We start from the raw sequence: 70,149 nt of genomic DNA on the forward strand, positions 1-70,149 counted from the left end.
AAGACTATCACCCCAGAGAAACCAAAAGCACAGAGAATACTAGCACTAGAGGGGCCCCCCAGCACAAGATGGGGCGGATAGGAGCCTAAGCCTACACCCGACGTCCTCCTCCGACAGCAGCGAAAGCCATTATCACAGCCCGAGCCCTGACCCGTCACCAAATCAGGAGAGCCGACGTCGGGCAAGTGATGAAGAATACAATCCCGCTGAAGAGGTATTGATACGAGCGAGTCAATACATTTTATACTTGTTGAATGGAGGAATATTCTTTGTTTATGTCAACTCCCCTTTTTTTCTCTCTAGATGGCGGCAGCGCAATCTCCAAGCCAAACATCTAGTAGTGTTGCACGAGCCCGAAAGCCAAGGACACAAACACAGTGGCCGACAGACAAGGTTACTGTCACGGGAATCGATGCTGACGGGTTGCATACGGATGAAAAGGCTCTGAATAGATTCCAGAGGGTCGCAGGGCTTATTGCTCAGGAGAGGGTGCCGATAATGACTAAGTTCGATGACCTCAGTGACGAAGCGAAGAGGGACTTGTTCAATAATGTCGTAATGGAGTATCTGGAGTACCCTGGAAACATGAGCGAGTGTCAGAAGAACGCCACAGTCAATGCAGCAATGAAAGCGATCGCAAAACTTCACCGAAGCTTTAAGAGCAAGCTTGTGAATCGGTACTTAGCAAAAGGGGTGGAACCCTTCGAGAGCTACAAGCACCTGAAACCGGAAGATTGGGATGCTTTTGTGCAGATGAAGAACTCAGAGCAGTTCAAGAAGGAGAGTGAGAAGAAGAAACAGCTTCGGGCTAAGATCAAGCATGACCACAGGACCGACGCAGTCGGGTACGCTGGGAAAAGGGCGAAATGGTGGGCAGAGGATGAGAAATTAGCCAGAGAAGGCTGCGAGAATCCTTGGAATCAATTCCTGGGATGATCGCAATCATATTTGCGTGCAAGGGGTGAGCTGTCCGAAAGCGGGAAAAGCACATTCAGAAAGAGCGAAACCCAGACAGTCGCAGAAAAAGTCAAAGAAAAGGTAGCCGAAGCTAGCCAAGGTTCTTTCACCGGGGGTCAGGGAACGTGATGTTCTCACAGCGGTGCTAGGAAACCCGGAGCATCCAGGTCGAGTGCGAGGTGTACCAAGTTCCCAGGGCTAGAAATACGGCTTTCCTGAAGACATCGGTATGTACAAGAAGAGGAAGAGGTCGGGTGCAGTGGACGTGGATGCATTGACACGGGACATCACCCAGAAAGTTTACTCAAGCATCATGGGGCAGCTTGCAGCAAAGGGAATAGAGATTTTCATGCCACAGGATTTTAGCCCTGAAGCTACAAGGAAGAGTAGTTGTGCCTCTAGGGAGGTCGAACAACAAGTAGCTGCTACCGAGACTGAGTCGGATACAATTGAACTGCTAGAAGGGCCCACGCCTTGCAGCCTTGTAATCAGGCCTAGCGGGTATCACATCGAGGTTGCAAGGGGCCAGGTGCCTCCAAGCGTCTGTATCTTACATACGGTCCCGATACGTGCAGGCTATGCCGTGGTTATGGTGGATATGGTACATAGCAATGCCATTGATCACGTGTTGGAGGTCCCCCCTAATGAGTAAGTCATAACTCTCGGTGAAGCTCTTCATCAAAGGATCCTGTGGAAGGGAGGCGACATCGTGGTATCCAGTGCATCCCAGTCTGGATATGCTCCAAGTGCACCGTCGCCGCGCCGCTCACTTCTAGAGAAGGCAGCTTCACTACCTTCTCCTCCTCCAGAGAAGCTGGCTTCACCGAATTCTCCTCCGCATCAGGCAGCCTCGCTTTTAGACCCAATACCATCTCCCCTAGAGAGCCCAAAAAAAGAAGAAGGAAAAGGAGGTCGAGAAGAAAGGCTCTAAGAAGCCCCTGCCGGAGATGTCGAAGGCCATTGTACCGGCGAAGTCGAAGGCCATTGTACTGATGAAGCAGTCCATGGATATTGCACCAGTGTGGACTCAGGCCAACACGAAATTCAAATATGGGAAGCCCTTGATGATGGTAGATGAGCTAGCAGGGGTGGGAAAAGCATGTGTCGACCTGCATAATTACTACGTACAGACTTGTAGAGACAGCAATGCTCAATCCATAGTCGTACAGTACAAACGATGACACTTCTTAGGTGATCAAGACGGCTACTTCATTGTGGGTTTCAATGACTTATATGACCTCTTCAACCTTGATAGCCTGGATGTATCATTATTACGGGTCTTCACATTGTAAGTCCCTTGATACTGGATATTCATTAATTAATACCATTAAGTTTTGAATCTAACTGTGTTCTTATCTATAGACACTTGATGAAAGAAACAATGAAGAACAAGGATCCCGTCGTATTTCTTGACCCTAAGGCCATTACAATATCGGTCATCCAACTTCACCCCGACTACGCTGTGAATCATGTGGCCAGGGTAATACAACAATACTCAAAAGTGAAGTATCTGATGGGTGCCCACAACACCAGTGGCCATTGGATCTTACTTAACATTTGCCTCAAGTGGGACTTGGTGTTCTACGTCGACTCATTAAGACCAATATCTGCAAAAGGCAAACTTAGATCGCGTGATTACAGCGTTGTAAAACAACTCCTCGACACATAAGTTCTGTCTGTCTTAGTTCACATATTAAACTTTTCTAACATTCAAAGGCTCAATAATCGATCCCTCTTTATGCAGGGCTTTTGACAAGTACCTTCGAGCTCAACCTGACTACGACGCGAAAGCCGGCCGCAGGCTGACACACAAGACCGGGTACGCGGTAAGTGCTACCAAACATATTACCAAATATTCTCTGTTGCTATTTTTTTTCTTTTTTATCTAACAGTAAAGTTTCTTTTCAGCAGTGTCTGCGAATTCTATGCTGCGTGGAACATGCTCCTCACGCTCCGAGTAAAGAATATCAAATCCCCCGATGTAAGTTCAATACAAAATTGTTCGTAACTAATTTCGGTAATTAGTTTAATTCTATGATAACATGATGTTGGTTACACGGTAAATTATGCAGAAATACAAGTGTATGTTTCTCGACAGCGGTGTACTCCCGGATATTCGACGACGGATCGCTAAGTTTATGTTGTCTGAAGTCATCAACCCACAGGGCGAGTTCCACTATAGAAGCCCTAGGTTGTGAAGTCTTATGTAATTATGAGTTGATCGGAACTTTGTAACATTTGTGATTTTGTAATGAATTAATGTCAACTTTGTAATATTTGCAATTCTGTGATGAAGCGAGTTCTTATACAAGTGTGTTTGTCGATATATATTTGGATACGATGCTATTGTTTGCAGGGAGAAGACGGCTGCCAAATCCTAGCTACGTTTCAGGATGCAGCCAGGAAACAACTCATTCCTACGGGGCAAGAGAAACATAAGTGATGGGTAAACTGTCTACCCGTCACTTATGTTATTTATATGTGATGGGTAACTAAGTTACCTGTCACTTACGTCTTTCTCTCAATACATGGGTGAAAGCCCAAAGTGATGGGTAACCTAGTTAACCGTCACTTATTATACGATATAAGTGACGGGTGAAGAGGTCACCCGTCACCTATAAATTTCTCTCCAGCACATGGATGAAAACCATAAGTAACGGGTAACCTAAATACCCGTCACTTATTATATGATATAAGTGACGGATGAAGAGGTCAACCGTCACCAATAAATTTCTCCCTAACACATAGGAGCGTTCATAGGTGACGGGTAATAATTATTACCCGTCAACTTTGTTCATCATTAGTGACAAGTACGGACCCGTCACCAATAACTAGTCATCAGTGACGCGCTCGAGGTGACGGGTATGGTAACCGTTACCTATGTCTGTTTTTCATGTAGTGTTTTACAACACACAGGAAGTAGGGTATAACTCCAACCGGGAACCCAAACATGTATACATCAGGTGTCTTGTTTCCTGCTTGATCCATAATCTTAAAGGTACCTCAGTTTAATTACCGATATATTGTCGGCACCAATCTTCGATAAATGTCATAGAATATGTTGTGTACCACATGCGTGCGTTTGATAACCAACTGTATATTGACAAGTAGGAGATTTTAGGATCTGTTTGTTTGGATTTTCGGTTTTGGACTTTTCTGCAAAGCTGTGCTTTTAGCTTTTCTGCAAAACTACTTTTGAAAATAGGTTGTTGGTTTCTACGATAAATTTTTGGCTTCTCAGCACATAGCTTCTCAGAAAAGCGTCTCTCAGCGAGTTTCTCATTTTTAGTTCATTTTCCTTAGAAGCAAACTTCTGACTTCTCCAGAATCTTGTTTGTTCTCGCTTCTAGCTTCTAGCTTTCAGCAGCAGCAAAAGTAAAACCAGAAATAGAAAACAAGAAAGGCCTAATTTTCCTGTGTTTTATATTGGTCCATATGAAGGTGAGTTAAGTAATGCCTGTGAACTGTTGATTTGGTTCACACAATCCATGGCCAGGATGTCTTTTTGTGAGAGAAGCAAGGGAAAAAAACATATTCTCCAAGTCTTTGGTTAGAGGTTGTTTTGATCCAAATTTGACGGGTTCATTCTACACTTCGATTTAGTCGGCCGGTTTGAGAACCGGTTGATTAGAGCATTGGATTCGAAAAAGGTTTTCAGTTTAAAATGGACTCAAATTAGAGGTGCACAATATTGATACATTTTTTGGATAAAATAAGTTTTATTAACTCTTATCGTTATAACCAAGAAATACAACTATATAAGAGTTCATCAAGACGCATAAATCTTAAAATAAAAAAACAAAAACAAAAAAACAGTATCCTCATCTGATAATGTAAACTAGAAACATGCACTATTACGGTGGTGGACTCATGGTCTGAAGTCTAGAACGTCATCCATGGTTTGCGAAGAGTCTTCTAACTGTCTACTCTAGTTACGTACATGTTGATGTTACCATCTATTGATAATCTCTTTGCTGAAGCACAAATTAAGTACGGAGCCACTGTATATACATATAGATAATCTACGATAGAGATAAAAAATTTTCTTATTAAAAATAATATTATTTTGATATAACTAAGACGACCAGCGTAACATCGTCGCTCCACCCAATATATATGTTTTTAATCTTTTACTAGAGCCTCAAACCACTCTCCCATCATAATGATGTCCAAGTGTACATGACTAGGTTGAGAGATAAATTATGTCCAAGTGGGTGAACTTTACGAGCTTATTGCTTTGGGTCAAAGGTTTGTAAGAGCTGAACTGAAAATGCACTATTTGGGTCAAAGGTTTGTAAGAGATATTATGTGTTTTATTGCTTTTGGCCGGACTCCTCCCTGGGAGCTCTCTGAGTGGTGTTTGGTTGGTGCTCATGCAACGAGGCTCCCAGGTTCAGCCGCAGGAAATCAGACGCCTGACGCAACGCTCGCTACACCCCCTTCACAGGCATCGTCTCCATCGCTACTCGTCAAGCTTCACCGCGGTCGCCACCGCCGAGATCCACAACTTCTGTCACATCGCCGGGAGACCGAACAAGCCCAGTGCCGGCGTCGTTGGGGCTGCAGCCGTAGCCATCCTTGGCTTCACCGATGATTGTATCTCGATCACCGTCGCCAGCGCCCTTCTTTCTACAAATCCAGCACCGGCAGCAACACATGCACCCTCTCTCCTGTTCCGCTTCACCTTCCTGACCTTGCAAGGCAGGCATCCAAGTCGTCGGTGCTTTCAAGTCCGACTATTCTTTTTTTCCCCTTACCAAGATCGTCGCCCCAATCCGCAAAATTGGCCACGAAACCCATGTACTTCGCAAAATCAATCACTTCACCACAATCTCCATCTCCATCTCCTTGCAGCTCTCCAGGAGGGCCACCACCTTGTTCCGACCGCTGGTGAGGCGCCGCTGCTGGCACAGCCTTGTCCCGACCGCCACAGGAGCACCACCACTTCGGGATTTTGAAAAATTAAATTGAAATATGTTTTGATTTATATATGATAAGTGATTAATATTAGTATTGCTGATTCTAATGAATTTGAAACTTTCGGTTAAATATTCGGTGTTTATAGTTTTTGTCTTGCGAGAGCTTTCGGTGTTCAATTTAGCAGCCATCTCGAAACTTCCGGTCCAAAACCGAAACTTCCGGTGTCATAGAAAAACTGAAACAAAGAGCCCGTCCAGATTGAACCCGAAACTTCTGGTTTTGACTTGGAACTTCCAGATACCAAAGTTAATGTTCAGATGTCTCGCGTTCACGATTTGTCTGGGATAAGTTCTTCAATCGAGAATTTTCATTTTGATTAATCCGTAATGGTGTTGAAGATACATGTTTGCTTATCTAGTATTGTGCAAGTGATGGATGCAACTTGACAGTCGACGACAGGATGATTTGGGCTAAGCAGGGTGCTTGGTACCAGACAATCGAGAAAGCTAGACGGAGTCAAGAGTGATCCTAATTATGCATGTGGAGGTCAAGCAAAACATGTAAAGATGGATAAAAATGGCGTGGTGATAAAGTGAAGTGAAGGGGATGCCAATACAAGTGACAAGACGGCCCGAGAGATCGTAAACGGGAGAGACTTGCTAACGGTCAAGATCGTATGATAAAGTACACGTGTCAACATTGGGATGCTTGCTTAAAGCGTAAGCAAGTGACAGTGTGAGAAGCGTGCAAGATAGTTTCGCGGTTTAGCCTCAAAACTATGGAAGGATGGGGTGCATATGGCATCTTCATGAAGCTTGTGTTGAGGCGAAGCTAAGTTATGAAGAAGTCATGGCTGTTCGATGAACGAAACAAAAAATAGACCAAAATATCCTGGTGGTAGGTAGGAAGCTATTGGAAGGGATGTGTATTTTGAGAATAAGGAAACTTAAGGGTTAAATTACCTCTCTAGACCTATAAATAGAGAGCTATGTGGGAGACTTAAGCTAGACACTTGAGTTTGTATGTTAGGATCTTATAGGAGAGGAGATAGGAGAGCTTAGTCTTTGTAATAGGTGAGAGTTTTTTATGAGAAAAATCTTTGTAATCTGTCTAAAAAAGGATTATTCTCTATAAGCAATGGAATTTATGTTTTTCTTTGTGATTGTATCCACCTCCTTCTAGTTTTCTTCAATTGGCTCTTTGCTTTGTTGTAAGATTTCGATGTTCCGTTGTGATTTTCATTTTTGGTTGAAAGCTGAAATTTTTTTAGCTTGTGAAGTTTTTCTTTTTGTTGGTAGAGATATAAAATTCATATAAAAATGTATACAATTAGGTCTTAAATTCTCTTGCCTCCATATCATTAACTTGGAGGATTTCCTGGTGTTCTTGATTCACTTTTGTGTTCTTTGTCAAATCCACAAAATCAAGGGTGAAATCTTGATCTTCTTAAAAAGATCTTTCGGGCAAAGATTCACCATGGATGTGCTAAGCTATGGTTAAAATTTCTTCGGATTTGGACCATATTTGATTGGATTTTGAGTTCTCATGCTGTAGTTTTTCCTCTGGATTTGCTCAACCCGTAACTTCTGGATCCTTACCGGAACTTCCATATTATTTCAAATTACCATCTTGAGGCTCTTCTTCCGGTCTCAATCTAGAACTTTCGATAGGCTAGAACTTTTATATCCAACTCAAAATTTCCGAGTTCATCTATTTCCGCTGTGTTTTTACATTTTGCATTGTGCTTGTTGTGATCTATTTTTTAAATGCATTAGGTGACAAAATAGGAGAAGACCATATGTTTCAAAAGAAATTGTTGAGGCGCATATTCACTCCCTCGAGTCACCGTTCTCAGTCCTATAGATTTCAATTTCGTATTACAATTTTTTCGTTCGCCGATGAAAAAACCAAAATTTGTGAAATTTCACCAAAAATTTGTTTCTTTGTCCTATGCTCTATTGGTCCCATGTGTCAGTAAGAAAATTTCAAAATTAAATATTTTGTTTCCTTTAAAATTCTCAAAATTCGTACCTACCACCACTCACCTATGTCTAAGAATCCACCACAAACTGATTCCTGTTTCCCTTGTTCCGTTTTGATGGTCACGTCGCCCCTCTGGCCGATGGATCCTCTCCGCCGGCGAGCTCCACATATAGTTCTTGGTCGCTGTGTGTGGAGGCCAACGAAAGTGCACTTTGTACCATTTTACGTTTTCTATTTGACAATGAACTATTTTTTTTTATGCTTTGTTACCAAATAGGAATTTTTAGTCATGCCCTGATCAAGCATGAATCATTGGAAACTCAGGTAGGCACTACTTTTTCTGGGAACCTATTTGTTTTTTTATTATGATTTTCGGATTTGTTTAAAATTAGAATCGAAAATAAATAGGCCGATTCTATAATCCAAAATACACAATCTAGAGGTAGATTATATCATAATCTATAATCCAGGGAAAGACCGTTTCTGGATTATAGATTGTGGATTGTGACACATATTTACCCACCTTTGCCATTACAAACATAATGTTTCGTTTTCTTCCTCCCTTCGCTCTCTCCCTGCTTCTTCGCGTGTACAACCCGGCAGTAGGTGGATAGCGTCGCGGCAGCCTAGTCACACCTGCTCGGCGCCGGCCACTGGCCCCACCTCACTGTGTCACTTCTTGACCTCCTCCATCTCGCGGCGCTCACGCTCAGTCCTCGTGCTTCACGATTTTGGAGGCGGAGGTGGTTCGGTCTGCGGACGGCAGCGAGGAAAATGGTCGCATGCATCGCGAATGTGACTAGAGAAGAGGAAAGGGAGGCACGGTTCGCTGGAGGGGCGCGTGACGGAGCTTTGGTAATTGGGGAGGCTGGGAAATCGGCGACGATGATGAGGAGCTGCTACTCAGGTAGCGATGGTCGATGAAGAGGAAGGTGCCGACAACGACGCTTGGCTGCAGAGAGATGGGGAAGGAGGCGGGGAGTAGGCCGATGAGGTTGGAGTGGAGCTGAGAGGCCCCCGGGTGGTGTGTTAGCGGTGGATCTGGTAGCCCATGTGGCAGCGATGGCGAGTAGCTGTTGTATGCTTTTGCTCAACCGAGGGGGGAAATGGCAAGAGAGAGAAAAGAACAGGAGTTAGAGAGAGGATAAGAGCATTGGTTTCTTGATAGGGAAAGAGACAGCATCGGTGGGCTTGCCAGGGAAGCAGAGAGGAGGTGCTTCATGGCGTAGAGTCGCTATCCGGCTTGATCGCAGACCGACAGTCGCATGACGCCATGGCTCTGTCGAAGCAGAGCGAGAAGAGGGAGGGGAGACTATCCAGCGGGCCCCCTAGGCGCGGGGAGGAAGGGGTAGAGATTACAATAATCTGGTGTTGTTTGTTTCAGATTGTACAATACAAATTCTAGATTGTGAGAATCATAAGCTAGATTGTTAGAATAATAATAAAAAAACAAACAGACCCTTAGACATTGGAGCTCAGGGTAGTAACCAAACATGCCCTTAGGTTTAGCTACATCTTGGTAGCTCTTTACGCGTGGTGGTTGTTGTTAAGATGTACCTCTAAAATTTGTAGAAGAAAACTATTTAGCCATTATTTGATAGCAAAGAAAGATTGGCCCTCGGCTTCTTCCCAAAGCCGTCATGGACTGGTGCGTGTAGGTTATAATCTTGATCTCATTAGTACTAACCTCTAGATTAAACACCTAAACGTCACAACAGAAGCCTTAGGACGTACTAGCATTGGAAGATGCTATTAGGGTCGATGTAGATGGTAGTGTGGTCCAGTTAGGCAACGTGATGCTCGCATAGGCGATGCAGAGGACGCCGGTGTGAGCGGGAGTTCACTGGTGAGTGGTGGTTGCCGGCGTGATCCTATAGTAGAAGTGTAGGTCTTCTCGTGAGCACCAGCGTCAAGCTGATTGGGCAGGGGATTTGTTGGGGGGCAAGATCAATTTCTGGAGATGTTGGTACAAATAGAGCCAGCTCCCCTTTTCTTTATATTGCGCTAGACCAATGGGGACCTTAACCATTGGTTGGTTTGGCACCCCGATCAGTACGCCTACGCGGGCGTCGTACCCCTTAGGACTCCATCGGTTGTTAGCCACCGAGATCATAATACCAACATTATCCAACTTGATTGTTAAAGGCTAACATCATAAGCCCCCATCTCAATAAAATAATACACCAAGGAAAGGTGTTACAATGATCAATAAAATGCCACTGAAATCCAGTACCTATAGTGTACTATTTTATCTCGATATAGAAAAACTTTATACTTAATGAGAGTTGGTTTGTTTAATGGTCCTCTTAATTCAGAATCATAGGCTTTCCTATAATCCCATGTTGGCAATATAATCATGAAAAAAATTAGGATTGTAAGCCTTTAGTAAGCGGCGCCACAAGCATTAATTCAGTATTTATATGCTTGACAATGATGGTTTGATTCTGGATTCTATCTTTTATAACACAATACTTAATGTCGATGTGTTTAACAGTACCACTCGACTTGTTGTTACTTGTATAGAAAATTAAGCATAATATAAGTGGTTTTATAATATTGTCTTACATTCTTAATTCTGAGATAACATAAGTTCTTTAGTCATACAATCTGTCCGGTAGCACCATAACATACTACAAACTCAGTTTGCATCATTAATGATGCCGTAAGTGTCTATTTGGAGCTTTTCCACAATATAGCTCTCCTAGCGAGGGTGAGAATAGAACATATCATGGATTTCCTTAGTATCCATACACCTTGCAAATAAATTTTTAAACATAAGCATGTAGTGCTTAGTGCCTTGCGAAATCGAAGGACTTTCTTAACAGCTTTCCAGTGGTCTAATCCTGGATTTGACTGATATCTGCCAAGTATCCCGGTTACAAAAACTAAATTATGGCATGTTCATAATGCTTCTTGCAGCCGAAACATAAGAAACCAACTTCATCTGATCAGTTTCATAATGGTTTCTCCAACATCGCATATTAAAATATCTCAAATTTATTGCCCTTAACAAGAAGAGCAGGCGAGGCAGAGTACTCATGTATATTTTATTTCTTTAGTACTCTGTCAATGTATGTCTTTAGAATTGTCTCAGTGAATATCATTACAAAGAACATAAGAAGCTTCACCATGATCTTTCTTATGACTAAGATTGTGAATCTTTCCCCTTCTAAACTTTACTTAAATGTAGTTGTCAATTTCCTTATTATTTGAACAAAAAACAAGCTTTATTATTATCAATCACTTCTCTTTGAGCGTTGCTTTGAGCCTTTCGATTTTTTTCTTAGAGTCACATTTTGTTTTGTAGACCCATTTACAGTCTACTGTTTTGACTCTGTCGAGAGTTTCTACTAAGTCATATTCATCATTATCGCTCATAAACTTTAATTGATCCTTCATGGCATCAAGCCACTCAGGTGAATGTTCTTTATATGAGTTGGGAACTTCTGGGACTGTTGAGGTTCATCATTAGGTGCTTCGTTAGGAAGTTCAGAAAACTCAATAGCTTCCCTTTATCTACGCAATGGTCAAAATCAGAGGAAACTAAAGTGTGGAGAATATGTTCCTTAATGATACGTTTTATTCTCCCACTCAAAACGTGACTAAAAAGACAACACTACGGTTTCAAATAAGTCTCGTTATTCTTATCACAAATATTCAGAGATATCAAGAACTCATTCAAAGGAAGCAAAACTAATAATTTCTTAATTTAAACTTAATACAATTATTACATTAATAACCATAATCGTCTAATGGAAAAACTAAATAAAGATTCATCCCGATAGAAGGAGCATGAAAACATTATTAAGTTGAAGAATGAAGTCACTATCTAATACTAATGAAAGTGATCCAACAGCTTCAACTTTATCTTTCTTCTGTTGGCAATTCTAAGACTTTGCTCTCCCTCTTTTATAGTTCTCACAATACGGAATGCCCTTTCTTGCAAGCCACTTCAGGAAACCAGAACAGTCTTTCTGGTAATTTCCTTTCTTGTTACAGACGTGGTAGCCATCATCCTCAGTTTCTTCGGTGTTAGGGGCAGAAGGAGCAGGTGCTTGGGGCTCCCTCTGCACTACCTTATCGTGTTTAGCGACAAAAGCAACTTTTTCTTAAATTTATAATCCGCTTGAAATTTCCTTTTGTTTCTAGAGCTACTTACTTGATTAACATAATCTTTATTTCAGCCCTCAACCTCTCTTCCTCTTAGACACACATCGTGATCAAGTCACTCATGGTCCATTTATCCTTCTGAGTATTGTAGTTGATCTTAAAAGGAGAAAACTCAGGAGGGAGACAGATCATAATGAAGTAGACAAGAAAACCATCAGAAATTTCCATTCCCATGCTCTTGAGTTTAGCAGTCATGTCTGTTATCATGATGATGTGTTCTCTTATGCCATCAGACTCATAATTGTACTTAGTAATAAGGAGCTTCTGAATTAATATACTGTTATAAATCTTAGAGGTGCCTTTGAATTACTCCTCCATGAATGCCAAGTACGTTTTATTTTTTCTAAGGCTGGGATTGCTCCCCTTATAGCTTCTGAGATCGAGTTCCTCATAATCATCAGTGACATGTGGTTGGACCGCTCTCACTTCTTAAAAAGTGCATCATAATTTTTCTTTAGTTCATTATAATTCTCCACGCTAATAGCGAGAGCAGTGGGAGCGTCAACCCCGAGTGCATATTTTTAAGGCCCAAACTCCAAAGACAACGGTCACCTTAGCTTTTCAAACGAGAAAATTATTCTCTGTAAGTTGTTCTATGTCATCAATTATGGCAGCAAAAGAGGAAGCGTTAAGAGCTGGAGAGAAAAGTTTGGACGAGATTAGAAAATTTATCATAAATAAATAATTTGCATGAAAATAACTCTATGTTTGTCTGATTAAATTCATGTAAAAATAAAATTCTAATCCGTATCACCATTGGACAGAAAAGCGGAAAAGAATTTAAATAAACACATAATGGCGCATAATAATAGTCAATGTTGGTTAGAAAATAATTATGAACCTACATAAATTAACCGTAAAATTCTCCGAAAAAATCTTCTCGTTGGTTCCAATTTATCCAGACAATTAATTCATAATTTTAGTGCATAAAACATCATTATTTTGGATCGTAAACATTAATATATCCAATGCATAATTGACAAAACATAAAAATCATTGGAAAAATGATAATATAAATTGAAAAAGGCCCAAGAAAACTTGAAATTGGCCTTTCAGCCCAACAAGGTGTTGCGCGGCCCATCTATTTGCGTTAGCCCGCAATGTGTTAAGATGCCTCGGCCATCAAATCAAATCGTGCAGTTGCTCATGCATTTTGCCGGAACAAAACCGGCGTCACTCGACTGATGCCCTAACCCTAATCCATTCTGGCCTCTCACCTCCACATTGTCTGCGACGCGCGAGAGAGGTGACCGTGAGCTCCGGCAACGCTACACCATCGGCAATAAAGGAGAAAGAGGGGGCAAGAAGGGAGACGTAATTGGTGCCTCCATGGGTCAGCTCGCCGGAGTGCACGTGCGTCTACGGTCGCGCGCCACTTCTGTTGAGCCGGTCTGTGGTGGTGTTGTGAAGGCGACATGCACGCGCGACAAAGAAGAGGCGTACTCTGGCAGATCTACGATGCATGCTCAAAGACAGCGACAAAGCTGCTGAGGGCCGGATGATCCGCGCGCGAGACCAAGGAAATAGAGGAGGTCCCGCCGGAGAAGAATAGAGGCTCCGACGGGCATAACAGCAATGAGACCAAGGAAATAGAGGAGGCATAACGGTAACGTGATGTTTATGTTTGTAGAGAGAGAAAAGAGCTCTGGGAAGTGTACCCTGAAAACTCTTCCTCCCCAAAGGTCCTGCCAAAATAGAATAGTGCTACCATTTCCCACTTGAGCTGAGGCAATGCCTTTGAAAGTATCCAAGAGCTCGATTATGCCCCTCCGCCAGAAGGATCCAACCTTTCTCATTCTTGGTAGTTGAACATAGGGATAATACCTTTGCCAGATTAGTCTGACCCATGGAAGGTCTACATTGTTGAAGAATTTATGCAAGTTTCTAAGAAGTGCTTCATTATGCACTCTACTTCATTCACACCCAACCCACCTTCTTTCTTAGGTCGAGTCACTTTGTGCCATGCAGCCATGGGCGGCTTCTTTGCATTAAGGTCTGCTCCTCTCCATAAACAGTGCATTCTAAACTTGTCAATTTGCTTGATCACTATCTTTGGGAGTTTGAGGGTGCACATATAGTAAGTTGGCAATGAGGACATAACTGAATTCACCATTTGTAGTTTGCCGCCTTGTGAGAGAAAGAGTGGGCAGCAGACTAGTCTAGATTTTGTGATACCCAAAATCCTCTACTCTAGATTTTGTGATACCCAAAGGTAAGCCTAGGTAGGTGAAGGGCAAAGTTCCAACTTGACAGTTCAGAGTATTAGCCAAAATTTGACTCTTGTCATTTGGTACATTGATGGGCACCATTATGGAGTTGTTATAGTTAACTCCAAGGCCAGTGGAGTCCGGAAAGGTATTTAACAATGCTTTCAGCACAAATAGTTGCCTAGGACATGCTTCCATGATCAGCAGTGTATCATCCTCAAATTGGACAATTGGAAAGTCACTATCAGCACCCAATGGTATTGGCAGGTTAAGCAACCCTTGATTCTTGGCCTTGTTTATAATTGATTGCAGAAGGTTAGTGGCAAGTACAAGGAGAAGGGGTGATAATGGATCTCCTTGTCTCAAGTCCTCTTATATAGTGAAAGACTTTCCTTGGTACACCATTTCAGAGTATTAGGGAAGTTCCGGAGTATAAGATATTTGATATCAAAGAAACCTATCGATCCCCAAGTCCTTTACGTTTCAGAATATCAATGATTACATGATGTTCAATCTTATCAAAAGCCTTTTCAAAGTCCAGTTTCAAATGACAAGCTCTATCTTAGACTTGTGACAAATATGCTACGGAACTGGTACAAATATTCCAAGCCTTGAGCACTCTTCTTAAGTTTTTAAATTTAGCTACCACTCTTTTTGTCTTGTCAGTCTACGGAACTGGTACTCCCCAACCATGCTGCATAATACTCATAAAGCTTTCATGCTCTAGCCAATAATTCTCAAATCTGAAAATATTAGATTTGGGGATGTCGGTCGAGATGATGATCAAGCATGGGACATGATCTGAAATATCTTTTGATAGTCTTTCACCAGAGTTTCAGGATAGCTTATAGTACAGGAATTGGAGGTGAAAAATAATCTAGTCTCTCCAATAATGGATGTTGTTGCTTGTTTGACCATGTGAAGGTACAACCCTTCAAAGGGAGCTCTACCAAACGCAAAGTACTGATGGCTTCATTGAATGCTAGCATTTCATTCACAATGCCCCCAGGCTTTTTTCTATATACCGGAGACTGTATTAGATTGAAATCACCCACAATCAAGCAGTCCATATTATCTAGCATTTCCACATTTTGAAACCAATCAAGAAAGCTGGCTTTCCCCTCTGCTGTACAAGGACCATAGATATTGGTCAAGACCCATTGAGCTCTAGAGTGCAAGGACATAAATTCAATTGAGATTGCAAATTCTTTCTGAAAGGAGAGTTGTCCAGCAAAATGTGATCCCTTCCAAACTGTCATAATCCCTCCAGAATTACCAATTAATGGAAAGAATTCAAAGCTATCAAACTGAGTGGCGCAAAAGTTTTTAATATAGGCGACATCAAAATATTCTCTCTTGTCTCTTGGATGCAAACAATATCATAGTTTTTTTTTTTTTTGAGATTTTACTTCTAATGGCATCTCATTTATCTTGTGAATTAATACCTCTTATATTCCAACATAGCACCTTCCATTCTCTAAATTGTTTCGGTTGTAGAGCCATAAAACCATTCCATAAAGCAAGAAATAGTCCATGTACATAATATGTAGGATGAGAAAACCCACAAAGCCAATAGCAGAATAGACCTGAAGAGCCCTATTCTTGAAGTCAAAAGCAGGCAATACTTGAAACTGTAAAGACTCTAGATTGCCTAAATTACAAAAGGTGGAGATCCTGAAACAAAAGAAAGAGTGACAAAACACTCTACTTTTTAGCCTTTTTCTTTGGTTTGTCATCATTGGAAGATTTCTTTGGTGCCTTGACTTTACTTTCCTTCTTCTTGCTTCTTGTCTCTCTGCACCCACTGTGCTTTTTACTTTCCTCTTAGCTCCCAAGGCTGAGTCAGACAACACATCAGGCGCTATCTTGCAAAAAGTTTCTTCAAGATTTCTAATTACTGTAGTGGAGAGTGTGGGAGGCTCCACTGAGCAAACCAAGCAATTTTTATCTGAGCAGCCATGCTTCTTGAAGCCATTATTTTGATTTCTGATTCTAAGGTTGTGTCTTCTGTCTCGACCAAAGGAACCTTCTTGAATTTCTTCTTCTTGATGTGTTAAAGCCGAAGGACTAGAGGAAGTTTCTGCGTGAGAACCTGGATGGCAATAGGACTAGAAGGTGCAGAGGAGACCTTTCCAGTACTAGAGGGGGATCCACTGGCCCCATCAACCTGGTTAATGCTTGCTTCAGTTACATTATGAGACTCAACTAAACAAACCATCTGACAAGATGGTTCTGCATTTTTTTGGGCATTGTATTGGGAGAAGAGATTGAATCCTAGGCTCTCTGGATGTAGCAAAAAAGGACTCCCAAGCCTTGGAGGAAAGGAAATGCTTTGCCCATTCAAAGTGTGATGGTGACAACAACATAATTGTGAAGAAATAAGACCACTCAACTAGAATATCCACTACCTTCTGAGTGTTGCCAACTGGAGCAAAGTATTTAGCCTAGAGCTATCACTGTCAGCATTTTGTTTAGGTGGCCATGAAACAGGTTGTTGTGGAGAGTGAAGGACTTGAAAACTAGATCCACTGACTGGCTGTCCAAAGAATTGCATCATTCCCACTTGAATCCAAATATTATTGTCTTGGCCTTCTTGCATGTCTTGTTACTGTAACTCAAGGGAAAGTGCTCGTTGCATTGGATTTGGTTCTAGCCCTTGCTATACTTGGTCTACTAGTCTCACATCAGCAGGGAGAACCTGTAGGGGTTGCTCTGGCCCTTGATTCGGTTGAGAAATCATTTGTGAATTCTCATAGGTTCTTGTTAGGGATTGGTTGAGGTCTAGCTGTTGCATTTGTTGGGGTGCAGGCAGCTGTTCTAGTTGCTAAGAATTATCCCCTCCTAAGACTTCTTCAAGAGCATCATCATGCAGAAAAAATAGCAGGTTCTGGGGGTGGAGCTTGGAGTGCAAGGACCAGAGGTATTTCTGGTGGGATACTAGTATCCATTTCCTGGTTGGAAAGGAATTTGTTCTCAAGTTTTTGGTTCTTTGAGTTATCTACATCTTCTGATCTTATGAAGGAGTGTAGCCCCAAAGTGTCGTTGTTTGCCGCTCTTTCGCAATGAGGTTTCAACTCGTTGTTTGCCGCTCTTTCGCAATGAGGTTTCAACACCAGGATGAACTTGATCACTAGTGGGATAGTGGGTCTATATGGCACAATAGCAAGAGGGCTGCATTGAAGTGGGATGCCTGGGATATTGCTGCAAGTCTGAATTTTCTTGATTGATTCCTTGGTTGCCAAGTTGCCAGCGAGTAGATAGCTAAAAGTATTATCCCAGAATTCCTTGTTTGAGATCAATTGCAGCTGAACTGGGAGGCTTTGATGAATTGGTTTTCCAAGAGAGAACAAGTGAACTAGATGGCTCCATTGCTTGCTATGTTCTTGATCCATTTTTGCGCCATCTTATCATATGGCATGGTTTGCCCAATAGTGCTCCTTGGAGTTAGGTCTATCCTGGTTTTAGTAACTTGGATCACCTGATCATTCACACCCTGTCCTCCCATAGGAATGCCCAGTAAAGGAATTTGGGCCTCAATTCGGCCTTGCTCTGAAAAAGTTTTATACACTTGTGGTTGGCACTTTTGGACCCACCTATACTTTCCGCTGTGCATCCTTTTGAGACAATATTTAGCAATGTGGCCATAGTTGAAGCAGCTTTTGCACCTTATGTCCCCCAAACAATCCTTGACAAGGTGACCCGCCCTCAAGTATTTGAAACAGAGATGGGAAGGAACATCAATATTAACACCTTGAACAAGAGGCAGAACCTCTGTTTGGTAAGATGGGGAGACATGCATAGCATTAGTCTCAAAGATATAGTCCCACTTGAGCATGTTAAATATATTCTTTGACAGGATGGAGGAGTTTAGATTTGGGAATTTTCCCCCGAATCTGAGTTTTTATTTTTCCAATATTAATAGGACAAAGAAATTCTCCAATTTTGATTACTGGGGAAGCTTGCACTGGAGAAGATTTTCTGATTGGAGAGTCTTGAACAAACTTATGAGCAAAAGACACTCCCTTGGAAGAGTAGTTTCATTTCACTGATTTCTTGAGAGTAACTGCAATCCATTTTCTTCATCAACATTCCAAGCAAATTTCTCCCTCTGCCAATTTGCACCACCATCTCCCCATAAATGGAAGTACACATCAAACTGTTTGGTAGTGGTCCTCTTAAGAGAATAGACATAAAAACCAACATTCTTGGAAGCTACTGAGAAGATAAAGTGATGATCACTTGCATACTGCACATGAAAACCAGCTGGGGAACTGCCTAGAATCGAATGAAGGGCCCAGCTCATTGATTCCTTGGTCAACCGAAAGGTGTGACAACGAAAATACGCAAGCAGGAAGAAGCAACCATAGGTGGAGGATGATGAGTGGTGAACAGAAGAGTGGAAGTGAGACAACACTTCAGCTTGGAACTGCTTCCCATGGTTAAAATCCCAATCCTTTTTGAGGAGGGGATCCGGTTCCATTGCAGGATGAGCTCTAGTGGGAATTGGGAGCTAAGATCTCTGCGTTCTTGGCGACTTGCTCATCATGCAGCCTGGAGTCGGTGGTTTCCGAGGGACTGCACTGCTGATAGCTGCTCTATCCTCTGCGTGGATACACTTCAGAGCATGAGGTTCCTGCAGCACAACGTCCTCTACTTTGCTGCTTTGCTTTGTTGATTACTATTTTTGTGATGATGCTGCTTCCCAAACAGGACAAAGTAGTGTAGTAGTAACACGGAGAGCAGCAGCAAAACAGATTTGGACAACGGGTGTTGTGCAGAGGATCCCCTTTTTAGATCGGAGAGGCTGTGGTGGGCAAGCTGACGGGAGGTTTCAGGGATTGGCAGTCGGATCACCGCCAGCGCGAGACCGGAGAACATGGCTACACGCGCGCGCTCCTGCCTCGCTCACGCGTGTAAATGAGCTCGCCGAGGATGCAAGGGGTGACTGCACAGCATCGATGCGGACGCGAACGCGGGCAGGCTAGCGAACTACGAGGACGGGCGGCGGCGGCTCCTTACTAGGAGATACACTTACCTGGTGGAAACACTAGTTTTATTTATTAGTAGCTGAGGTGTTCATTTCGAAACCTTATAATTTGTCTTTTTGAAGAACTTTAAGAAGGGATATGCTACATGAATTTAATAATCTGGCTACTCTGCTAGATGGATCTTCTAGAGATGTTTTGTGGAAAGGGGAGGCAAGTTTATATACTACCAAAGGATAGTACAAATGGTTGAAAAATGGGATTGCCAAGATATCGAAGGAGAGGATGGGTATTTGTAAATACAAAGCCCACAGAATAAAAGTGTTTTTATGGTCCCTGTATAATAGAAAAACTCTAACTAGAGATCACAATGACTAAAATAGGGTTGAAAAGGGATTAAAAAATTAGCTTTTGTGATATTTATGGCAATATTGATCACCTAATTATCTTTCAGTGTTCAGTAGAGATGCAAAGCTGGTATTAGCTAGTAGAACGTGAGATTATTCAAAGAGAGTAGAAATATTTGTGTTGAGATTCGTGTTGAAGATATAGGTGAATAAATCATAGAATTGGTAAGAATCAACGAATAGATAAATATCAAATAGAAATAAATAGTAGACAGTCAAGATAGACTGTACATGTGCATAGCCATGCGGAGTTATATTTGCCCTATTTGGTAGAGCACTGATTTGACCCTTTTTTCCATTGGCAACTTCAAACGGTTCCATTCCGATCCATCGGACACGATCCTACTTTCTAGTGCTGCGCTTGTCAAGATCTGGTTCCCACCTTAGTGACCAGGAATATGAAACCATGTTCCTCATCCCAGGAACACAAGAACAATCTGGTTTCCACCTTATCGTAACCTTTCACAAGTTGCGTACCATGTTCCTTTCCTCAACCTTATCAACCCGGAAACTTGGTGACTAGCACCGCTAGCTCTAGGCCATTTTATGTTTTAGAGATGAAGCAAGCACACATGTGAATACTATGACAATATCTAGGTGAATAACCAGCTATAGTAGAAATTTGGAGGAAGCTCTTGCAAAGAATCCAGACACAACTCTTGCAAAGAGAGATTTATAAATGGAAAGATACAACACTAACAAAACGGCTGTTTCTTTGAAGTGTAATATAGTACAAATGATCCCAGATTGGAACAACAAAAACAACCTTTGTCCCAAACAAGTTAGGTAAGCTAGAGATGGAACTCACAAGATCTAACTTAAAAGATGATGTGAAAACAATAATGATAATAAAGGTAATAGTAATAGTAACAAAATAAAAGTGAACAACAGAAACAACACTAACAAAAAATTGTCAAAACCCTAAGCTAACTAATCAGAAACTACAAAACGCTATCAGTAAGACTACACAAATTGAAAGTCCATCTTGCCTCTTTACACCTTGCGCAGGTCCTTTATAGATAGACAGTACAGCTCAAAAGCTGAAAAAGGAATAAAGGATCCGCTGTGGTTTCTGAAGAAACCTCCCAATGATACCATCCGCTTTCTTAACAATGCAGTACTCTCAACTACAGAGAATGTGTGATGAAATACTGTGTTAACTGGAGCGACATGGCAAACTACAGAATACCCAGAAGTCTTCCTTATTTTCTGTTCTGCCGATGATACAAAGGACGCCAGAAGGTAGGATGTAAGATAGCAGCTTCCAGCCCAAGCATACCTCAACCTATAGCCCAGAATTTCTTCCTGCAAATCAGAACTTTCTCTGTTCCGTTTTCCTCATTTTCCAGCATATGTGTGGTAACATCCCAAAGGAACTTCGGTGCAAGATCAATGATTCTTGAGAGAGTGTTCTTCTCATCTCTAATAATGATGAAACCCTGTATGTTCATGATTTTTTCAGACAATGTTGATTCTTCTCTTTTAACTAAATTCCATAAAGACCATAGCATATTTGATCCCATGTTAACAAAACATAGAAATTTATGCTACACAAGAAAAATTCTGAATGGACAAATAGTTAGCTTGTGCTTTATACTATATATTTAGCTATGAAAGAACAATCATTGAGTGGCAGGTTGACACTATCAAATTTCCCTGAACAAATTGTTTTTTTATCACGAATCTGATATATCTATGAGGTGTTAGCCATTTTTTTATGGTTGGCATGCTCAATCATTTAGAAACTAGTTTGCGATGAAAAAGACAAGTGCTTCTTCGGCTCTTCGAAGATATAGCTATAATGTAACTACGTAAGACATTTGTACTCTACTGAGGACACATGAAAGAGCCATACACCTAAGTATTTGATGACAAAAACATGACCTTACATAGGAATCGATTGTGCTGTGAGCATGATATAAACTTTGCTCTTGCAAAATTAAGAGCTGTTTGTTCTTGCAAACATAAACAGATGTATGTTCTTACAAACATGGGCATTAGTAAATAAGATACGCACTGAAGTATCTATAATTGTCAATAATCAACTAAAAGGCAATAGTTACCCGGGGGCGAATGATGCGATCCATTTCTAACATGATATCTTCCAACGAACAATCTTCCTTGCGACCTTCATAATGTGAAAAGAGGTGGAAAACATGCAGCAAATCATAGGACCTAGGATATGTTGAGAATGGCTCACACCTGCAGCGTTAATATTGAATGGCTTTGGTTTCATCATAAACAAGAGAAATGGATGTTTATTGGTTTTGGAAGAAGTACCAACCAGTCATGGTAAGAACCGAGCAACCCACGGTCATAGATAACTGGCAATGTGTTGCTCATGGTATGGGGTACTATATTCATAATCCAGACAGGATCATTGCTTAGTGCTGCAGCAAATCCGCCATAATTAGCATTCATGTCCATGACATTTCGGATGCTAGTCTTTTCAACACCAAGAAATAACCAATACTTGTGAACCTGGTTCTTCCAGAACTGGTTATTCTTCTCAAACCTCTCTGGCTTAACTCCTAAAACGTATGTTCCAGAAAACTGGTTATATTCACATATAGGAAATACAAATTCAAGTAAAGGATCAAATTAAATTTACATCAAAGATTTGGATCACTTTGGTTAAACAAGTTTTAGATCCTAACCACCTAAGACCTTGTTTTGACTGAATGTGGAGGACATCGTTTTTACACACTTTATAGTTCAGAATGGAACTTGACTCAAATTTGTAGAATCAAAATGGGTCTTATCTTCTTTTCTGTACGCAATGGAAAAATGGAGCTGACCTATCATCTCCAAACTCTTGAAATAAAACGATAGGCGGTCAGGTCTGGAAGGCAATTTCTGAATCTCAGATTTGTCCTTGTTGAGCCTCACGCAGTTCATTAATGGGATTTTCCATGATGGTGAAACATTGTCATTGGCTTCGCAAATATTCAGTAGCTTCATATCAGCATTTTTCTGTCTGCAGGATTCAACTTCGGGTTTAACCCAAATAGCAGTCTGAACATGCTTAGCAATAAGCTTCCAACACATTGCTGTTGTAATATTAACAAGCTTCTCCCAAATAACAGGAAAGTCCTTATCTTTTCTATAAGCTGGTGGAGCAGAGTATACAAAATATCCATTAGGTCGCAAAAGCCGGTCTACCTCTTTGAGCAATATTCCATCTGGAAAACAAGTCATGGGTTATGGGTCAAATTTTGGATGGTGTATCTAGAAAGTAGAATTTATAAAGAAAAGACCGTCAGAAGAAGTGACTTTCTAAGAAAAATACTGACTGTGCAAGAGTACAGATACGTAACTTGAGAATCAGTTGTTTTTAATAAAGACTTGTCACATTCCATCATGCACATACTTTTTTTTCTCGACCACAATAATGCACATACTACACACTATAATTGGATGTTCCCACATAAAATGTTGTCAACAGAAAGAAAAAAAAAGGTCTTATAAAAAGTTAAATTTGGTCAGTAGCTTAGGACAAACTGTAATGTGAAATTGTGAATCTTACCATTTTCATGCCAATCAACACGACATCGGGAGCAGTGAACCATTTCAAATGAATTTCCAGGATAAGGTAATTGCTTTGTGGCTAATACAGAGATCATTGCACCAATCCCACGTTCTAAGGCAAACTGGATTTGATTCTCATGGCCATCTTTTGGGGCAAATGACATAGTTTGAATGTCTAGAGGAAGAAGATAAGCAGAAAAGCTGGCAACACCACATCCAACATCCAAAACTTGGACTACTCCTGCCGAACGGAGATCACCAGTACTATTTGTTGTCATATTTCCTAGCCTGCATTTATCAATTACAGAAACTACATCAACAGAATATCCTTTCACATGATAAAAAGAAAGCAGTAGCATGAACCATATAATTAATTGGTGCTCCAAACTATGGTCCCTTCACGGCTTCACCACACATACTCTCCATCTATAATATTACTTGAGAGTAGGCTTCCAATAGGTTGTCCCCTCGAGAATATAAAATGTAAGATTGAAATTGATAACGCTCAGCATTTACTACTAGGCATCACATATGACTAATCATCTAGATGAGATTACAAACATTGGATTGCAATTCCAGGCTCTGGAAATTAAAAATATATATGTGCTCCAGCTTAAACGCCAAAATTTGAAATGTGAATTAGGCGAACAATTCAGGGTTACCTCTCTATGTACTCTGATGCACCATGTTTGAAGTGAGTGCCACCTCCAGGAAACCACCAAAGCTTGCCCTTGTCATGCACCCAGTTCTGTCCTCCTTTGACCTCAGCAAGATGTGAATGATTGACATTACTATGCCACACATAGTCTCGACTTGTTGGCCATCTTATTGGTATCTTGTAGTCATTTGGTGGGGGCACCAAACAAAACAAGCGTTTCTCTTGTGGAGGACAAATACTTTCAAGATCCTCATGCTTAGATCTATCTAGGTTCTTTAAGCTGCTTATATAGGCCGCATCATGGCAGGGGACGTACTCATTGTATTCCAAAGGACAAACATCAACTCCATAATCTGGAACTGAGACTGGTTTCGTCCGGTAAGTATGAGAAACTCTGTTTGTAAACATTGGAGCATCTGCAACTGAAAAGATTTTAACCATCTTGGAAGGGAAACATCATGCAAAGTACCAGTCATATGAATATGGTAAGCTAGGAGTAACACCTACTTAAATGCGTCAAGACCTGACCAACATAATTTGGCAAATTATAAATTGACACAAACTTTAACACATTATCCTGCATTCTGTTAACCTAATTCTTTGCTGCCGACACAAGGCAATCCCAAATCCCAATTAAATGTACACTGGTTAGTCTCAGATTTTTAAGAAACAAATTTTCAGATTTCCTAAAAAGTATCGTGGTCTGGGTTTTCTCAAACTATTCTCATAATTAACATCTGCCCACACACAAGTATACAGAGCAATCCCGTAGAACCAAGTATCCAACAAGCATCTCTTTTACTAATAATGCAGGAGCATCTAGGAACCCTTCAACCATAAACTCAAATCTGCCGCACTTATTGGGCAGCCCAGCAAGAAGACTCGAACAAGCGAGGCCATGAGCCGCTCTTTTTCTAAGAACTCCCCAAGAAGTGGACTGTAAAATGTAATCCGGCGGCGGGTCTGGAGAGGGGACACACGGTCGGCGAGAGCAGTCGGCGGCGGATCTGGAGAGGGTACACACGGTCGGCGAGAGCAGTCACCTTGGGACATGGAGGAATCGGGCAATCGGGCGCCGGAAGGGGGCAGTACGAGCGCGGGGGAGGCGGACGAGCCGAAGAGGGTGCCGGCGTAGAAGGACGCGGCGACGAGGGCGACGCCCAGGAGCAGGAGCTGCACCGACCGCGGCTCCACCGCGGCCGCGGCCGGCGACCACCACCGTCCCATCCTGCTGCTTCTCTCTCTCACTCACTCCCCGCGTTCAGTTGAGACGATCTCTTGTTCCAGATCGGGTCCGAGTTGGTTTAAGTTTGCCTTGCACTTCTTTTTTTTTTTTTAAGATGCAATTTTCTAAGCCCTTATCCAATCAGCATTACCTATGTTTTTTTAAAAACACCTGTACAAATCATATATGTACCTATACTCTCACACCATCATACATATGTACTTACACAATATTTACTAAAAACTAAAAATACGAAACTTGAAGGTCGACACAAGTCACCGCAGCGGCAGAGATACAACCACATTTATTAATCATCCAAGCTAAAGCTTGGTTCTCAGCATGACCTATAGTTACCTAGCGAGTACTTTCTATCCAATGAAAGGTATAACTCGGGGGTCCAAACATAACTTGAATTTTCAAAATTTCACAATGAGGAGCAAATTTTCAAAAATTCTTAGCTAGATAAATACTTACTCAAAAATAAAGTTTAGCAGAGAAAAACGTAAAACTTTGAACACAAAGTTCCAACTTTAACTCAGCAGCTCCAACTTTGTTACCAGAAAATTGCAACTTCCAGCTCAACAATACTAGAAAAAGAAATTGTTCGCAACTTAGTGAACAACTGAACATTCATCAATAGTAAATTCCTTTTCTAAATAGAATTGGGTTTATTTTTGTTAGGGTTGAGGATCGTTGTTAAGCACCCCTGATGGCCCTATGGCTTCATTGGCTCATATATATGGGTCCACGTCTCCCGAACGCCGCTTTCTGACTTTCAGGCTTCGGCGTAACCACCTTCCGAAGCCTTCATCTCCCAAAGCCATGTCTCCCGAAGCCTCCATCTTCCGGAGCCCCCGTCTCCGAGGCTCGGGCAGGCTTCCCGAAGGCAGCTAGGCCATCAGACCCCAAGAAAGATCTGTCAGGAGAGGAACGCCGGTTATCCTTTGCTTGCAAGGAAGTGACCGGCATTAATTATCTCGGTCTCGGGAAGACGAAGGACTCGCTGGGAAGGGATACGAGTCGAAGGCTGAGAAATCCAGCTCATCCTCCCCATGCTCTTCCGGCAGGGACTCCGCAGCTTGCACCTCCTCCACCTTCACCTCGGCCAGGATAGGCTCAAGAAGTTCCAAAGGCACCCTTCCATCAAGATCTCGAGGGAGGACAAGATGTTGGAAGAAGCATGAACCGACAACCTCCCAGGCTGTTCGAGCTGCACACCAGTCGTCCTTTACAACAAAACATACATCCGGGCTAGATACAAGGGGATCCTCCGGCTCGACCTTGACCAAGACATCAGCGGCCACCATCAGATCCACGCGCCCCTCAGAGTCACGGGGCATAACAAAGCGACTCGGCTGTCGGACAGATGGAGTAGCCCCGGACGCTCCAGACACACTCGATCCCTCCCCGAAGGCACCATCCCGAATCCTAGCAAGCCCCCTCTGGCTTCGAGCCGCCGCACCTATGCACACAGATCAAACTCCCGTTAGCCTCGAAGGCACGAACACTCTAGGACAACATAGGCAAACCACAAGAAGGCAGACATGACTCCATTTATATAAGAAAAACCCCAAATACATAAAGCAGAAGGGGGTAGTCAACATACTAAGACCTTAACCCCCTTCGAAAAGAAAGAAAGTAAAAAACGGACAGCCTGCAACAGAGTTACACCTCTGGGGCATCCACACACGAAGACTGCTCCCACGGGGTGACGGCGCGAGGCGAAGGGCCTCTAGAGGGCCGCAGCGCGCCTGCCGGCTCCGGATGAGGGCTGGACCCCCCGACGAAGAACCCGAACGAAGACCTCCCGGGGCACCTGGAGTCACTTACCTGCTATGTAGCGCAACGTCACGCCCCGGTCGTGCCTTGCCCAAAAGTTATGCCGGAAGTTCTCCAGAGCCGCGCGGATCTCGACCGGAGATGCCTCGGGCCAAAAACCCTCGATCACGAAGTCTGGCACCAGTACTTCGAGAGGACCAACCCCCGCTTAGTGCAGCAAGGTCAGCTGGAGCGCCACGACCACACATGCGCTAGACCTCGCGTATGCCTCCGCCACTCTAACCATTACCTTCGCGGTAGACTAAAGCCAGAACAGCGGCATCACCGACGCCTTCGAGTCAGAAGGGAGTGGCGAACACCTGGCCCCAAGGCTGCTCAAGGCATCAAAGGTGATCCGAGCAACCTCCGACGCAAGTGCAGCTAACCGCTGGCACTCTGAGCGTAGTGGTCCCTCCGATGCATGAGCCTCCCTCCTCCAGCTCTCGCCACACCTCGCCCATCGCGGCTCGAAGGGTCTCAGCATCACCTTCGGCTGACACCCGGGCCGCTTTGGCCGCATCGGCAAACTCCTTGGCCTCCCGAAGGTCTTTAGCAGCCTTCCGTGCCTCAGCCTCCGCGCGCTCCCACTTCAAACCCTCCTCTCGAAGACGACCCTCCAAAGACTCCGCCCGCTTCCGGGCCCCCTCCAAGGCTTGACGAAGGCCGTCGACCTTGTCACGTGCCGTGGCAAGGGCCTAGCGCCCTCGTTTCCCAGTGCCCTCATCAAAATTACTTGTTATAAGGCACGACAGGAAAAAGAAAAGGACCAAATAAGCTACTCAAAATCAGGCACTAGACCCGGTAAATCGTGACTAAACCACTAAACCTGCAGGCCCGCCGCTACCCGACGCGCCTCCACTTCCTCCAAGGGGCACTGGGCCATGGATCGCTCGACCTCTCTACTCCGTAGAAGAGAGGAGGCCACCACGAAGGCCCTTGACGCCTCCGGGTGCAACGCGAAGTCATCTAAAGTCAATACCCCAAGGTCGGGGCCCCCCTCGATCGTCGCGGAGGGAGCCTTGGAGGAGGGCAAGGTGCCTCCAGCACCGACCACCTGGGCCAGGTCGCCAACCGGCTCGGGGCTTCGCGAAGACGAGGCCATGTCCCCCAAGGTGACCTTCGGGGACACCCCCGGAGAAGTCTCCGACCCCTACCGGAGCTCCCCAGTCTCCGAGGGGGGAGTCGAAGACACATTCACCTCGACGGTCGCTGTGAAATACCATGAAACACAAGGTTAGGATCCCAGTACACGACCCGGACAGAAATATAGCTAACGAAGCAACAACGCTTCACCAAGTCCCCCAAGCCCTCTCATAGAAGGGTCCGTGACGTCATCGGCGTCCGAACCGGCAAACCCAAAATCGTACTCCAAGGAGGCGAGGCCTCGTCTCTGGCTCTGGCCATGGCCGGCAATGTCCGGAGAGGCCAGGCCCTTCCCCTGCTCAAGACCACCGAGCTGACCCTCACCTCTGGATAGGTCGGCCACGCTTCCGGCCCACCTCTGACGCTTCCTGCGGAGCAGTGGCACCTCGGACGACTCGGCTGTCGAGCCAGTCTGTGAACCTCCGGAGACAGAAGGCCGATGGGCCCGAAGCGGCTTCGCGCGGATCGCAGGAGCGACACGCGCTTGTTTCCTGGAAGCCTTAGGCTCCGGCGGATCCTGCCACGCCGGAGCCTCCACCCTGATATAAAAGCAGACGTGGTTGTACCGCTCCCAGCTCCGCGTCAGAGCCACCCGCTGCTCCCGCTCCGCGTGAGTAGGTGGGCCCAAGATCACCTCGGCAACCTCCGCCACGCGCTCTAGCGGAAGACAGCTCTCTGAAAGAAAAGGCACCTCATATCTGCGAATCAAAAAACCAGACAACAAAGAAGACTCACCAGAGCTGACCGGGGGGGGGGGGCGGAGTACACCCTCGACCACTCTTCTGCACCTTGCTCAAAGGCGCAATCCCAGCCCATCTGAAGGGGCCGAATATGCAACATGGTGAACTCCTCCACAAGTGCACGCATGCTCATCCTTTCAGCCACCCTCCGGAGAAGGGCCAACCGCGAAGCGAATTGGTCGTCCGTGATCCCTGTCTCTGGCTCTGGGACATACACGATATCTCGGTTGGAGGAGCGAAGGGGGGACACAAGGCCAACGTTGTAGTAGAACCACCGCTGCAACCAGCCGGTATACCACCGACCGTTAATAGCCTTCGCTGGGAAGGCATTGCGGTACTGCGGCTGTATCTAGAAATTAACGCTGCCGAAGCTGAGGGGCCTCTTCGTCCCCTCACCCTTGACCATCTTTGGCTGACAGCTGGCGACGTGGAGGGCCGCGAAAAAATCCACCCTCCCTTCGCACCTCTCTGCCCGCATGGCCCACTCGAAGGTGGCCAGGCGGGAGATGGCGTTGGCATGAAGCTGCGGAAGCTCCACATAGTAGTGACAGAGCACCTCCTCGAGCAGCGGCACTGACGGAAAGCCCAGGCCTGCTTCGAAGAAAGCCTTGAACACCACGACTTCGTGGGCTATAGGCTCCGGGACCTCCTCATCCAGCGGAGGTCAAACGACAACTCTGGAGGGAATCTTCCCCTCCCTGACCATCCGGTCGAGCTCCTCATCATCGATGGCGGACGCCCCTAGCACAGTGGTCTGCTAGGGATGACTCCTGCTGGCGTGGCAGAGCTCCACCACAGGTGGCGGCCCCATCAACAACGCGTGACCCCACGCCACCTGAGGCCCCTCCACCGCGGCCGCACCGGTGGTTTCGCTCCCCGCTTGAGTTCCTACTCCACCCGGGGCACTCGAGCCAGCCATACAGAGCATGGGAAGACGTGAAAGGTGCTAGACGGCGAAGAAGAAAGAAGAGTAGCAATAGACAGACACACGCGCAAAGAAAGGATAGATGGAGGTCAAGGACAGACGAGAACACGGCGCGGGCGAAAAGGCCGCTCAGGGAAATCTGTCCCCTTATAAATGTAAGGGAGAGATTACCCCCCGTCTAGAAAAACGAGCGTATACCCTATCCCTTGGCTTGTTAGGCCATGATCGTAGGGAAACGAAACCGCCCCCCCCCCCCCCCCCCGTGACCCCCTAACCACAAGATGCCACGCGTCCCACGTTCGCCTGACAAGGCGCAGTCACACCCTTCTCACAGGGCACATTCATTGCCCCTTGTCACCAGTGTCATTGGACGGAACATTCAGATCAAGTGGGTCTACTCTTCCCAGGCAAACCAAGCTATATTAGGGATCAAGAGTCATCGACAGCAAGCCAGGGACCGCTGGAGGCCCTGCTTTGAAACATCGCGGGCCCGACCGCTCCGCTGGCCGCCCTCACGAGGGGCTACTGTTGGGGGTCGTTGTTAAGGACCCCCGACGGCCCCATGGCTTCGCTGGCCCATGTCCATGGGCCCACGCCTCCCGAAGGCCGCTTTCTGACTTCCAAGCTTTAGAGTAATCACCTTCCAAAGCCTCCATCTCCTGGAGCTATGCCTCCCGAAGTCTCCATCTCCCGGAGCCACGCCTCCCCCGGAGCCCCCGTCTCCAGGGCTCGGGCAGGCTTCCCGAAGGCTACGGGGTAAGCCATTAGATCCCAAGAAAGATTTGCCAGGAGAGGAATGCCGACCATCCTTTGCCTGCAAGGAAGTGATCGGTATTAATTAACTAGGCTAGTGGGTGCTGTCCCAATACCCTAGTACAATGGAGGTGGTCCTGATATCCCTGACATCACGGCGTCGGGTCGCAATTAGCGACCGGCTCATCCCTCTAGGTACAGGCACCTCAACAATTATCATGGTAGATATTTATCTCCTTTGTAGGGTAAAAGGTAGCTATTCAAGATAAAGTCATGTAATTCATCCTTATCCTGGATATTTTGCACATAGTGGTAGCTTGCACGCTAAACTACGCCAAACCCTATAAATAAGGGACCATATCCATCTGAGCAGGAGGACACGCTCAACACAACACGGAGGAGCATAATCACAAAGTTTTCATGTGATACTCCCCCTAACCCAGTCCATATATTTACGGTCAATACATTCGTGATGTTCATTTCTCTCAAACTTCGCCTCTGAACTTGAGTCTCCTACTTAGAAGAAACTCTCATCGTACTTACTAGAGCAAGACAATCTTTTGTTCCAACAGTTAGTACTCTTATAATCATGTTCCTTTGGCACGGTGATCGAGAAATCAAAAATTTGGGATGTGTATATATTGTATACAGTAATTGTATATTGTATGAGAAAATTCTTAGGGAAATTTTTCGTTATGATCCATTCGAACTAAGGAACTAGGTTCAATTCTTGGAATTCTGGATGAATTTTAACACAAAAAGTTCCTTGGCCTTGCATTCTTAGGGAGCATTCAAATACATTTCTCTTAACAATTCCACTGTTTGCATCCCTATAAGATTGCAATAGCATTACTGCACATTACCAATTTTTCTTCCATTGATCCCTTATAGTTTCCACGACTGATTGATTTGAAAAATGGCATCTTTTAAGGTATTTCATGAATCAGAATTCCGAAGATACGAAAGCTAGCAGAACCACAAGACAACTCTGTATAACGAATATTTTCGAAAACAAATGCAATTGCTATTTCTTGTGTATAAACAATGCCAACGCTCACGCGACCCCTCGAGAAACAAATGCCTACAGGATGATACAAATGCACGATTGAACTGAATACACGTTAGGTCGTGGCCTGAGACAATGCAGCTCCAATTTGAAGCATGAGAGGATACACTGGACTGAACTCCTTGTCTCCACGGGACCTGACCCTCGTCCCGTAGTCATCCAGGGTCGCCTTAACCCCCTTCCATATCTGATCCTCACCTTGCGAGTCAAGCCACAGAGAATACTGCAATGGGGTGAGCTTGTTGCGCTGCAAAGGTGACTGCAGTTCATCAGGCCCTCGAGAATACAGATGGTGGAGGATCACGCTCGGTGGCAAGTCCTGAAGGAGTGGATACTTCTCAAGCTGAGATGTTTCCAGGAACAGGACAGGACGGAATGCACGTAATGCACGGTATGGTGCACCCAGCTGCTCCACTGGAAACAGATTCTGACCAATGGCAAGCTCCAGCTCGGCCATGTCCCGCGCCATTCTCAACTTCCCTGCTTCTGAGAGTGGCCTGACAAGAGAAGCATGCCTTATGAAGAATATTAGGATCCTTGAGGCCATCCTTCTAACCATGATGGTGCAAATGGTTTCTGAACGGGAGGATGATGAAGGCAAAAGCTTCGATAAGAACTCGCTGCGGTAGTGGACAGCACATTTCTGAAGCTCCTCCATGTAAGCTGATGCATTGTTATCCATCGCTGCATCCATTCCATGGCCTGCAAAGTCCTGCTCGTGCATTTTCAGGATGCACGACTCAAGACGATCAAGCATTGCTTGGAACAGGGAGGTCACTGAATCACAAGCAACACCGTAAATGGCACCGAGGGAGGGGCAAAGAACTTCAGAAGCAACATTTGGGAGTGTTGACAAGACGCTAGAAATGCGTGTGTGAACCTCCTGAAGGTGGAGACACAGAGCAAAGTTTTTGAGTTGGGCTGGAGTCGATGTGCCGGTAACTTGGCGGGCTTCGGGGCCAGTGGAGATCTACATTTAAAGCAAAATATATGTTAGCGACTGACACAGAAAGTAACGCAATGCCCAGCGACCAACATATGTTAGATGGGCATAGTACAAGCATGCAACAAAGAATGGAGCAAAGTAGTAAGGTATTGTCGAATGCATGTGAAGTAGTTAGACAATAAAACAATCAATGAGAGAAATGGAAAAAGATGGAAATAATCCTTGTAACGATATGCTTTGATGATCCAGCCTTGGATAAACATTGTAGGACAGCCAAAGCGTACAGTGTGTTGTCAGTTATTCGAGTTGCAAATGAAACCCACTAGGGAGCGTTTGGTTAACAGAATCCTAGATTAGTGGGAATCCTAACATCCCCATCAATCTTATTTGTGCAAGCCCAAATTCCCTTCTCTCTCTCTCTCTCGCTGCCAACCGGGGGCCACCCATCATCTTCTTCCTCCCCGTCGCCCTTTTCTTCCTGTCGCGCTTTGAGCCGACACAAATCCATTGATTTCCGCACGAGTTAAGGCATTAACTGTCAATCAAGTCTCCATTGGAAACCTGTGACCACAGATTGATGGCAGACTTCATTTTTTTTGGGAAGAAATGATGACGGGAAAGAGAAAACCGAGTCCTAATTTCCGCCACCATGTTAAGAACCCCAGGCCAATCCAAAATTCACCTCCTCCTAGCTATAAAACCCGCGATTGACCTTCGGTCGAGGTTCCTTTCGCTCCACCGCGCCCAAGCCCACAAATTTCGTCAGATTTCCTCCACCAGAGAGCCCTTGTGCCATCGCCGGACTTTCTCCACTCCTCGCCGTAGTCGACGTGCCGCTCCAAGCCTCCCCGTCTGAGTGCACGCATGCGTTCTCCGTCTGCATCTTGTCGTCCGCGACCGCTGATCGTCGAGTTCCGTTTCTGAAATCAAGCTCCAAAGGCCGCTAGACCTTCAGCGTGGAAGCTCGATGCCGCCAAGCCGTTCTAGTCTCCCTTGACGTCGTCCAACCTGTCAAGCGAGTTCACCATCATCAACTCGACCTCCTCCGTCTTTTGCCGTCACCTTCCAAGCCCGCAACGTCATCTCCGCTTCTTCTCCAACGAGTTATGTCGTCCTGAGCTCACCGTCGTCGTCACATCCACGGGTCTTGAGGTAGCCCGTCTTCCCACCGTCAAATCTTGAATAGTCGGTTAGGATTAGATCAGAGATACTCCTTAACGCTGAACGATTTCGGCCATCCATTCTTGATCACGCAGCTCCGATTTAAGTGCCCCCATCAACTATGCCATGCCAGCGATCCTAGTCAGCGCGCCACATCGACGTTTTGTCTCACGTGGCGCATGTTCCTTTAGAAGAATAATTCGTGAAAATAGTTTATTCCGAAAAATAGGTTTCTAAAAAAATTCTAGAAAATAGAAAATGATTTAGATAAATGTTTTAATATGTTTTCAACTTTGTTTTTATTTCTGTAAATGTTATTTATTGTTTTTCTAGTGTAAAATTATTGCAAAAATGATAGAATAAATGTTTTATTTTGGAAAATATAGATTAATACTGATAATGTTTAAAAATGTTTTCTTTGATAAAATAAATGCTTTTAATATGTTTTGTTTCATATAAAAGTAGTTTAAATTTCTAAAAATGTACATAAATTCTATAAAATTGTTTTGTTCAGTTTTATGCTATAAAAATAATTCTAGAAAATTTCAAATAAATGTTTTAGGCCTTTTAAAATTTTGGTTTAATTCCAAAAATATAGTTTTCGTCTTTTTTTGGCTGTTTATAATTCGTTTAGCCGTAATTTCAACGTCGTTGCTCCGATTTGGATGGTTATTGTGTCCAAATCTTCCTAAAATCGTGCCCTAGTTAGCGTTAGCGTTTGTTGTGTAGCTTCGTTTGGCGCTTGTTCTTAGTGTGTTGTTCTCTCCACGTGTAGACGATCTTGTCCTGAAGCCTTTCGAGAATTTCCAAGACCAAGACTTGGGGTGATTTCGAGCAATATTTCGCAGAAGGCAAGTATCCTTGAACATCTTGTGCCTATTTTTATAAATATTTTGTTTTACAACTTGCATGTTGGTCAAATATGATATCCCATGATTAGAGTTTACTAGTATTTTCCCCAATATTCCTTGTAGCCTTAGAATGTTTATCATGTTATGGGTAGAATGTGCTTAGTTGTGCTTACTCATAGGTAGCATAAGTTGATAAATTGTTTAATGATGTGGAACATGATGATATTTGGTAAAAAAAATGCTTATACTTGAAAAGTAGGGTCTCGACAAGTTTGGCTTGATGGTTGGCCTGTGGATGTATTCCAGGCAAGAATGTTGGCTTTGTCGAATATTGGTTATCTCCCTGTGTTGGTTGATGGTGGTCTTGCCTAGACCATGTTAAAGACCAGTTCGTGGAGTGATCACCTATAAAAACAGTACAACTACAAACCTAGTATGGGACGGATCTAGTTGAGTAATTCGCTATCCTCTCAGCATGATGTAGATCATTTGGTGATGTGAAAGGGTATACTTTCTGAAACTGTAAGGAGCAATAGGGGGCTTCTTAGGTGGAGGGTGTACTCCACTTATGTATGACAGTGAAACCTCAACAGATAGACACGTGCTGAGAGAGGCGTTGGAAAGCCTTTGCAGTGGATTCCTAGCGCACACCTCGGAAGTGTGTAAGAGTCATCCGTCGGCCAATGGATACTCGGCAAAACAGGAAGACACGTCTTGTGGGTAAACTGTACGACCTCTGCAGAGTGAAAACTGATATATCAGTCGTGCTCACGGTCATGAGCGGCATAGACTCCTCACATGATTAGTCAAGTGGTTTCGGATAGTTTGGATGGTCTTTGGTTGGTTCGGGTGACCCCAGTGGTGGGAACTGTGATTCTACCTTGGTTTTGGGTAGAGGTGGATAGAACCTCAAATGAGGAGCAAGGTGGTTGGAACATTGACTCAGGTTTTAAAAGATCTTTCACATAGTAAATATGATGCTTTTATAATTGTTTTACTACAAAAATGGCATTTATGCAAATAAACCTCTATGTTAAGCCATTCTTAATATTGTCCCACATGTCATACTTTCCCACGCTTGCTGAGTATCCATATACTCACACTTGCTATACTTAGACAATGTTGCTCAATCGAGAAAGATTTTGAGGACTTCACAGAAGATAGCGCGTTCTAGGGTGTGTTCTCCGTCGATTGCATGTGGAGTCGCCTAGTTGAAGATGAAGGCTACGCTTAGTTCCACTGTTGTATCTTTGCTTTTTGACCTTCGCTAGTCCCTTTTTGTAAGATCGAAGGTACATTTAAGTTAATGATATTATTCTGTTATTTCACTTATGACGTTACTATATGTATGTAACTTGATCTTGATATGCATATAGATTGCATTCGGTTGGTTTTAAAACCGGGTGTGATATTATTCCTGGGAATCTAGGATTGGATTTAACAAGGGAATATGCACCGGTAAGGCATCCTAGTAAGTTCATGATGGACTCTTTACTCGTCATCGGCAGCGAGCCTCCAATCGATTCCAAAATCAAACTTCAATTAATCAAACCGATCTAGTCTGCTCCTAAATCCAGCACCAATGCCTTGCTGCTAACCCCTCCCAAATCAAGGAAACAGCTAGTAGAAACATGAGAGCAGGAAAGAATCTGGAAGAGTTTTGACAGTACGATAGTTTCCAATTCACAAGCAGACGAACAGAGATGGATGGATGGAAGATTTAATTGGGTGCATCAAGTCTTGAGATCAATGAATTATTAAATTGGACAGAGAGGGAAGCGACCAGCGATACTGGCAAGAAGACTTACAGGGAAATTCTATTGCGCACTCCGGAAGATCGCACCAGCATGACAGCGATCCCGCATAAAAATTTCTGGACGAGGTGATTCCTCTGAGCTAGTAATCTCGGATAGCTGCCTATTTCAAAAGGAATCACATCCCCTCCCCCCCCCCCCCCCTCCACTACTGGAATCTAGTTACAACAGTAATATTTCATTCCCTTCCTAAATTTTAGGATGTTTGCACCAAACGGTGGAATCAAGCCAGATTACCAGGAATCTGAGCATTACCCCAACCAAACGTTCCCCTAGTGCACAATACAGCAGGCAAGTATCCAGCAGAGTGTATTAACTGTGCAACTGTATTTTGTCATGACTTGTACAAGCTAGAGTTTCATGGTCTCTTTACTTCTATTTGCTAATTTGCTTGATTCAATATGTGACTAATCATATAAATTTTACTTTGGTCGAACAAACAAGAAAGCACTAAGAACCAACTGTTGCACAAGTTTGCCTACACCAGATTGACTAGATAAGATCTATAACCGGTTTCACTCAGCCAAGACCAACAATCACAAAACTGATCCAAATTTGCACAGCGTTTTATTGGCCTTAGCTAGTATGCTTGATTCATGCTACTAGTGCTACTGTGCTAGCAAGGGTTTTCATAAGAACACAAGAACCTAGAAGTCAGTAACATAACTAACAGCGTATAGAAATATGGATTCTGAGATTTCAACTGTCAACTCAATAACTCAATTAAGACTTGCGAAGCATCATTCCACTTAAGATATGGAGCTGGCAGATACAACTAGAATCATCCAAAAGGACATTAGTCAGGCTTCAACGAATTTTGCAGTGCAATCAGTGAAACAGGTCCTGACATGACTCACATGAACAGACAAAACGATAGTGAAATCTAGAATATACAAGTTTCAAGTCACACCATCAAAACTTACCGGTGTAGGCAGCCATAAGGACTACATTCACTCATAGCTAAGGTAGAAAGCATGTGAAATGCATGGGAAAAACTATATATAAATAGCTTTACTAGATCAGTAAAAGGTAAGCGCATACCTGATATTCAGCTCTCTGTGCTAAAAGAAGCAAGATCTTTCCAATTTCACGTAGAACAAGAACAAGCAAATGCCCGTGAGTTCTCACAACTTCAATTTCCTCTTGTATGCGAGAAACTAGCCTTGAGATTTGGTCCTTCGAAGGTATGGTTCCACGGTTTGACATTGGAAATATGCTATTGATATAATCAGATAGGCGACTATGACAAAGAGCCAAAAAGGCTGTCTGGAATATCTCAATGGCTGAAATCATGTGACCTTTTCCTTCAGGAGTGAGAGCTGGAAGGGTACCCTTTACATCAGTATCTCTTGAAATCCTCTCAAGAAGGTTCTCAACCATTGAAAACAGTCTTGGATACCCAAGAGTGAATATTTCCTTCACAAAGCTTGACGCCGTAAAGGTAGATTTCATTTGATTTGCGAAGGCCTTGACAATTGCATCCCAAACTCTCTCTGTTAACAGAGGCTCACCATCCTACAAAAGTTTTTTCCTGTTAAAACAACTGATGGAAATAGGACACCAGAATTATTTACACAGGAGCAAGACAAGTTAAGGTGTGTAATTTTGCATGTAAAAACCAGACTTCACAGAAACTACAAAAATGAAGCCTGAAAAGACCATAGGTACTCGCTAGCTACCAAGTTGACATTTCATCCAACACTAAGCAACATGATCCAAGGGATTCGCTAGCTTAACAAAATAGAATAGAACATGAACAATTTAGGTATATCATACAATTACCATACAAGCAAAATTTAATAAACAAAGAAATTCAAAACTCAAGATAGCTAAACATATAACCTAAAAATGCAATGTGTTAGTTCACATCTTCTTTTAGCACTTGTCTAATAATTGGCTGCTTATTAGTGACAATTTGGCAAAAAAGCAGAACGTAGATGACCCTTCTTGTCTGTTTTGTGATGAAAAAGAAACCATCCATCACCTTTTTTTTCTGACTGTAAGCAAATGTGGTCTTGGATTTCTGATATTACTGGTAAACGAATTGGTTCTGATTTTGGGTCAGTGGGAAGATGGTGGTTGAGTAATTCTAATAATGTGGTAGTCAATATTTTTAGTTCAGCTTCATTGTGGGTGCTTTGGAAACTAGGGAACAATTTGCATTTTCACGGGGAGTCTTGGAGATGCATGAAGATGGTGGAAAAGATGCTGCTGGGAATGGTTCAAAGATGGAAGACAATATGTCCAGCTACAAAAGAGCAGCAGATGGAAGCTGGCATTGCATACTTGGAGAGGAGACTATCAATGCCAACGCAAATTGCATGGAGACAAGATTAAGATGGTCCAATTCTGGTCTGGATGAGGATAATGCAGCAGATGGTGGTGTTGGGCTAAGCAATAGAGTTGTTGTTTCAGTAGCTGTGGCTCCTGTGAGCAGTTTTGAGTGCGGTGCACCTTCTTTTGCTCAAGTTATTCGTGGTCATGTATCATCTCTTTAAAAATGGGTAATTGGACACCCTAAATGTGAACCAGGGGAGACCCTGTTCTCTAAAAAAAAATAATGCAATGTGTTCACTAGATAAGACTCGCTGGTACAGCGATATGTTCACTTTATTCTGGCTACGTTATCATTTTGGATCTCCTCAACAGATACTGTGTCTTAACAGTTAATTCACAAATGAATGTCATTCAATTAATAGTTCCATGACATACACCCACTGCAGCCGCCTTGATATAGCTTAAATTCTAGTTTGCCATTCCAATTCATTTTCACCCAATCTGATAAGTTAATGAACCAAGTCTCACCTGCCAAACCTCCTCAAGGAACAGCATTTGCGTGAATGGCACGCGCTTCTTGGTGAGCACAGTCTGCAGCTGCCAAGCAGCGCTGACCACTCGGTGCAGCTCCTCCATGCACTGCCTCATCCTTTCCCACAGTGCTTCTGCAGCCTTCTTACTCCCACCAATCTGCGGCGTACCGCTCCTCTGCACCCCTCCAGGGCCACCTCCACCGCCAGCAGCCATCGATATCGCCTTCATGTCCAGCGCCACAGCCACACTCTTCGCACCTGCTGCCTTGTACTTGTTTACAAGCCCCTCCACAGCCGGCTTCAACTCCCCAAGATTGTAGTAAACCTGCAGCCCGCACCACACGTCGTTCTGGTTGGACTCCGCAACACCACGATCGATAACAGCGCTGGCCTCTGTGCGTAGCTTGGAGGCGGCGGCATCGACCTTGCGCATCTCCTCGTCAACGGCATTGATCCCGGCGAGGTTCTTCTCCTCGTAGAGGAGGCGGATCTCGCGGTGGAGCTCTGCCTGGCGAGCTAGGTCAGGCGCAGGGGAGGATGATAGGAGTCGGGAGGAGAGGCGGACCAGGCGGTGGGAGTGGAGGAGGAGGTCGGCGGTGGCGAGGAGGCTGGAGAGGGAGGCGGAGGAGAGCGCGAGGTGGGAGCGCGGGGCTGAGAGGTGGGAGGAGAGGAGTGAGAGATGGGAGGAGAGGAGGCGGAGGTGGGAAGGGAGGGAGGAGAGCGACGTGGAGGCGGAACGGAGGGAAAGGAGGTGGGAGAGGAGGAGCGGGTGGCGGCGGAGCACCTCGGCGCGGAGGTGGCGGCGGAGGAGGCGGATGGCGTCCTGGAGCTGCTCGGCGCGGGAGGCGGCGAGGCCGGAGGAGAGCGCGGCGGAGGAGAAGTCGGAGGGGGAGAAGGACGGGGAAAGGAAGGCGGAGAGGACGGGATCGGAGGCGAAGGCGTCGAGCGGGGAGGCCGGGTCGGCGGAGGAGGGCGGCGAGGGGAAGGAGGCCGCGGCGAGGAGGTCCTTGGAGGTCGGCGAGAGGAGGCGCGGGGTGGTGGGCGTCGGCGCGGCCATGGCGGCAGCGGCCCGAGGCGAGGCGGGGGTGGATCTGGGAAGGGGAGGGAAGGGAGATCTGGCGGGGGAGTGGGGAACTGGGAATTCAGCTGGCGTCGTGGTCGTTGCTTTACTTTTGTTCTACATCAGCATGTTAAGTGAGGATTAATCTTAAAAATAAGCTTTCTTATAAAATATAAGAGCGATGGTATATTCAATGGAGCTACTCACTTAAAGTTGATCGATAGATCACAGTATAAAATTATATTATATTTTTTATTCTAAAATACATCTAATTGCTTATTATTTTTCTTTTATATTTAAACGTCTAATATTTACTTTAATATTTATCTTTCATCCATTCGTCACTAGGTTTTTTAAGGATGTATCGCATCCCTTACTTTACCTACAGTGTCAATTTTCTGGAGAGGGTGTGTCGCACATCGCCTCCACCATCATTTACCACGAAGATACTATGTAAGGATTATTACATCCCCTCATAAATTGATCACTATCTTGATCCTTCCTATGGTATGTTTGTATGAATATCTTTTCCTCTGGTATATAAAGGGTGAAGATCATGCTTGTAAGGATAAGAGAACACACTTTGTAACAAGTTTGCCTAACTCATAAAATAATACACAAGATGTAAGGCTATTATCCCACGGAATGCCTGAACGTGGATAAATCCTTGTGTTCTTGGGTCCAGCTCAATATACATCAACTAAAAATGTAGATCAACGCTCATCATCAGGTATACCCTGGATTCATTATCAGGGATCATCCCCCGACAGTTGGCACCCCTGGTAGGGTGCATTTTTAGCGTTTTCTGTAAGTTTGGAGGCTATGGCTAGGCTACCCATATCCAGATCCATGACGACTGCGAAGCCCTGTTTCGAGGACCCCGACCGTCATGAGATTTTCATCATAAGATCCAAATGAGCCCGATGTGCTCTAACCGTGGGATACCGAGCCAGAGTCCGAAAACTCTGAGACTAGATGTGAGGTTCGCATGGCGACCCATGCAGCGGGGGGGGGGGGGGGGGCAATAGTGACGCTCGTGCCGCAGGAACCATATTTAAGCCCCAGGCCGTAGGCCAACAGGGAAACCAGTCTGGCACGAGGCATGGAGATGGTCACATATTGCCCCTGCAACAGCAACAACCACCTGGAGAACACCTACATGAGGTAGAGACCTTGGCACTGGCGTCTTCAAGATCATCACATCGCACGTAGAACGCAAGCGTCGAGGCTCCCTCCTCATAATGTCTTGCTACTCCATGGTCAACGGCTCCACTACAAGGCCATGACCCCCACCAGAACTTGCATATTATGCGAGTACTTCTTAACCACCCATCAGTTGTGGTACAAGAGGGGTCACCAGTAGGATCATAGCTGTGTGATCTCGTCCTCTTGGTAAAGACCACCCAATGTCAATCTGCGGCAGCCGCCACCCCATCCATCATAAGGGACGATCGAGATGGTAGTCGGCAGGTTTCTCAGTGGGCCCCACAACAGGAGGAACTCCAATGTAGCAAACATGCCCTTGGAGAGATTGTACTGACCATATTTATAGCATGCACGTGATTTTAGTGATTAATGATAACATAGTTAATGTGACTAATATGTTTATCAAATATATACTTTAGTAGGTCTTATGGATGCAATACATAAAGAAGTTACCAAAGCTGGGACAAAGATTGATCAAATTGAAAAAGTCCCAAAGAAAGTGTACACGTCAGAAGGTCCGGCACAGAGGAGATTGTACAAGCCAGGGCATTTCAGCTCATGGCAACTGTACACGCTGGAAGATCCGGGGCATGAAGCCAGTACATGTTGGAGTGCTTTTGATAATGGGGAGAAAAGCTAAAGCACGCCAGATGGTCCAGTGATATGAAAATGAATACGCCGAGGTATTTCTTGCAAAGAAGGTTGCAAGTGTTGAAGAATGAAGATCAACACACCGGATGGTCCGGCGCACTGATGATATACATACCAGAGTATTTTGTGTAGAGAAAAAAGTGGCTCGGTTGGTAGAAGCAATGTACACGCCGGATGGTTTGACGATAGAGCTGATGAACACGCTGGAACATCCGGTGTTCACAGAAGGTTTTAGTGGATATCCAATGGCTAGTTTTTGAAAGATGTCCATATCAGATGGTTCGGTGAGTACAATATTGTTTCACCGGATTATCCGGCATTTACAATAAAGTTGAGCCGTTGGAGCAACGGCTAGTCCGCGAGATTAAGGCTATAAATACCCCTCCACTCGGTCATTTGAATGTGTGGTTGTCCAGGGAACCTCATACACACTAAGATAAGACATCTGAGCCACTAAAGTGCTTAAAATGATTATCCAAAGCGATTAAAAATAAGATTAATGATTTATTAGTGCTTATAGGCCTAGAGAGAGTTAGTGCTAGGTGTTGCTGCCTAGAAAGGGAATCAAGGAGTGACCCTATGTTGTACCAAGTGGTACGTCGACACCTTAGAATTTAGGTGACTTGCTGGCACCTTGAACCAGAGTTGCTCAAGCTTGTTGACTCTCCGACTTGGTGTGAAGCGGCGGTAAGAAGTCTGTACGGGAATGCGAAGACCCTTACCTTTGGTGGCTCAAGCTCCGAAGTGAAAACGATGATAAGTAACCGAAAGAGATGCTAGTGGTGAGATCTCTCCTTGGTGGCTTGGTGACTCAATCGGCTTGAGGCCTTGCCGTGGAGGCTTGAAGGCTCAAGAGCCGTGACTGGAAGAGTCTTGGCAACCGGGAGCATATTCTTGGTGGAGCTTCAATCTGAATTAGAGGTAGCATTCATGCCATTGATACCACATGATCAAAATACCTTGTACCGAGTTTGCTCTCTCTACCTTATTTACGTTTTCGCACTTACATACTTTAAATTTACCTTCCTAAGTAGGTTGTAAACCTTTGAACAGTACAGTAGACATACTAGATAAATATAGAGCACATTTAGATAGAAATTAATATAGGATTATGTTGCGAAGTTTTATTTTTCAAAAAACGCCTTTTCAACCCCCTCTAGGTGACATCTAGTACATTCAATTGGTATCAGAGCCTAATATCTTACAATGCATCACTGCCTAGAGAATTGAAAACGTCGACATCCGGGGGGGGGGGAGTTCGAAAATTCTGGGAAGCCTGAAAAGTCCTAAAGATGATGCTTCAAAGTCAAGCGACGGTAAAGGTAAGAGAGTTGCAACCGAATCCAATTATGATAAATTGAATGCTTTCAACTCTTATATTTCTGTGTTGTCCAGGCGTGTGCCATATTTTGATGGCACGCACTATGCTGTTTGGAGGCTCAAAATGAAATTGCATTTAATTTCTCTTTATCCAAGTATTTGGAAGATTATGTGTACAGGTTTTGAGCTACCGGATGACGACAAAGAGCTCACTCCCAAACAAAAGCAAAATCTCGACCGCAATGCACAAGCCGCAAGTTTATTGCTTGGCGCCTTTAGCTCTGAAGAGTTCAACAAGGTGGATGGGCTTGAGTAGCTAAAGTGATATGGCACACACTCTAAGTCATACATGAAGGCACCACAAGCGTGAGAGAATCTAAGATAGAGTTGCTTGAAGGAATATTGAGAAGATTTATGATGAAAGACGATGAAACCCCTTAAGCAATGTATGATCGCATGATAGTGATAGTAAACAAGATTAGAGGGCTTAGAAGTGAATAGCTAGATGGCCACAAAGTGATGAGAAGATTGCTAAGAGCTTTTGTGCAAAGAGATCCCACATTGGTCACTCTCATCCGAGAAAGAAGGGGCTACAAGATGCTCACACCAAGTGATGTGCTTGGTAGAATTCTTGCTCATGAGCTCATGGAGAAGGAAGCCAATAAAATCAAGAACCTTATCAAGCAAAGCTCAACATCCAAGAACAAAGAAGTAACATTCAAGGCAAGCAAGAGTAAGAAAGTTGAAGAATCAAGCTCAAGTGAAGATGAGAGCTCCGATGATAAAGATATTGCTTTATTTATGAGGAAATTTAAGAAATTCATCAAGAAGGGTGTTTATAGAAAGTACAAGAGGGACAAGCCCAAACGAAGAACATCTAAGGGCTTTCTATGAGTGTGGCGAAGTTGACCACTTTATCACCGAGTGTCCAACAAGAAGAGCAAGGACAATGAAGAAAAGAAGAACAAGCCTTTCAAGAAGGACAAGTACAAGACCCACAAGAATAAATATTCGGGTCAAACTCACATCGGCGAGGAGTGGGACTCTAACTCTGACTCTGACTCCGATGATGAAGGGATCACCATCATTGCCATCCGCTCATCTACACCGATAAAGTCACCTTTTAGTGACATGAGCGATGATGACACTCCCAAGTGTCTCATGGCAAAAGGGCGCAAGTTAAGCATCTAGGTCCCTAATTCGTGTTTTGATGACAATAAGAAATTTGTGGACTAACATGTTTATTTGAGTTATTAAAAGGTTAGTCACAAAGATGTTGCGAAGTAGAAGAAGCATGTGTGGATAACATGAAAATGGCTAGCTCAAGGCAAAGGTATAATTGTAATGCTTTTGCTGGTCAAAGGAGATTAGAGAAGAAAATTGATCGGATTGATAAGATAAGTGTAGTACTATTAAGAGGGATTGATGCACGTTTACTTGAGATATCTATAGTGCCACAATTGCTCAAACTTGCATTTCATATAGAGTGAAAAATTTAGTTTGAGAGAAACCAAAGAAAAACGTCCTTTGGGGTGTTTCTGAGTTATGGTGGTCTGACCACTGTATAGCAAAGGCTGTTCTGTTCAAGTTTCAAGTGTCATGATCTGACCGAAGGGCTTTGCATAAAGGTCCCTGGAACTTCAAAAGCTTATAATTTTTTTGCTCGTAGCTTCGATTTGGGCCATTTCACGCTCAAATTCTCGTAGGGACGTGTAGAATCGTTTTATAGGGTTTTTTAACCTAGTTTTAGTACTGTTTGGTGTACTATTCTTAGTAGTTTTCCTTGTGTGCTTTTCCAGTGTGTAGATTAGGAGGTGATCAGTTCGAGAATCTGTAAGACCAAGTTTTTGAAGACTTTGAGCAATCTTCAGTTGAAGGCAATTGTCCTTGAACATCTTGCTCTAGTTTTAGAATTCATAAAGGGGTGCGACTAGACCCGACCACGACCATGTGGTATGCAGCAACCTTGGAACCCTGTGGCAAACCACTCAATCCACCATATCCATGAGTGAACTTGGAGGCTATTGTCGGTGTAATAGGTAAAGGGGTGCCTCATGAGGTGGGTTCTATGCCACCAAGTGTTAGCCGATAATAGGTATTGTCAAGACTACTTCTTCATCGTGTGACCAGGGCAAGGCTTGTGCGATGAGCCCCATGTTCACAAAGCAAAATCCTGTGACCAGTCATTGCTGGTCGTAGAGCATGTACTCACCTAACCAGTCAAGTCTAATTTAATACTGCTCACTCAAGTATTTTCTTTCCCAGGCACTCGCTTTCAATGAGGCATGGTCGTGGCGCAGCATGGTGTTGTAGTAACCCGTCTCCTAGCATTTAATGTTGTGAGATGGTCTAACGGGTGAGTGTGATGATATTCGCTTATGGTGCAGGGCGTGTAGGATGGCCAGAGCGGGGTGGGCATGCGTACCCACCATCATGATGAAATAGGAATAGCTTATGGTGCAGGTCCGTTTGTATGAACATATTTTCCGTAGTATATAAAGGGGTGAAGAATATGTGGATAAAAAATAATGCCTAGTCGAAGCAGACCGTGTCAACCAGAATCGAGTAGATCAAAACCTAGTCGAATTGACCAAAAAACTACTCAAGATCAAACCAAATCCACTCAAAATTTTCACAGATAAAACACTAAATATTCTAGCAAGATTTTTGGATTGATGAAACCAAGATGAAACTCGATAAAAACACGAAATTAATCGAAAACCAAAATCTAGCCCTTCTACCAGTGTAAACCAAAATAAAAAATAAAAGATAAAAGAATTATAATAACTTCTAGTCTAGCAACCGAAGCAAAAGTTTTCTCAACATCTAGCCTTTTGACCTGTGTAAAACCCTGAGCTACAAGTCTAACTTTGTTTCTAACAACAGCACCATCCTCACCTTTGTTTTGAAAACCCAACTAGTACCGATAAGTGTATGACCCAGAGAAGGTGCGACAAACTTTCAGACTTTGTGGCATTCAAAATTTTCAAGTTTATCATGCATGGTATTGATCCAAGATTCGTCAGTTAATGCATGTGAAACATCTTTGGACTCAAAATAAGCAACAAAAGTGGAATAAGTATGAGAATTAGAATCAATAAACCTAGACCATGTGACTCATTCAAGCAAATCTCCAATCATCTGATCAGGTAGATAACTCCGCTAAATGTGCAAATGAGCATTGACTCCAGAAGTAATCTCTTCTTCTCCTTCAACATGCATAGATAATGTAGTAGATTGAGGATATCCAATTATAGCCGAAATAGTTGAAGGTACCAAATGATCTCAACTGATTGTGTCATAGGAATTAAAATTTCATCATCATCCACAAATATGCTCTCAGACTCCGTATGAACATGTGTACCTGTACCTGCATCACTTGATCTAATTTCAGGACTAGCCTCATCGAAAGAAACTTCACCAGTTCCAACAATTTTGTTAGTCACCAAAACAAACACACGATAGCCACAAGTATGAGAAGGATATCCAAGAAATACTCCATCGGTTGATCTAGACTCAAACTTATCCAAATTTCTAGATTTCAGCATAAAACACTTACAGCCAAAAACTCTAAAATGAGATACACTAGACTTAACCGTAGCTCATATGAAGTTTTACCCAATTTATATCTCAAGAAAACACAATTTGAAACATAACAAGCAATAGATATTGCTTTAGCCCAAAATTTTCTAGAGTAGAAAATTCATCTAACATGATTCTAGTCATCTCAACCAGAGTTTTATTCTTTTTTTCAACTATACTATTTTGTTGAGGTACTCTAGGTGATGAAAATTGATATTCAATACCTTCCTCAGTACAAAGTGATCAAAAGAAGAATTTTAAAGTTTAGTTCCATTATCACTTCTAATAGCTCTAAGTGAACCTGGTAGATCAACAGACAATCATAGAAATAGATTACTAAAACAATCAAAAGCTTCATCCTTAAATGCCATAAAGAAAACCCAAGAGTATATAGAGAAATCGTTAACAATAACAAGTACATATCATTTACCTTCAAAAGATTGTACTCTAGAAGGACCAATAGTATCAAGGTGCAAAAACTGACCTGGTGCATTTGTCATAACGATGGTAATAGGTGGATACAAATACAACCTGTATGAAGCCAATACAAATATATTTTCTTGGTTTCCTCTTCTCTTCTCTCTTGAACAGATTAATTCCTTTAAATATCAACTTGCTCGGCAAAACACTAGGAGTAGCAGGTAGACTTTTCTCCTTCACCTTCTTGCCATTCTTCACATCAATATAAAATTCACTAAGCAGAATAGATGAAGGATTTTTTAGATTATTACCAATTGAAACAATTGAACTCTTATAGTTATTCACTGAGATACTAGTCAAAATATTTTGGGGAGCCATGGGCTCATCAGAAATGCTTTAGAGAAACGAGTAGATAGTAGTACTAAATCTTCTTCAGGAATCAACTCAAGCTGATCATCGGTTAGTGAAGATATAGAAGATAATGAAAAGCTTGATGAAGAAGATTCTATATGAGACATGCCGAGTTGAGAGACCAAAGCAATTGATTTATTAACATTCTTCCTAACAAAGACATCTAGCTCTTTTAATTTATAATAAAGAACATCTAATGTTAGTATACTCATGACAGTTGATTCTCGAAAAGATGTAACTTTCATTTCCCACACTGATATATCTAAAGCTCCTATTAATTGACGTGCATTCTCAACATCAGTATATGTAACATTAACAGCACACAAATTACTAAGTATCTTATTAAAGCGAGCAAAGAAATCACCAAGATACTCACTAGATTTCATCTCAAATTTTATGTATTCTTTCTTATATAAATCTTGGCATACCTCTTTAATGGTAGATGAATCTTTATGGTAATCACATAGTGCTTTCCATACCTCATATGCCAATTTGATATGTATCACGCGGTTGAAGTTGCTTCTTCTCAAGCCTTGAATGATCAAATCCCTTGCCTTGTTGTTCTCCTAGACGGCTGGCATGTTATGCTGTGTCACCTTATTGTTCTCTAGAATCACGTATGGCTTGTAGATGTTTTTCAATTGCAAAGTCCAGTGCTTGAATGTAGGCCTCCATCTTTACCTTCTAAAACTGAAAATCAGCTCCATAGAAAACGCAAGGTTTTGTGGAATACCTATCTGAAGCCTTATTTCTAATTAGCAATTAGGATCAACTAGAAAAGGATTAAGGCTTTGATACCAATTGTAAAATCGTTTATACTATAATAAGGCAATCTGAGGGGGCTGAATGATATTGGAAACCAAATTCAAAGATTAATCCACCCAAATTGAAAATCAATTTAAACTCAGTATTCCACTCAAAACAGATCAAAACCTAGTTGAGTTGATCGAAAAACTACTCAAGATCAAACCAAATTCACTCAAATTTTTCATAGATCAAACACTAAATATTCTATCAAGGTTTTGGATGGATTAAACCAAGATGAAACTCGATAAAAACACGAAATTAATCAAAAACCAAAATCAAGCACGCAGAATATAGAATAGAAAGAAAATTTAAATTAGCAACTCATCAACTTACAAAACTTGATTTTTATTGCAAAGATGAGTTTACAAGATGCCTCCCCAAAGCATCCAACAAGTATTTTCACGAAATCCCAAACCCTAGACAGATCTACTCCATAGATCAAAGTCTAAGTTCTCTGAGTATGTTCTCATTCTTAGTACTCCTTACCTTGACTGAGACACTATCAATATATAGCCCTCCAAACTATCCTTGATTTAAAAACAACATAGTCGTATCCTACCTGGACACAAACCATATCAAGACATGTCCACCCATAACCGAATCTAATTCATGCTCGAGTCCAACTCAGACTAGCACTCAATTCCTTATGGGACTAGACTCTTCAACCTGTCAGACCGCAGCCTGACCTAGCCATGTACTCGAACGACTCCATCGTTGGAACACATCATCTAGTTACCCATGACCTCGTGTATGTCTACCATTTTTTGCAATGTACCTAGTCGCACACATGCAACATTGTCTTCATGTACACTGTTCTCTAGTACGAACGTTCCGCATGACATCTTCGATTACTACGACCTGAATTCCTCCTGAACCTAGTCGCCGAACCTCAATTCCTCCCTGAAATTAGTTCATCGATCTGTCATTGACCACGTTCGCCTTCGAGCAACACCAGCACATAAATCAAACAATAAACTAGTACGAGTACAAATCCTTCCCTTCTTGACTCAAGATCAGTTCACGCAACACCACGCAAACTCCAAGTAAAACTAACATGCTAACATAAGCAAACCCAACTTCTGATAGCGCATCAAACCATCTATACTAACATAAGCATATTCAACTTTTCTTTGCCAATTTAATTATTCAAACTAATTTTTCATCATATGATCTTACACTATGTAACAAGTTCACCTAACTCATAAGACAATACATAAGATGTAGGGCTATTACCCCACGAGAGGTATGAACCTAGATAAATCCTTGCGTTTTTAAGTCCCGTTCGATATACATCCAATAGAAATGTAGATCAACGCGCCCATCATCTGAGTTGTGAGTGATCATCCTCCAACAGTTGACGTGTCAGGTAGGGGCGTGTTTTTTGCATTTTCTGCAAGTTTGGAGGCTATGGTTTGGCTACCCACATCAAGATCTATGACGGTTGTGGAGTCCCATTTCGAGGACCCCGGGTGTCACGAGCTTTTCATCATGGGGTACGAACCAGACGAGCCTGGTGTGCTTCAAGCGTGGAGCACCCAGCCAGAGTCCAAAGACTCCGAGATCAAACGTGAGGTGTGCATGGCGGCTAGGCATGGAGATGGTCACATATGGCTCCTGCAACAGCAACACCACATGGAGGAACACTCACATAAGGTAGAGACCTTGGTGGCAGCGTCTTCAAGGCCATCGCATCGCACGCAGAATGTGAGCGCTGGGGGCTCCCCCTCATGATGTCTCGTCACTCCATAGTCAGCGGCTCGACTACGAGGTCATAATCCCCGCATAAATCAACGCGTCCATCATCTGGTATACCCGGATTCATTGTCTGTGATCATCCCCTGACAGAACAAAATATAAAATCGATGGCAACAAAAGAAAATCCAAAATTTTGAGTGGCTCATAAGGAAGAGAAAGTTTTTCTAATGGCATAAATGGAATTTCCCCTTTTTTTATTCAATTAACCAATATTATTTTGGTTCCTAAAATTGATATGTTTGGTTAACTGATATTATTTTGGTTTCCAACATTAAAAAACCGAACAACTTGAACAAACCGAACTTTTGGATACTTTGTTAGCCTTGCCGTACTCAAAGCCCCAACACAGTAAGCTATTCTTTAAAATCTCTAATCACTTAAATATCGTACTTGAACTTTATCCTCTTGAGTCCCTGCTTCATGTTTCATCCTATTTAGTGACTTTATGTCATATCTAGCTGTAAGGTTAAATGTTTATTGTCTAGCTGGCTAGCTAAGTAGCTATTGGTCTAAATGATGTAATGAGTTTATTGTTGTGGTTTGACTATTGCTATCATCAAACTTATTGTTATTATCATAGTGTTGGACTTGTCGTGATATTATCTTTGTATCGCTGCGCTTTGTATAGTTAGATTTTTCTAGAAAGGTTGAAGCTAACTGCGAGCAAAATTTAAGTGCGAAACCGAAAACCGAACCAAAATATGTAGGTTAATTAGGTTTGGTTTTTCATTTCCCTTAAATCAATGAGTGTATTGATTTAAGGGATCATGTTCTTTTTTCTGCTAGATCGGACCCTATTCTTTAGGGTAATAGGGAAATTTTAGTGATTTCATATCTTCCCTTACGTGATATTTTTCTTTTACCATGGCTGTTAGTTTAACTGTGTTTGATTGGACGATAGCATGCTAAATATTTCAAAATGGACCGTTAAATATATTTTTTTGGTACGTATATCAGGGCTCTAGCGATAGGTAGTATTTTCGGACAAGGCTCTATGATAGTTGCCCCACGTGTTGGGCAGGCCGACGAATTCCGAAGCATTTGAAGCCCGCTCTGACGACTGGCCCGGCCCGTCCATAACCAATCGGCCAGGCCTGGCCTAGAACTTCTGATTTCTGAACAGTGTGCAGTCAGGCTGGGCCCGTTCGAATGGCTGCACTCCGACCGTATTCCATCGGCTCTAACGGCCTGCAGCCCTGCACTCATGAATTTTTATTTAAAATATTTTTCATTGATTTAGCAAAATTAGACCGCCCGTTTCAACAAACTGACGAAACTAGGCACATGTTGCCCATTCACGGGAGAAGTTGTAGATCTTAACATTCTAGAAAATTTTGCGGCACTCAAATGACTTCAAATGAAGAGTCATTAATTACAAAGTTGTAGTATAATCATATTCATCCTAGTTTGTATGGAAAAATTATGATTTTTCGAATATGTCTTGCATAGTGAGGTAATTATGTCGCTCGATGAATGAACCATAGGTCTAATAATTATCTATTCACCAGGTGACATATCATTTTAAACTACTGCAAATGGTGGATTCTAGCTTGTCACTCTTCTATTGGGCAATTTTTATATGTCACCTAACAAACTTAGTTTTATTATTTTTTAAAATGGTCATCTAATTTTCCAAATTAATAAAAATATCAATTTTTTAAATAAGGAAAAAAGTTCACTTTACTTCCCGAACTATCTCAGTGGTCCGGATAACGTTAAACTTTCAAACCATCCATTTACGCTCTCAAAGTTTCAATACTGAATCACTTGACCCCTGAAGTATTTTTCCTAAGCGGTTTTGATGATGTAAACATCACATCACCTGATTTTTTTGCCACGTGACGGCCACCTCATTATCTTCCTTTTCACACTCTCTCTCCTCTACTCCTTGCCCACGTCCTCCTCTGCTCTTGTGCCGCTAATGTCATCGCCGGCGCGTCCTCCCGTGCGACCTCCCCCACTAATCTGCTCGGCACGCGCAGCCACGAGCGTGCTGCGCCACTCAGCAGGCCTAGCCAGCCAACGCGTCGCCGCCGAGCCGACCTGGCTAGCCTCCTTCCTCTGCAGCGCCGCTTCCCCTCTCTCCTCTCCCTTTCGCCATCCCGATAGCTCGAGGTCACCCCCACTAATCTGCTCGGCACGCGCCGCCACCGTGCGTGCTGCCTCCCGTCGAGGGCAGCCCACCTCGGGCTCCCTTCGAGCCCCCTTGGTAAGGGCATCGCCTCCCCTCAGGAGGCGGTGCTCGTGCGTGTGCAGCCTCGACTAGGGAAGCGTCGGAGCGGGGTGGCCATCGACGGCCCGAGGCTTCGCCCCACCGCGCAAGCTCGCGCGCGTGGGTGCGGCCTCGCCGTCGGATGCCATCCCTCTTCCCGAGCTTCGGAGAGCCCACCTCGGGCATCCCCTCCCCTGCGCGCCTCCAGTCGCCGCCCGGCCGAACCACCGCCTACTCCTCTCTCTGCTTCGATGGAGAAAGGGAAAAAGAAAGAGAAGGAAAGAAGAGAAGAGAAAAGAGAAAAATAAAGAAAAGAAAAGAAAAGAAAAGGGGGGCTGACATGGTAAAAAAACTAGGTAATGTGGTGTCCACGTCATCGAAACCGTTTAGGAAAACTATTTTACGAGTTAAGTGATCTGGTATTGGAATTTTGATGGAGTAAAATAGACGGTTTGAAAGTTTAGAAGGTTATTTAGACTATTGGGATAGTTTGAGAGAGTGAAATAAATTTTTTTCTTTAAATAAAAACTCTTGCACTCACTGTCCACTTGGCTTGGTTGGTCGCAACATGCCACGCCTAGCCTCGCCTCCGTCGACAACGCCCCAACGCAGGCGCCCTCCGCCGCCGCGTCTGCGAGCGCCGAACCAGGCAGCAGCTGGCCGCGAGCGACAGACTGCCATGTTACGGACGCCGTAGTCCAAACGCCATCCCTCCCTCCTGTAGCCATGCAGGTCTCCACCGGTGGTCGGCGGGAAGCCATCAGGAGCCGGGACAACCCCGCCTGCGGAGGTAAGCTCGCGGTACCCACTTCCCGTGGCATGTTTGTTTACTCGGTTGTAATTTTCCGGCCTAAGATTTTGTAAGCACAATCCGCTGATGCTCTATTGCTCTTCTTCCCTTTTTTTCCCCGTTGGGTGCAAATTGAATGTTTCTAATCTTCTTGGTAGCATGGAAACAACACTCGGGTTTTTGAGCCACGGTTTTTGGAAGCGACGTGGCGTCATGCTAAGTATCAACAGAGAGATTGGCCTAATACGTTGCATGATTGTATTGAGTCTTGAAGACGGTTAATATAAAGCACAAGGTTTGAAGGATAAGAAATAGAGATGACTAAATGGGTCTATTAGACTGGCCCGGTACAGATCCGTGTAGGTACGATCTGATCCAATCAGTCCAGCTATTGTAATAGATCGTGCCATGTCAGTCCACGTGCTGTACTCTTGGCCCACGGCATGACCCGTCAACCACCGTGCCATGTCGGACCGATCCGGGTACGATTGTGACATGGCGGCACGGCTGGCCCGGTGGGGCCTGACAGGCAAGGTGGAGGCACGACGCAGGGGTGGGCCGGCGAGCACGGTGGAGGCACGACCGGTCCGTTGGCACGGCTGGGCACGGCCGGTACGGCATCACTCTAAAAATAGAAAACAATAAAAAATAATAGCTACAAAATTAAAAAAAGAAAATATAGATAATAAATAAAGATGACCTGTATTGATTGGTTGTCTCGTTAAAAACTTTTCTACTGGAAACAAAGAGTATAATCATTGGCTATGCTTCAAAAATTATATGGTTTTACTAGAAACCTCAAAATTTTGCTTGCAATATGCAATATGCTTCCTCAAGTATCCTGTTCTATTTGTAGACCTGGCACCTAATTCATGACTACATATATTAAACTTAGCAAATCGTATCTAATCCCCGTTAATTTCTCTAAAGATCTTTTTAAAATATTATCACACACATGATCATGCACGTGAGTTCTCAGCATCTTAATCTATAAATAGAAATATAGAATTAATTTGTTGAAGTGGGCAAGTGGCTTTGGCTAGAGAGTAGAAAAAGAGATATGGGTGGCCGATGGGAATGAGATATTGAGATCACTAATAGTTTGGCATGGGCAAATGGTGACTATTTATAGACCAAGATGAGAGGTGGATGATGGGTTCTGAGTCACTTTCGATAAAAATAAAGAAAAACCTTAAAAAATAAGAAATAATAGGGAGACATAATTAATTTTAAAAATAAGTTTTATTGATAGGTTGCCTTATTAAAAACATTTCTAGCAGAGAAAAAAAGAGTACAATCTAGCTCAAAAAATTGAATAATTACACGTTCTCATCAACATCTAGATACAAATTTTCGAATGAAGCTTGAAGCACAGTGTTCTCTACAGTGTGTTGCATGTTGGTGATATGCCCTAGAGGCGATCGAGTTTGCGGATTGGATCTGCTAATGGGCTTTAATATTGATTAAAGGACCATTAGGGTTTAGAGTCATAATGAGCTTTAATGTTGATTAAAGGCCCATTAGCGTGCTCTATATAAGGATAGGCAGGGGCCAAGGCGCATTGAGTTTTTTTCCGAAAAGAAACAGATCTTGCCACCAAAAACCCTGGCCGCCTCCTATTCCCGAACTCCCTTCGAAACCCTAGCCGGGCGCGCGGTGCTAGCACACCGGCGCACGGCGATTCCATCCTTGTACGTGTGGATACTGTAGAGGCGCTGCTACTATTGCGGTGCTGATCTACTCGGGACGTACTCGCGAGTACTCGGCAGGTGCTCGGGACGTGCTCGGGACGAGGTTGACGATCAACTACTTGACGCGCACGACGTTGGATTGGTCTGCTCCAACTCTTCTTCCGCTGCACTGCTCGTCAAGTGGTAACGATTCATGATCCCCTACTCGCATGGCTTCTTGGTTGAACGCGGTAGAGAAAATTTATTTTGTGCTAGCGTAACCTACCCGTTTACCCAACATTGCATTCGCGCTTCAGCTTGTTCCCAGTCTTTTACTATGGTAAATATTTCCATCATCTCACGTGTGAGATTTGTTCTTCTCTCTTTAATTATCCTTCCAGTAAGACTAAATGCAGCTTGAAAAAAACTGTAGATACGAGAACCGTTAACAAATCTCATGCTAACAGTGAAGGCACTGGATAATATTGCTGTCGATGAAGGTAGTTAGCACCCCTCCGGATGTTAAAATTTCAACGCTCGTAGTCGTAGACGATCGTGACGAAGAGTCTTAATTTTTTGATGAAGAACCTCCATCAAATATTTATCCCCATATTGTTATCTTCTTACTTGTTGTGTGTACCAGTGGAGGTCGTTGCAGGCGAACTTCAGCATACTTTGTTTCATATTTACTATAAACATCGAATAACTTAGAACAAATATTAATATAATAAGTAGAATAATCATGGCTAAGAGCATCATCTAAAATTGTGAGAACTCTACCAAAACCTGCGATTTTAGCTCTAGGATCTAAAATAAAGGCAAAAGAATACAAGGAATTTCTTTTCAATATTTTAAAATTTTAGATTTCATAGGAACTACCTAATCTCTTAGAAGATTGTCATTTTCATAGCTATTTAAATGAGTAGTAATTTCAACATTATAATGCACTAATAAACAAGATGTTGGATAATAAACTCCTCATAAACTCACAATTGAATTATAAAAAATTCAAGAAATTATAGTATTCTTTCGGCAACATAACAATGTGTTTCCCTGAGTAAAGTTTGACCCCATGTTGATGATAGTGTGTATGAATAAACACATCAAATGTGCTCTTATATGGTATAAGATTTTTAAGTATCAAGAAAGTAAAGTTCCATCTTACTAGCATGTCCATAGCAAACTTACATAGACACACACCTATTGCAACATAGTACTGCTTATATGCTGTAATTCATTGGTTAGAGGAGTTTACAAAAGATATTGTAGTACGAAAATCGTCTAGGTATTTCGACAACTTCTTCAAACCGGATTTTACTATAACATTGATAATATGACAAACACAACATTGATGTAACAAGAAACATTTAACATATGTACTAAACAACGGAGTAAGAATATCCATTGCTCTAGAGTTTGTACCTGCATTATCTAAAGTGTTAGAAAATATTTTATTTGTGAGACCAAAGTCTTCAACTACTTGAGATATTTTTCAGCAATATTTTCACCGTTACACGCAACGTCAATCAATCGAGAATCTATTATTCTCTTTTCCAATTTCCAATCATTACTAACAAAATGAGCAACCACACTAAGATAATCCTCTCTAGCCTTACCTGCCTATATATCCGAGGTCAAAGCAACTAAAAATGTACATGTTTGCAATATTTCTTTAAGCTTTCTACGACACGTATTGTAATATTTTACCATATTCCAACTAGTTGTCTGTCTAGAAGCATGCATGAAACCAGGATTATGAGCTTGCTTATTGTAATCTTCAAATGTAGTGGACTAACCAATGTTGAGTGGTAGATCCGCTCTTGCAATGAAGCGGCATAGATTTTTTCGAGCATTGGCAGAGTCATACTCCTAATGATGAACAGAGCCGTCGGGGTTGTACTGTAGCACCGTCTGCTTCATAGCTACTCCACTCCTTCGCTTCTTCTTCAAGTGTCATGTTCCACCTGAGGGCTTTGCAGATAATCCATGTTTGTAAATATAACACCTAGCATATCTGACACTTACCTCATCTTCCTCTCTGTAGAACCTTTCAAAGTTTTGCCAAACTTTGAAAGTACCGGCTCTTGATCTTTTAGAGCTAGTACTTACTGATGCGTGTGCACTTGTAGAGCCTGACGATGGAGGTGCTACTGCATCACCTGCATGTGAACCAACCAAAGGTTTACTGTCGGATCCATCATCACCTGCAACACTGGTATCAAAAGGGTCGTAGTCCCATGTGAGTCTTTGGAGAAAAAATAATGATCGATGGATGTATTATGATCATGATCACCGACATCTATGGTCAATGCCGAATGGAACTAAAAAAATTCAAATATTCAGATATAGAAATAATCAAATAATAAAACAAGAATGAACAACGATGCAAAAAATCACCAAGATTTCTTCAAGATAACACGATGATGTTTTTAAAATTGCTCAGATTTTTGGCAACAATTCAAATAAATTTTGCCAAATTATCACAGATTCTAAAGAACTTTGAGATATGAATGAGAGGAGGAAACAAGAGAGCAAATAGTGTTGCTGGTGTAGAATGGAAGGGCATGATGGTCCTCTATTTTATAGGTGAAAAAAAAGAGATTTTTGAAAATTTGTACAAATTGTTTGGAGCCCAAATGGTCACAACAAGGCTAGAAAATTCAAAAATAACAGGTTCACAGGTCAAATGGGGCCCATTTAACCCGTTAACCCGGCGTGCCCCCGCGTGCCTTCCTGTGTCGGCCGTGCACCCGTGTCCTCACGTGCCTTCCCGGGCTGGCCCCATGCGCAACGGCTTTTGGCCGGCCTAGGCGTGCCGGCCGGGCCGTGCCGGGCCGGGCCGGTCGTGCCCCCGTGTGCCCGAGTGGACGAGCCGGGCCACTTCCGTGTCGAGCCTGCACAGGCTGGCCGTGCCTAACCGAGATGAGGCATGTTGGGTTGTGCCATGCTTGTACCGGCCCGGGCTGGGCCATGCCTGTGCCGGCCTGTGAAGTGCCGCGCTTGGCCCGATCACGGCCCACGGCCTCGTCCCGTGCTAGGCTTGGACCGTGCCTCCATTCCTGTGCCTCAAGCCGGCCCAGTAAGCACGACCCATTTGGATATCTTTTGTAGGAAGTATCTCTAAGAGATAAAATAGGTATCATGGGATTATAAATTAAAACCTATCAACTACAGAAATATCCTAATATACTCAAACATCTCCATAGTCTTAGCGGTAGTGTCATAGTGTGGGGAATCGTCTAAATTCTATTCTAATTAATTATTAGGACAATCATTTACACAATCACGTCCACGATGATTAACCAAAATCCAATCCTGGTAGTCCCGACAAGTATTTTATTCCCAGATCGGAACACGAGCCTATGCAACATACTTTATCATATCAAGGCATAACAAATAGCGGGTAATATAATTCTATTACAAGTCTTTAAGTTATTACAATTTCACAATAATTTACATAGCACGAACACTAGGAGACAAAAGACAGTTTAAACTCTTAGTTGGTTAGAGTTACTACGCAACGGAAAAATAAATACATGAACGACAAAAGAGGGTAGTGCCATGTGCCCATAAGCACCACCCCAAAACGACATCTCACGAGTAGATAGTCTCGCCCATTGCCAACGTCAGCAGGCGTGAAGTATCCGAACACTAACTCTTTCTCACATGCACAGCAAACAAATATGAGTACGAAGTTAATTGCAAGACTTAATCCATAATAGGTACATATAATAACCCAACTACGAGGCTAATGCATTTAGATGGGTTAGCAAGGAATCGGCCATAAGGTTAAGTGAATTCATATGCAAAGTAATTTTGACACAAGAATGTGGGCACCCACAACTTAACCAACTGTGGCCTCCTATCCAGGGATCAACATCATAAACATAACATTACATGAAACCATCTCATAACCAACATCAACCATCACAACCACCTCCCACAATAGAACTCTTTGGTTGACGCAAATGGATAGAAGTGTGCTCATGGTCGAGATCGTGGCAATTCGAATTGTTTTACACCCTGTAGGGGTACATCTTTACCCATACAACACGAAGACCATTTGGCTTGTGCGACCTACTAAAGTCCACACAAGGGGTACTCCTGAAAACCTTTCCCAATAAACCCTAACCATTTGACCATACTCCTATAGGTGCGAAGGTCATCTAAAACTACTCCCCGAGAAAACTAGATACCTCCACAAGTATATTATACCCACAACACCATATACTCGCATACCAAATGATCACAGCTACAAAGGTATTCAGCTCATCCCTCCTATAGCCGGATACGTGGTAAAGTATGGAAAAGTGCGAAAGACAACTGCAACAACGGACAGTGCTTAAACGATGCAAGCGGTCTATGGCATCCGGGTTCCTTCCCTGACCTACCCTAGCACCGCCCACATCTTGTCTCATCCGAACATTCATACATCCGAACATCATTTTCATCATAAAAGTAATTAAGTCTTATAGCTCACGAACGATAGTCGAACCACCGTTCGAATTCTATCAAGGACCTATCATTACTAAGCATCTCGAATAACTTTTAAGTTACAGAATGATATGTTATACCCGGGTTACAAGGGGATAGGAAACATCAATAAAACAAGGTAGGGTGATGCAACAACATAGGTTCTACCCACATAATCCGACATCAACTCGTTGTCATGCACAACATATATACAACAATAATTTATTAATTTAGACTCAACATGATCCAAATTATGAGGTGAAATATGCTTAGATGCTTGCTTTGGTTCTCAGTTTCAAAATTAATAGCAACAAACTCCAGATCGCCCCCCATCACGCCTGCGTCACACTCTGGTCCTTCGTTCTCTAAGGAAGATCACATGCAATCCGATGAGCATGAAAGAGGTGCAAAAAGGTATGCTGCAAGATGCATAAAGAATGAGGATGACATACAACAAGCTAAATTACAAAGACACACGATGGAACAAAGAAGTTTCTGATCCAAACGACTTCTAAAATTCTGATAGAATACCGGAAGTTTCGGATTCATGTTGGAACTCGGATGGTCGAAACTCCCAGGTGGTACTTCGAATAGGGGTTCTCGGGTTGGCAAGTTCTATTTAACCGAATATTCCAGATTGAGGTCAGAAGTTCCGGATGGTCGAAACTTCCAGGTGGTACTCCAAATAGGGGTTTTCGGGTTGGCATGTTCTATTTAACTGAAAGTTCCGGATTGAAGTCGAAACTTCTGGGTGGTTCTTAGAATAGGGGTTATTGGGTTGGCTTGAGTCGGATTAATCCGGAACTTCTGGTCGAAGGCCGAAACTTCTATATAGGGGTTCTTAGGTAGTTTTAACTAGTATTATCCGGAACTTCTGAGCTATAAACCGAAAGTTTTGGGTTCTGGCAGATGCGAGTTTGCATTGATTTGTCGGCAGATTCAACGTGCATGTTAAAACCCAACCCACATAAGCATGTATTTGCACTAATGCATTGGTTCTAGGCTTCATCTACCCACATAACAAACACGATTCCCGGGTTTTACCTCATCCAAAATCCTCCTATTAGCTCCAAAAATCAAGAACACAATGGTGCTTCATGACTACTCGATCGCAGCTCATAAACTCGAATTTAACCAAACCCATCTGTACATTCTCACCATGGGAACCTAGGAGACTTACCGCATGTCCTTATCGTGGTTGGTGACCTTCAGTTGGGGAACAAAATGGAGGAAAAAGGCTTGGAGAAGAGGGACAAGGCTGTTGAAAATTTTAGAGAAAAGGGGTGACGAAAACGGATTGAAATTCTTCCAAATCTTCATGCATGCAACTGAAACTTGGATCGATGGAGAGCTAGGGAGTTAAGGAACATGATGGTGTGAATGCATACCTCAAATCCAAGTTCTTGAGGTGGGATTTGGGGAGAAAAGGAGAGAATCTTGAGAGAGGTGCTGCTGCTCTCTTTGCTATTTGGTTGGAGTGGGAGAGAGAGCATGTGAGAGTGAGAGGGAAAGGGAGAGGAGGGAGAGAGCTGCTGCTGATGTAGCCGAGTGGAGAGGTGGTGGGCTGGCCAGGTGGATCCCATATGTTAGAGTCTCATCTATATCAGCTGTAATTCCTTTTCTTTCTCTGCCCAAATTAAAATCCAAAGGAGGCGCTCTAGCGCTCCAAAAATCCTAGGAATTTTTGTGCATTGATTACAAAATGAGATGAACCCATTTTAAATGGATTCACCCACAACTCCCATGCGGGACTTAAACTAAACAAAAACTCTAAGGCAAAGTTATTTTCATAACTCTCAACAAAAGTTTAGCCGCCAAGAAAAATAACAAGCACTCAGCAAATGCCCGACAATTAAACACAATGCTCATGATGCATGATTATGCTTAATTACATATCTACGAGATTCAGAATGTGACAAACCTCCCTCCCCCCTAAAAGAATCTCATCCCAAGAGTCGGGTGACCTTAGGGGAAGAGCATGGTAAATCTAGGAGCTTCATGACTTGAGCGGTAACAGAATGATGTGGATGACATCAAGATACCACATTGTGAGGAACAGAAACTAAGACAACACTCACATGTTGAAGAATAACTCGGGAGAATCAGCTCGAAATCGATCTTCACGTTTCCATGTCGCTTCCTCCTCGGAGTGATTACACCAATGAACCATGAGAAATTTAGAAGAACTGCATCGTGTCTTCCGTTCGGTTTCATCAATAATCCGAATTGGATGCTCGCAATAAGAAAGATCGGGTTGAAGGTCTTGGTCATCCATCGCCACAACTTCAGTTGGAGCATGGAGACACTTCTTCAATTGTGAGACATGTAAGACATTGTGCACGATGGAGAGGGATGGAGGTAGCTCTAGTTGATATGCCACTTCACCTCGCTGGAAAGGGTCAACATAATGTGGCACCAGCTTTCCTTTTATTTGAAAATGTTATGTTCCTTTGAAGGGAGAGACCTTGAGATAGACGAAGTCTCCAATTTTGAACACAAGCTCATGCCGACGATGATCGGCATAGCTCTTCTGATGAGATTGAGCTATGAGAAGACACTTGCGAATGGTTAGGTCATGCTCTTCTGCCTCCTTGACCAAATTCGGGCACAGAAAAGCTCTCTCGCCGGACTCGAACCAATTCAACGGTGTTCAGCATCTCCTTCCATAGAGAGCTTCGAAAGGTGACATCTTAATACAGAATTGGAGTTGTTGTTGTATGAGAACTCTAAAAAAGGCAAGCAAATCCCTCATTTATTTCCATGGTGAGAGCACAAGCTCGCAACATATCTTCAAGTATTTGATTTACCCTCTCTGTTTGACCATCGGTTTAGGGATGGTAGGCGGTGCTATGGAAGAGCTCAGTTCTCATGCCTTCATGAATGCTCTTCCAGAAATGGGAGACAAAGATGGAACCATCATCAGAGATTATCTTCAGAGGAACTCCTTAAAGATAAACAACTCTAGCGAGGTATAGCTCTGCATATTGCTTGACAGAGTACGTAGTTTTGACGGGAAAGAAATGAGCTAATTTGGTCAACCAGTCCACAATAACCCAAATTGAATCATACCCTCGAGAGGTCTTAGGCAGTCCGGTAATAAAATCCATACCGATTTTCTCCCATTTCCAAGAGAGAATTGGTAAGGGTTGGAGCGTACCAGCCGGCTTGAGATGTTCGGCCTTCACTCTCCAGCAAACATCACACCCGGTGACATATCGAGTGATTTCACGCTTCATGCAGGTCCACCAAAATCTTAACTTGAGGTCTTGATACATCTTGGTACTTCCTGGGTGAATGGATAACAAAGAATCATGAGCCTCATCCAAAATTTTATTTCTTAGCTCAGGAACCTTAGAAACTACTAGACGTCTTCCGAACCACAAAATACCTTGATCATCCACGGAAAAGCATCTAGCTTGCCCTTTCCCAACCCTGTCGTGGATTTTCTTCATGTCGGTGTCTTTTTTGTGCTTCCTTAATTTGGTCGAGGAGGGTGGATTTGATCTCTATATTTGCAAAAAATACCTCCGAGACTATCTCGAGTCCAAGTCTCCAAAAATCATCATAAAGAGTGGCATTTTCGGGCTTGACCAAAAGACAATTGCACTGAGCCTTTTGGCTCAAGGCATCGGCAACGACGTTCGCTTTGCCGGGATGATAATAAACCTCCAATTCATAGTCCTCGATCAATTCAAGCCATCCCCTTTGCCTCATGTTGAGGTCGGCTTGAGTGAAGATATATTTAAGACTCTTATGATCGGTATAGATATTACAAAGATTCCCAAGAAGGTAGCGACGCCATATTTTTAGAGCATGCACAACGACTGCAAGCTCGAAATCATGAGTAGGATCATTTCCTTCATAGCGCTTTAATTGGCAAGAAGCATAGGCGACAACTCATCCCTCTTGCATGAGAATACAACCGAGGCCTATACGAGAAACATCGCAATAAATATCAAAACTCTTATTCACCTCAGGTTGAGCAAGGATGGGAGCAATGGTGAGAAGATTTTTCAAGGTTTGGAACACTTGCTCACAAGCATCGGACCACTTAAATTTCACGCCCTTCTGCAAGAGTTCAGTCATAGGCTTGGCAATTTTGGAGAAGTTATCAATGAACCAGCGGTAGTATCCCGTAAGTCCAAGAAAACTCCAGATATCGATGATGCTTTGAGGTTGCACCAAATTGAGCACATCTTGAACCTTGTTTGGGTCGACCGTGACACCATTTTCGGAAAGGACATGGTCGAGGAAGGCAATTTCTTTGAGCCAAAATTTACATTTGCTAAATTTGGCATAGAGTCGATGTTCACGGAGTCTTTCTAGAACGATTCAAAGATGTTGGGCATGTTCGTCTTTGGTCTTTGAATAAATGAGGATATCATCGATGAAGATTACGACAAAGGAATCCAACTCCTCCATGAACACGGTATTAATTAAATACATGAAGTATGCCAATGCATTAGTTAGGCCGAAAGACATGACGGTATACTCATAGAGCTCATAGCGAGTAGAGAAAGCCGTTTTAGAAATATCCTCCGATCATACTTTTATTTGGTGATAACTCAACCTTATATCAATCTTGGAAAAGAAACGAGCACCGGTCAATTGATCAAATAAGATGTCAATGCGAGGAAGGGGATATTTATTTTTGATGGTGGTCACGTTTAGAGGACGATAATCAACGCATATGTTCAAGATGTTATCTTTCTTCTCGATAAAGATAGCCGAGCATCCCCAAGGTGAGGAGCTTGGACGAATGAAACACTTCTCAAGCAATTCCTTTAACTGTTTCTTCAACTCGATCAATTCATTGGGAGGCATACGATATGGTCTTTTAGATACCAAGGCCTTTTCGGGCGCGAGTTGATGACAAATTCAATGCCCCGGTTGGGTGGCATTCTTGGAAATTCCTCCAGAAAAACATCAGGAAACTCGCACACCACATGAATATCCAGGAGATCCATGGTGGTGACAATTGTCAAGCAGTATATGTGGGGACCACCCTCTCCAAGGTGAAGGGAATCCGCACGCCACTTGAATTTTTGAGATAAACTACCCTTTTTGTGCAATCAATAAGGGAACTATAGCCGGTCAGGAAATTCATTCCCAATATGACATCGACTCCTCTAGTATCAATCACGATCAAGTTCGTAGAGAATGAAACTTCTTCAATGAGGATGGTGGCCAAAGGGACGACTCGATTGGCTTGTAACTAGGTATTGGGTGCATTGATATGATAGGAATAGGGTAGGGTCTTGGTGACCATATTGTGACGCAATACGTAACCCTCCTTGATGAATGAATGAGATGCTCCTGAATTGAAAAGTACAACTGTAGGGTGAGAATTCATGAGTAGCGTGCCGATGAGCATGCTATCGTCATCTCGAGCTTCTTCAGCGGTGATGTGGTTCACTCGGCCACACTTGGGAACATGCATACCCTGCGAGGCTTGCTGAAGAGGTTGCGTTGGTAGTGGCAACCTTGGAGTGGTCACCACAGCTCTCGGCTTCAGGAAACGGGAATACCGCGTGAAGTGACCGACACACCTGCAGTTGTAGCATGGGCCTCCGAGGCCACCTGTCACACTCCCTTGCGACCCTGCACACCTTGGAGTCTATCCTTGCGATGATGGAGGCGGACGTCGCACCATCTACATCAGTTGTGGAGCAGCCAAAGTCGAAATATGAGATGGGGGAGGGTGATTCTCCATACAGGGATGTTGGGAGTTCTCGCCCATAGAAGGTAACAAAATCCTCTTGGGCTTCTTCTCCTCTTGATGATTCTTCATCTTGAATTCGATGGTGATGGAGGTGCTCACCAACTTGTTAAAGTCGACAAACTTGTGAGCCGACAGACGGTCTTGCATCTTGGAGGAGAGATTGTTCACAAAATGATCTTGCTTCTTCGTGTCGGTATTAATCACTTTCGGTGCATATTGGACCAGATGATTAAACACTTGAACATATTCCATAACAGATTTGCCTCTCTGCTTGAGGTCTAGAAAATCCCGCCTTTTGATGCCCATTATCCCCTTAGGGATATGATAGTAGCGGAACTTTGCCCAAGACACATGGTGGTTGGCGGCGTGCATGGTGAGATAATTGATCCACCACGTGCCGGCAGCACCCTGAAGCTGATGGGCAGCAAAGAGGGCCTTCTCATGGTCCTTGCACCGTGAGCTTTTGCTCAATAGTGTGAAGCCAATAATCTGCATAGAGAGGATCCTCGACGCACGTGAAGGTGGGAAGACTAGTGCGGAGGAAGTCTGAGTAGTCATCATGGTGTGTGGCCCTACATCCTCTGTGAGGGGTCGTGTTGCACACAAGAGCTTCAAGAAGAGTGGTTTGAGCCTTACGGTTTTGCTCAATTTGCATTAGCACATCCGCCATGCTTGACGGCGGAGACGGTATTGGATTATTCTCATGGGAACCCTCAGGGAGATCATTTCAGAGGTTTTGACTTGTCCTCATCTTGCCATCAATTATAAAATTAGTGACGACAAGATCTTGACAAGGGAGATAATGAATAGGAATTTAGGACTATAAGGAATGGACAAATCAATATGAATGCACTCAGGTTCCATAAAGCTCACGACATGTAATGCATGAAAAATGAGAGATAGGAAAAGAAAGTATGCTCGATCCCTATCTACATGTTTCTTTCTCTGTTCGTCACTCCCCAACAAGCATCAAGATCACAATAATCATAGGAATTCATATATATTGACCCACCAGTCTCGCGCGAGAAAGAAAAAGTGTTCGCGCGAACGGTGCTTGTACAACTCATCGCACAAACAATGTTTCATACGTTGTTGCCAACGTATTCACTTCTTGTAGCATCGCCTTACGGGACACCCTATGTAATTGCCACATAGGTAGACGACCATAACCACCATCGTATGGTAGATGACCATGACCACCATCATATGATAGATGTTCATACGTTATTGCTAACGTATTCACTTCTCGTACAATCGTCATATGGGACACACCATGCCCCTATCTCGCATTGGTTGAGCCTCCGATATTTACTGCTATCAGGATGCACCTCTTACCTTCTTACCTTTCTCATCGATCGCGTCTATGCAACATAATTAAGAATAACACAATAAGCACCCCAAACATGTATAAGATAACCGCAAGATATATAGCAACCATCCGAATGAAAGGCACAAGAAAGCAATCATGATACTCAAAAAACATAAAGGTACATCAAACAAGTCTCACACTTAGGGCATAATACAACTAATTTTAATCATCCAAAAGTTCACGAAAGGAAACTATGCCATATTACATATTCTTATCTCCACCAACTTAGAACCATTTGCAATACGAATCCAGAACAAAGTATTCCGGAAATCCATCCAAGAGATGACATTGAGGAGAGCTCATATCATCAATGGAGTCGGGGTGCATGAAATGCTGTGATTCGCCCAACAACATTTCCCTCGTGACCCCCAAACGATGGAACTGAGGCACTTGCAACCCATTAGATGCCCTCACGCCTCGGCCACAGGGACGAGGTACTGTGTGCTTAGTACCATTGGAGAATGGTGAGTCTGAGGTGCCATGTCATACTGCGTCATATGGCCCTCTCCATACAACACCTCATGGTTCACTAGTCCACGACGCACTTGTAACTCCATCTCGCATTGTAGCTGGTTGTAACGCCTTTGCGTGTCCCATAGCTCAGGCACCACGCAACAGTAGGATTCGTCCAAGGAGCGAACTAACTCTATCATGCGGTGCTCATTCAGCGGGGCCGCATCCGAAACATCTTCAAAATTGTTGATGTTAATGGCCGAGAGGAAAAATAAATGAATGGCCATCCACGTAGCACTGGTAACTCACCACGAAGGGTAGCCATCGCCTTGTACGCCACCGCTTGAACTGCCATTTCTTCCGAAGTTCCAACTGCCTCAAAGTAGTGGGGGTTGGCTCTGCCTTCGATGATTCGTGCCCGAATGTCCATGGTCTCCAAGTAATCCACCAAGTCAGGCCCAACTCCTCGAGCATATACCACATATTCTGGCACGAAGGTGAAATTTGTGCGCCACAACATTTCACGGAGGAGTGCAGGAAAACCTTCCACACCCTTGGCACGAGTAGCCATCACCATAGCAAAAGCGGTCATCCTTAACCCATTAAGAAGAAGATGATTTAGAGATCAAGATTAAACATATTGTCAACAAGAAAATGTACGAAAAAGCTCTAAGACAATGTGAGGAATAAAAGTAGAACACATACTTAGAATCCAAGGATAAACTTTAGTGGGTTGTTTTAGTGGGGTTGACACGTTTTATTAACCCACATTCTAAGCATTTTAGACTACTTCATTAAACATGGCTTTGATGCCACGTTGTGGAGAACCGTCCAAATTGTATTATAATTAATCATTAGGGTGATTGTTTACACAATCACGCCCATGATCATTAACCAAAATCCAATCCCGATAGTCCTGGCAAGTGTTTTATACCTAAGATCAGAGCATGAGCCTTTACAACATACTTCATCATATCAAGGCATAATAAAGAGCGAGTAATGTAATTACATTACAAGTCTTTAAGTTATTACAATTTCACAATAATTTACATAGCAAGAACACTAGGAGGACAAAAGACAGTTTAAACTCCTAGTTGGTTAGAGTTACTACGTAGCAAAAAAATAAGTATATGAACAAAAAAATACGGGTAGTTCCATGTGCCCATAAACACCACCTCACAATGACATCTCACGAGTAGATAGCACTACTCTCGCTCGTCGCCAACGTCGGCGGGCGTGAAGTAGCCAAACATTAACTCTTCCTCACCTGCACAACAAAGCATCATGAGTACGAAGGTACTCGCAAAACTTAATCCATAATGAGTACATATAATAACCCGACTCCAAAGATAATGCATTTGGATGAATTAGCAAGAAATCGGCCATAAGGTTAAGTGAATTCATAAGCAAAGCAGTTATAACACAAGTATGTGAGCACCTACAACTTAACCAAATGTGCCCTCTTATCTGGGGATCAACATCATAAACATAAAGGTACATGAAACCATCTCATAACCAATATCAACCATCACAACCACCTCCCACAACGGAACTTTACGATTGATGCAAATTGACAAAAGTGTGCTCATAACCAGCACGACAATTCGAATTGTTCTTACACCCTGCATAGGGTACATCTTTACCCATATGACACGAGGACCATTCGGCTTGTGCGACCTGCTAAAGTCCACAGAAGAGAGTAGTCGTGACAACTTTTCCTAATAAGCCCTAACCGTTTGAACATGCGTCTATAGGTGCGTAGGTCATCTAGAACTACTCCCCGAGCAAACTAGATACCTCTACAAGCCTATTATACCCACAACATCATAGACTCGCACACCAAATGGTCACATCTACAAAGGTTTTTAGCTCATCTGTCCCATAGCCGAATAAGTGGTAAGTATGGAAAACCGAGAAAGCCAACTACAACAACGGACAGTGCTTAAACGATACAAGCGGTCTATGACATCCGGGTTCCTTCCCCGACCTACCCCTAACACCGCCCACATCTCGTCTCATCCTCACATTCATACATCCCAACATCATTTTCATCATGAAAGTAATTAAGTCTTATAGCTCACGAATGATAGTTGAACCACCGCTCGACTTCTACCGAGGACCTATGCATTTTAAGCATCTCAGACAACTTTTAAGTTAGACAATGACATGTTATACCCGGGTTACAAGGATCGAAAACATCAATGAAACAAGGTAGGGTGATGCAACAACATATGTTCTACCCACATAACCCGACATCGACTTGCTATCATGCACAACATACATACAGCAATAATTTATCAATTTAGACTCCACATGATCCAAATTATGTGGTAAAATATGCTTAGATGCTTACCTTGGTGCTCAGCTTCACAATTAACAGCAACAAACTCCGGATCACCCCCGGTCACGCCTGCGTCGCGCTCCGGTCCTTTGTTCTCTAAGGAAGAGCGCATGCAATGCAATGAGCATGAAAGATGTTCAATGAGGTATGCTACAATATACATAAATAATGAGTATGCAATACAACAAGCTAAAGTACAAAGAAGTTTACGTGATAGAATAAAGAAGTTTACGATCCAAATGACTTCTGAAATTCTGACAGAATATCAGAAGTTCTGAATTCAGGTCGAAACTTCCGGGTGTTCGAAACTTCCAGGTGGTACTCCGAATAGGGGTTTTCGGGTTGGCAAGTTCTATTTAACCGGAAGTTCCAGATTGAGATTGGAACTTCAGAGTGGTACTCCGAATAGGGGTTCTTGGGTTGGCAAGTTCTATTTAACTGGAAGTTCCGGATTGAGGTTGGAACTTCCGGGTTGTACTCCAAATAGGGTTTCTCGGGTTGGCTTGAATCGGATTAATCCGGAACTTTTGGTCAAAGGCCGGAACTTTCGGATAGGGGTTCTCAGGTAGTTTGAACTAGGATTACCCGAAACTTTCGGTCTGTAAACCGGAACTTCCAGGTTTTGGCAGATGCGAGTTAGCGATGATTCGTCGTCTGATTCAACTTGCATGTTAAAACCCAACCCACATAAGCATGTATTTGCACTAATGCATTGGTTCTAAGCTTCATCTACCAACAAAACAAACACGATTCTTGGGTTCTACCTCATCCAAAATCCTCCTATTAGCTCCAAAATATCAAGAACACAATGGTGCTTCGTGACTACTTGATCACAGCTCA

The 70,149-nt window shown here is 43.3% G+C and overlaps 2 protein-coding genes across 3 annotated transcripts; both read right to left on the minus strand.

Annotated features, from left to right (window-relative positions):
* Positions 1–20,458: 20,458 nt before the first annotated feature.
* On the minus strand, positions 20,459–25,121 carry LOC133885252 (probable methyltransferase PMT7). Of its 2 annotated transcripts, none has more exons than XM_062324940.1 (7): positions 24,859–25,121; positions 23,820–24,237; positions 23,156–23,445; positions 22,428–22,811; positions 21,914–22,160; positions 21,693–21,831; positions 20,459–21,068 (listed from the first exon to the last, which is right to left on the minus strand). In XM_062324940.1, exons 1-7 carry the CDS (start codon positions 25,040–25,042, stop codon positions 20,910–20,912), a joined length of 1,821 nt encoding a protein of 606 aa, XP_062180924.1. In that variant the 5' UTR covers positions 25,043–25,121; the 3' UTR covers positions 20,459–20,909. The 2 variants fall into 2 exon arrangements, with proteins under 2 accessions (XP_062180924.1, XP_062180925.1); XM_062324941.1 differs by having other exon boundaries at positions 23,820–24,231; positions 24,859–25,120.
* Positions 25,122–31,391: 6,270 nt separating this feature from the next.
* LOC133884421 (conserved oligomeric Golgi complex subunit 5-like) lies at positions 31,392–40,249 on the minus strand. Its single transcript, XM_062323818.1, has 3 exons — positions 39,063–40,249; positions 37,299–37,772; positions 31,392–32,455 (listed from the first exon to the last, which is right to left on the minus strand). Exons 1-3 carry the CDS (start codon positions 40,122–40,124, stop codon positions 31,541–31,543), a joined length of 2,451 nt encoding a protein of 816 aa, XP_062179802.1. The 5' UTR covers positions 40,125–40,249; the 3' UTR covers positions 31,392–31,540.
* Between the last annotated feature and the right edge of the window lie 29,900 nt (positions 40,250–70,149).

Source organism: Phragmites australis, chromosome 11 (assembly GCF_958298935.1).
Source record: "Phragmites australis chromosome 11, lpPhrAust1.1, whole genome shotgun sequence".
In the NCBI taxonomy this organism is placed as follows: domain Eukaryota; kingdom Viridiplantae; phylum Streptophyta; class Magnoliopsida; order Poales; family Poaceae; genus Phragmites; species Phragmites australis.

What these genes read in the sequence shown, in the direction of transcription:
- LOC133885252 (XM_062324940.1), bottom strand. Translation starts at nt 25,042, where the DNA reads ATGGGACGGTGGTGGTCGCCGGCCGCGGCCGCGGTGGAGCCGCGGTCG. An exon ending in GCATCAGAGTACATAGAGAG is followed by an intron (nt 23,446 to 23,819) that starts GTAACCCTGAAT and finishes TGATAAATGCAG; the next exon opens with GCTAGGAAATATGACAACAA. An exon ending in TGTTGATTGGCATGAAAATG is followed by an intron (nt 22,812 to 23,155) that starts GTAAGATTCACA and finishes CTTGTTTTCCAG; the next exon opens with ATGGAATATTGCTCAAAGAG.
- LOC133884421 (XM_062323818.1), bottom strand. Translation starts at nt 40,124, where the DNA reads ATGGCCGCGCCGACGCCCACCACCCCGCGCCTCCTCTCGCCGACCTCC. An exon ending in TCCTTGAGGAGGTTTGGCAG is followed by an intron (nt 37,773 to 39,062) that starts GTGAGACTTGGT and finishes AAACTTTTGTAG; the next exon opens with GATGGTGAGCCTCTGTTAAC. An exon ending in CACAGAGAGCTGAATATCAG is followed by an intron (nt 32,456 to 37,298) that starts GTATGCGCTTAC and finishes CTTTAAATGTAG; the next exon opens with ATCTCCACTGGCCCCGAAGC.